Raw genomic sequence first — 72,089 nt, 5'->3', positions numbered from 1 at the left:
AGACTTTCTAATGGGGTAAGTTTTGAGGTTTATTGTCTCAAGAAAGTTGGTGAAATCAAAGAAGGGCCGAACGTTTAGGGTTTTGATGAGGGTGGTGATAAAGTAGGAATTTGGACTTGATCTTATTAGGAGAGTGTAGAGGAGAGAATAGGATAGGAGAGGAGAAGAAAAATGGGATTTGAGGTCATTTGGTTGACTCCGGCCAGTGGAGGCGATTTTTGGCCGGTGGTCAACGGGTGGTAGATGGGCAGCGGACGACAGAAATGATTTCCAGTGGTGGTTCGTAGTGATGGCAGCGAAGAGGGGCAGACGAAAAAAGGGATGACTTTAGGCCTTCAACCTGATTTTAAGATAGTTATATCAAAATAAGGGATCAATTTTCAACCCTTGGATTAACATGAATGGAGGGTGGAGATGAAACGTTGACCATTTGACTTGGGGTGGGGTCGTTTGTAGACGAAAACGATGTCGTTTGTTTCCAAGAATTGAGATGGGGATCTGGATCGGGTAAAGGTGGGGATTTGGGTAAATGTTGGGATGTTGATGTGTTGGCCCAATTTGTTTTAAAATGTCCAAAAGTCCTTATTCCTCTTTGTTTCTTTCAAAATTAAACACATATTCTAATTTGAATTATTTTTGCACAAATTACCTAATCATCTATTTATCTAACACTTTGACTAAAGTTCAGCTAATCTTTTAACTGATTCACTAAACTAAAAAGCAAGAAAAATTACCAGTGCATTTTTTATGATTTTTATTTTTAACGAAGCAATTTTAATGCGATTAAAAATTAATAATGCAAAGTGTCTACTGCCCCCTTCTTTAGATATTTGTATTTTTGTGAAATGCAATTAATATTGTAATTAAAATCTATAAATGTAAAGAGTAAAAATACAAAATATTTTTGATATTTTTATGAACTAAAAATGCTACTAAAGATGCACCAAACACAAATACGCACAAAACATATCAAATATAGAAAAAATTCTAAAATTCTATAAAAATAATTAAAGGCTATTGTGAGCACGTGATTTTTGCCTTACGAAAACTACTCCAAAATAAAATCAAAAAATAAAATAAATTTCTTTTACTGTGTAATTTTTGAATTTGCGTGGTGTTAAATATTTGTGTTATAACCATAAATGTTTACTTTGTCATAAATAAAATGAAAAATAAAATAAAATACATGTTGCATGCATATAGGATTTAATTATGCATTTAAAAGATAATTTAAATAAAATCACAAAAATATGCAATAGTTCTATTTTAAATATTTCACTGTGTGATTGATGTTTTGTCTATGTGTTAAATAATTGTTATAGAATAATTAATATATTTTTTGCGGAGTTAGATTTATTTTATAATTAAAAATTTAAATTAGAAAAAATGAAAAAAAATAATAATACATATATACAAAATTGGACCTGGATTAAAATCCAGGCCCAAATCGAATTAATTCCCCCCCCCCCACAGCCCAATCCAAACAACCCAGGCATCCGGTCCAAATCAAATGAGTCGAAACGACATCGTTTGATTGTGGTGTATCAGGGATCGTTGGATCAAAGCCCACCAACGGCTGAGATCCCACGAACTTTAACCCATGCCCATTACCCGACCCAGTGCCCCGATTCAGCCCGACCCCAGCAGGAAACCAAACGACACCGTTTGGTTAAGTGAATAAATCCTGACCACTCATCCTACTTGATCTAACGGATAGTATCAATCCACCCCACCCCTATATAAGTCCCAAGCCCCTACCCCGGCCCCTAACTGAACACCCCCCCTCCTCTCACTGTTCATCATCTTCCTCAGACCCCCCTAACCCTAGCCGCCCTAGGATCCCACCGCCTGAAACCCGGCGGCATCAACGCCGCCGGTCACCAAAATAACACCCTAGAATCCCCTGAACATCCTCTACACAAATCTAACATTGGTTTCCTTCGAATCAGGTCCCAACTCTTCGAATCTTAAATCGAAGGTTGGCCTGAAAACCTTACCTTCTCCGATGGCTTCCAAAATAACACCACAACTTCCCCTAGATACCCTCATCACGGATCTGTTAGTTGCATGGCTCGAATCCTACTGGAACTGCTCGAATCTTCATTTGAAGATTCGAGTAAAACCTGAACCTACCCCAACCTACCTCAAACTAACACCAAATGACCCCTAGGCCTCCCTCACCCTTGTGTCATCTTTGGTTCCCTTCGAATCTACCCAAAAGTGTTCGGATTTAAGATCCAGGAATTTGAAACCCTAAAAATTTTCCAATCTTGGAATTTTTCCGATTCGAGTGAAGGACTGAGGTCTAAGAGACTTTAATCGAGGTATTCTCAACTGAGAATACTTCGAGTAAAGTCTGTTCAGCCTCAAAAATGTCCGAATCCAAGTTGAGTTGAGTTCGGTTGAATTCGAAGGTTCAGAGGTAATTTCTGTTTCTTTTATGTGCATTCTGCGTGTATTCCATGTTCATTTCATTAGTTTGTTTGATTTTTTATAATTTTTCTAGTCAATTTTGTTATACTGTCCCCTACCCGTCTACTTGATTCCAAATGAATTGTTTTTGTTGATTTTGTTTGTTTACAATGTGTGTAATCGACTCGATTAAGTTCGTCGATTAGTTATATTACGAATTTTCATTTCTGAAAATGTTGACTGAAATAACCTGTTTTGGATGGATTATTTTGCTATAATCAATTAATTAGTTATTGTTAATCAGTTGGTTCTTGTTTAATAAATCCATAAAATGGACGTTATATGTGTGTTGTTTTCTGAACATTAAGTTCAGAACATTGTCAATATTGACAATGCTCCTGTTTGTTTGATCTTAGTTCAAAAGCTGAGTTCAGTTGAATTATTAGGCTGAATTCAGTATAATGTTGTTATGATATTAGGTTTAATTTCAATTTCACAAATGTTGGTTAGATACCATTGTGTTAGAAAAGTGCATTCTCAGTCAAGATTCAGTCCAGAACTTGATAGGATTGGTTATAGCTGTTTAATTCAGAAGGATAATCGATTCTGAACAATTTTTAAAATCTGTTTTTTTATCAGATTCTGATTTCCTTGAGGGCTGTAATTACAGAAGGATTTCAGTTTTATTTTAGAATGAAACAGTAGGGTAATGTGATAGTGTGCTTTCAATAATATGATAATGGCTATAATTTAAGTAATAATGGGGAACAAGGGATAATGGGGCTGCTGAAAAACAGGATAAATAACACTTAGTTTTAAATTATTCAAAAGTAGTTTTAATGGAAAAACTTTCTGATTTTTAAAGGAGAAAAGGGTCCATCCAGCACTAAACTGTATAGGACCAGCCCTGTATAAATACAAGGAGCTGGACAGACTGAAAGGAGAGAGTTTTTTTTTCAGAGAGGGAATTGGGACTGATTTAGGGCATTTTTCAGAAAAGAAAAAATCAGTTTTCAGAGAGAGAGAAATCAGTTTTCAGGCAGAAATTTTAGAGTTCAGTTTTCAGAGAGATTAGAACAAGGAAAATTGAGATCTTGGGTAGATTTTAAGAGGAGAAACAATCTGATTTAGAAAGGCAGTTTTTGTTTTTCTTCAGGTTGTCTGTTTAAGAGAGGCTGATTTCTAAAACATTAGGAAATACACACAGAAATACATACACATTTGTGAAAAACAGAAAGAAAGAAATGTGAAATAGGAATCTGAAACAGGAAGAGGAAAGAAACTGAAATCTGAAATGTTATCTTTCTAGAATCTGTCCGTTGTTTGCTTGTGAATATTGTTCGGTTCAAATCTGAAATTTTTCTCAAGTCTCTGTCACTGTTCATCTGGGTTAATGGGTCTTGTTCAGACTTGCTGTGTTATTGGTATATTCTGCTGATTTTGTTACTGCTGCTACTGCTGAAATTTACTTCTTCTACCTCCATTTCCAGGTATATACCTTTTAAACTCAGGTTGTGAAAAGCTTCAACACGGCAAATAAATGAAGTTTAGAGTTATAATTTTGCTTTTTACTCATCTAAGTCCTTTAGTTTAAATTTCTGTTTTATTTCATGTTGGTTAACTAGTAGTGAATTCAACACTATGGCTATTAGTTAATCATCTTATTTTGAAATTCGCGTAAAAGTTTGTAATAATATTATCCATTTCGAAATCTCATTAGTATAGTTATATTTGAATTGTCAAAGTAGGGGATATGGCATGAATGCTGGTCATTATTTAATTTTGTTGTTAGCTAAGTAAGAAAGTAATGTAGAAGTATCAAGAAAACTACAATAGTAATATCTAGTGTTAAATAAGGTAAAATGGTGTTGGAATTATTTTCATGTATAAGATAGCAAGTATCTATAGAACCATCAGTGGATGGTAAGTTGAGTTGTTATGGCTCATTATGATGTTAAAGTGCTACGAATGTTTCAAGACATACAAATATGTGGCATGTAAGGCAATGTTATTAATCAATTTGTACAATAATTCCCTTTATTATCAATTTGATGCCTATTTACCATCCTAAATAAATAATTAGGCCTATTAGATTAAAAGCAAGTATATGAGAATAAGATGAGATATACAAATTGCAACACTTTAAGTCAATGACAATTAGAAATGGGATTTGCACTAAATAAAAAAATATATATTGTTCAAAAATACTTCTTCCCTTCATAAATTATTTTGTGAGTTTCATATGTCCCTCATTCTTTGGTATATGTATATATATGTTGTATTTGTGAAGAATAGTATTAATCATGTTCTTATTCTTTATTTTGAATTTGAATAGTCTTGGATGAACATAAATTATACGTGGAAATTCTAATCGACGGGCAACATTTAATAAATTGTGGATTCTTTTTCAAGAATTAAAGGGTATCTTAAATGGAGATTTCTCGTGATATAATAAACATTTTGTGGAAATTCCATAATACCATTACAGTATTTTGTGCAATTAGGGATACGTTCGCGTACCCTGATTATATTTAAAAGCAAATTCGGATTATGCGTACGCGCAATTTCGAGCGAATATTTTAAAGGATTTCTCCGAGGACGTTAAATTAATTTCATAAAAACCCGCGATGTGCGGTTCAATATTTAAGAAAAACAAATATTCTTGATTCAACACAATCTCGAAAAATGATGGCTTAATAAATATATTATCAAAAGTTATTGTGTACACGTACGCGTGACATAATTCCGCATTTTTTTAATTTATAACACGAATATACGTACGCGTAATTCGATTCAAAAGAATGGTCCTTAATCACAATAAGTAAAAGCGGTAGAAAAATCACGTAACAAAAAGTATTTAATAAAAATCAAGATAATTAAGCCAATAATAAAAACAGTTAAGCGACCATGCTAGAACCACGGAATTCGGAAATGCCTAACACCTTCTTCCGGATTAATAGAATTCCTTACTCAGGATTTCTGGTTCGCAGAATAATAAACAGAGTCATATTCTCCTCGATTCAGGGATTAAAATTGGTGACTTGGGACGCCTTAAAATTCCCAGGTGGCGACTCTGAAACAAATAAACAAATCCCGTTTCGACTGTCCTTTAATTGGAGAAAACTAGTAAAAAGGAGGTGTGACAGCTCTGGCGACTCTGCTGGGGAATAACAGAAAAACCAGTGTTATTGTAACCCAGAACCATTGGTTCAGGGTTTAAAGAATTCGAGCTTAAAATAGCTGTGTTAATTGGCTTTATTTACTATATGATTTTCAACTGTTTATATGCTAATATGCTAAATGTTTTTTTTACCGCTTTAATATTATTTGAATTGTGAATATATACAACTGCTACGAAACCCCCTTCTTTCTGAGTCTTCTGAATTTATGGTGTACACGTGCGCGTGACCCACCTTTCTGTTAAAGTCATACCAAATAAGACGGAGTTGGGACAAGTAACTAGGCCGGGCAGACTTTCGTGCTCCCGGTACGTTGCCCCCGCTTCGGCTCAAACTGTCCGTTTGGGTAAGCCAGGTTTAGAACAATCAACCTAAGGTTTTACACTTAGAATAACTCAGCCATGTACCGGATCCCTAGTAGGAACGAATATTTGCATCATATGCATTTGGCCTTGGAGACTCAACACAGGGGTTGGGTCTGTCTAGGACAGGTGAACCCAAAATAAAAAGACCATCATGATGCATCCTATTTGCTACTTGTGCATTCATTTACCTCGAACATGCTTGTTGACCAGCTTAAATAAAATCATGGTGAGAAGAAAGGAATAAAATGGGTTGTTTTAAAAATTTCGAAAAAAAAAAAATAGTTTTAAATTTTGAAATAAGGTATTTAATAAATAAAAAAAAATTCGAAAATAATTTTTTTTAGTATAAATTTTCAAAATGAATTTTGACTTTATCAAAATTAAATTTCAGATACAAAATGAGCATCACACAAAGCCCCTCATCCACAAGTACGGAAGAATTTCTATGTCAGCTTCAAATGTGGTGGTATGATTTAGGCGAAGACGGTCAAAAATGGGTCGTCAAGCATTTGGGAAATCTCACGGACATTATGAAAGTTAAACCCCGTGATGATCTGATTGCGGCGTTAGTAACTTTCTGGGATCCTGTTCACAATGTTTTTCGTTTCTCTGACTTCGAGCTTACTCCTACATTAGAGGAGATAGCTGGATATGCTGGTTTTGACAGAAGTTTAAGAAATCAAAGCTTGATATTCACAAAGGCTCCTTCGGTACATCGATTCTTCGGTCTTCTGAACATCAGCAGTCAAATCAGGAAAAGCAATGTCATCAATGGATGTTGTTCCTTCAACTTTTTGTATTCAAGGTTCGGAAAGTCAGATGGGTTCGAAATTCATGAGAAAGGCCTTACTAATAAGCAAAACAAAGACACTTGGCAGATGCACCGTCGATTTGCTTTCATGGTGGCTTTTCTAGGAGTCATGGTCTTCCCAAATAAAGAGCGAACAATTGATATTCGCACCGCAAAAATTGTGCAAATCCTCACCACCAAAGAAAATCACACCTTTGTCCCCATCATTCTATCAGACATTTATCGGGCTTTGACTTTATGTAAATCAGGAGCAAAGGTCTTCGAAGAATGCAAAATTTTGTTGCAAATGTGGGTGATGGAGCATCTCCAACAACAGCCCAAGATCATACAGTATGGGTCAAACAATGCTAATTGCATCGAGAGCTATGAGGAAAGAACAAAAAATTATCAAGCTCTAGAAGGGATAGAAGCATGGGTATCTCATCTAAAGGCTTTAACGGCAAATCAAATTGAATGGACCCTGGGATGGCTCCCGATGAGGGAAGTAATACATATGTCAACCTCAAATAGTTATCTACTACTATTGGGATTAAGAAGCATTCAGCCGTATGCACCACTAAGAGTCCTAAGGCAACTAGGGAGATATCAAATAGTTCCTGATGATGAAGATTTGAGTATGGCAAGTAATCGAATTACACCCAGAAGCCACTATTCCCGAAGCTCTACTTCAGCAGATGTGGAATGGGTGCCGATACTTGAAAAGTGATACTCAAGTCCTAGACGCTACAAAGGGTGAGATAAATCCTGGATATGCAAGGTGGTTCGAAAAACGGTCTCGCGTGGATGATGTACCAGAACCTGAGCTAAAAAGGCCAACAAAAAGACCCCATGTTCAAAACTTCAATGATAAAATCCAAGAGCGGTTGATCTGGGGAGAAAAAGAAAAAGGGTACAAAGCAACTATCCATGCCCTAAAAGAAAATCTAAGAAGCCTCAGTTTGGAGAAAGATTTGCAAGCACAAGAAGCCGAAAGCGAGAAAAAGAGTCTAGCTTGTGAGAATGAAAATCTTCATGCTCGATTCCAAAAAATGAAAAGAGTTTCTGAAACACCAAAGAGGAGCTGGAAGGATCAAAAAACCATCGCCAATCTCTTTGAAAGAATGCAAGATTATGATTCCATTCTTGCGGAAAACGAAAGGGCATTGAGCAAAGCAAAAGAAAGGATCCAACAATTAAACGAAGAAGCCAGATCTAACAAGGAACGCCAAGATAGGCAATCCGAAAAAGACAAGGCACAATTCAAGAAGGAAAAAGACTATTGGATGCGATCAGAAGACCAGCTTCGTGCACAAATAGAAGAGGCAAGAATATGCAACAGAGAACATCAACAAGCAGACCTCGACAGGGAAAGATCGCAAGCAAGATTAGAGCAGGCCAGACTCCGAGCTCTGTTAGAATCAGCTCTAGATCGTGAAAACCGTGTCAGAGATATAGCCACCACTCGTCAGCAGCAATTGCAAGACCAAGACCAACGTCTCCAAGGTTTCAGGGCACAAATCCACGACCTGGCAGTCTTCACATCTCAAAGTTATGTAAACTGCCAAGGAATGGATTATGAAAGATTTACTGAGCATGCGCCCACTTTTGCTCGTCATCTAGCAATGGAGTTGGAAAGGATGTATCGTACGCTGGGAGGCCATCCAGGTCAAGCCCCACATTGAGCAGATAATCCAATATTTGACAACAAAAGTGGAAAGTGGGGCACGTTGTGAGATGTTAAGAATTGTATCTTTTATTTTGATTTAAGTGTGTGTGTTTTCAAGCCATTTTCTTAAAAGTTTTCAAATGTAATTCCATCTTTGTGTAATGAATAAAAGTGATTGCCTTTGGTCCGAACTACGCAAGGTCTAATTCATGTGAGGCATGATACGTAGGCAATCTCTAAGACTCGACCACCACGATAAAAGATATATATAATAAATAAAAGTGAATAACAATAAAAATTTCAAGAAAGCTGGGACGACACAAGCAGCCGAGCAAATGCATAATAGAAAGGGATTATTTGTCTAGGAGCATTGCATCTCAACGTGTGATTATATATGTGTTAAACTCTCAAAACTAACAAGTTTGTTCATTTCCAGAATTCAAGCAGTTAGTTTCTCTAAAGAGTATACTGGCATATTATCACTATCACACAAGATCAAAAGGACCAATACCCGAAAGTATGTCTATCCCAGATGTTGACACAGGTATGGAGATAGAGGAGATGGATGTCGGGAAAATGAAAGAAGAGATGTTTAAGCTCAAGCAGCAAATGGCTGAGATGTACCAAGCCTGGTCTACAGGACAGTTACCCCCATCTTACCCAAATAACCCTGCTCCATCAATGACCCAAGCTCAGGATAATATCACCACTGAATTATCCCCAAACTTCCCCATTTACCAACACTACCGAGGCACCACCTCTCAAACACCACAGTCTCCACCTCTAAAACCTGTTCCATATTTTCCTCCACCTATGACTCATGTTTTCGTAGCACCTCCCCCGGCTACATTCCACAAATCTCCTAGTGAGCCTACATTCCAGGCCCAGGACAACCAATATTACCCCCGGAGCCCACCCTCAAAGCCTCCGAAATTCATTCAACCACTCCTCGTTTTGATCTCCCAACCGAAATTGACAAGCCATCCAAAAATGCTGAGCAAGAAGAGATGTTCAGGAAGGTCAAGAGTCTAGAACAATCGTTCAGAGACATGCGAGGATTAGGTGGGCAAGTCAGTGTAGCCTACAAAGATTTGTGCTTGTTCCCAAACGTACAATTACCAGTTGGCTTCAAGATGCCCAAATTTGACTTATACAACGGGCAACGGTGACCCAGTAGCCCACTTAAGGGGTTTCTGTAGCAAGATGCGAGGAGCTGGGGGAAAAGATGAATTATTAATGGCTTACTTCAGTCAAAGTCTAAGCGGATCAGCTTTGGAGTGGTATACACGCCAGGACCATGGGAGATGGTACACCTGGGATGACTTGGCACAGGCATTCGCATACCATTTCCAATACAATCTGGAAATCATCCCAGATAGATTATCTTTGACAAAATTTGAGAAGAAACATAATGAAAGTTTCAGAGAGTATGGTTTTCGGTGGAGAGAACAGGCAGCAAGAGTGGATCCTCCTATGAAGGAGAGCGAAATGGTAGACTACTTCCTCCAAGCCTTGGAACCGACTTACTATGCCCATTTGGTTTCAGCGGTTGGGAAATCATTCAACGAAGTAGTAAAGATGGGAGGTATGGTGGAAGAAGGCCTCAAGACAAATAAAATCATGAGCTATTCAGCAATTAAGGCAACTACTCAAGCTATTCAAGGCGGGGTAGGAGGAATCGGAAGAAAGAAGAGGGAGGAAGCAACAGTAGTTGATTCAGGAATTTGGTCGGGACCCAGAGGTTCACCGCTTTACTATAATCAGCAACGACCTCGCCAATCAGCTTACCACCATGATTCATCCCAACACTACTATCACCCTTCAGAGCCTCATTTTTCCATTAACCATGCTCAAGCATACAATCAGCCACCTGTTCACACCAATTGGCGTGCTCCTGTCACACCAAATACTTACCCACGAGCCTATCCCGGACCAGGTTTCAGGCCTAGGCCAGCATTCAGGGGAGAAAGGGAACAGAAAAAGAAAACTTACACTCCATTGGGAGAGTCTTACACTAGTCTGTTCCACAGGCTGAGACAGCTAGACATGCTGAGACCAATACAATCCAAGCTACCCAATCCTCCTCCAAAGAATCTGGATTACACCATTAGCTGTGAATATTGCTCCGGTGCACCAGGCCATGATACGGAGAAATGCTGGCATTTGAAAAATGCAATACAAGAGCTGATTGATACTAATAAAATCGAGGTTCAAACCCCCGAAGCCCCAAATATCAATAGAAATCCAATGCCAGCCCATCAAGAGGCTAATATGATAGAAATCATACAAGCTGATGGGGAGACAAAGAAGCCGTCACAAACTGTCATGATGATCAAATCTCATGAAACCAAGCCAGATAAGCAGTTAACAGAGGAGAAGCCGGTATCCAAGCAGAACAAAAATGGTAATGGACCATCTATGATAATCAAGGAGGAATCATCGAGTAAAGTTGCCGCAAAACAAGAAAAGCCGAAAGTGATAGTACCAGGGGTTGCTAACAAACCCATTATATTCGTGGAAGGGGCCCGTACAGATCGGGTTATTATTGCACCTGTAATCCAGCTGCCGGTCATCAACAACAAAGCCATCCCATGGAACTATGAACGGGTGACTGTAATGTACAAGGGCAAAGAAATCAAGGAAGAAGTGTGTGAGGTGCAAGGCTTGACACGTTCGGGAAGATGTTTTACTCCCGAAGAGTTGAGAAAAACTAAAAACAATCCAATGCCAACAAAGAGAGCTGTGACGGAAGAAGAGGCGGAGGAGTTTTTAAGAAAAATGAAACTCCATGATTATTCTGTTGTGGATCAATTAAAGAAGACCCCCGCTCAAATTTCATTGTTGTCATTACTGATCCATTCAGAGGAACACCGTCTGGCGTTGATGAAAATCCTGAATGAAGCTCATGTTCCTGAAAAGATCTCTGTAAATCATTTGGGAAAAATAGCCAACAGAATCTTTGAGACAAACATAATTACATTTGCTGATGATGAATTACCTGTGGAAGGTACCGAGCACAACAGAGCTCTTTACCTCACCGTGAAATGTGAAAACTCCGTAGTAACCCGGGTATTGGTTGACAATGGGTCAAGTGCAAACATATGCCCTCTCTCCACTTTAAACAAATTAAAAATTAAAGAGGAGAGGATCCAGAAAAATAGTATCTGCGTACGGGGGTTTGACGGTGGAAGCAGAGATTCATTTGGCGACATAGTGTTGGAGTTAACTATAGGGCCAGTTGAATTCACAATGGAATTCCAAGTGTTGGACATAACTGTTTCTTACAACTTGTTGTTGGGTCGACCATGGATCCATGCTGCTAAAGCAGTCCCGTCAACACTACATCAGGCTGTCAAGTTTGAATGGGATCATCAAGAAGTAGTCGTGTATGGAGAAGAAAGTTTAAATGCTCACAGCAGTACCATTGTACCGGTCGAGGGAACAGAAAATGACCAGGGACCATGGGTATACCAAGTGACCGACACAGTGTCGATAGAGAAAATTCCAGAGGGGAAATATCTTCCAAATCCAAAGATATCCTCTGCATCAGTCATGGTAGCTTATGAAATGTTAAAAAATGGCTTTATACCCGGCAAAGGTCTGGGTTTATCTTTGCAAGGAATTATACAACCAGTATCTCTCCCCGAGAACTGGGGAACATTCGGTTTGGGGTTCATACCCACTGCCAATGACGTGATAAGGGCTAGGAAGCTGAAACACCAAGCATGGGTTCTTCCAAAACCAGTCCCACATCTGTCAAAGTCTTTTGTCAAGACCGGTGCTAAAAATCGCCCGATAACAACAATTCCTAAATCCCGGGTCAATCCTGAGAAGAAATTAATTGAAAGGTTCGAGAAATTGTTTAGTGATGTGAATATGTTGGAAAGCGGAGAAGGGTGTAGCAACGCAGAAGTTCAATTCGTTGGGCCAGAAACAAAGCTCAATAATTGGAAAGCCACTCCTCTCCCAATTCGAAAGGAGTCTTGGTAGTTTATTTTGATTTTCTTTCAGTTTGTTTGGGTTACTTCAGGGTTGTAATCCCAAAGCTTATCTTACAGTTTGTTTGAAGTGTGCAAACCTTGTTATCTTTCATCATCCAATAAAAAGCAGTTTCCTTTTTATTATCATTCCTAATAGCTTTCTTTTCTTTTTCTTCTTTCCTGTACAGTTCCTTTTACGCTGGCTCTAGTGATATGGCATGCATGAGGAATCCTCAGCCCAGTCTTAAAAATCAATCTGGTTCCGAAATATTAATTCAAGAAATATATTGTGATTATGAATCAGAATATGATGAAGATGAGGTTTTTGAAGAGATTAGTAAAGAGTTAATTCACTTTGAGGAAAAAATCAAACCTAACTTGAGTGATACCGAGGACATCAATATAGGGGACACGAGTAATATCCGAGAAACTAAAATAAGTGTCCATCTGGAACCAAAGATCCGAGAGGAGTTAATTAAAGCACTCATAGAATTCAAAGATGTTTTTGCATGGTCGTATGACGACATGCCGGGCCTGAGCACTGATTTAGTGGTTCACAAATTGCCCACCGATCCAACGGTGCCTCCTGTCAAGCAGAGGCTGAGAAAATTCAAGCCTGACATGAGTGTGAGAATTAAGGAAGAAATCACCAAACAATTGGAAGCAAAGGTCATTCGAGTCACTCGATATCCTGTTTGGTTGGCTAATATCGTTCCTGTACCAAAGAAAGACGGCAAAATTAGAGTATGCGTCGACTATCGCAATCTCAACAAAGCAAGTCCAAAGGATAATTTCCCATTACCTAATATCCATATTTTGATCGACAATTGTGCCAAGCATGATATAGGGTCTTTCGTGGATTGTTATGCCGGGTATCATCAAATTCTAATGGATGAAGAAGATGCAGAAAAGACGGCATTCATCACACCATGGGGGAACTTATTGCTACCGGGTAATGCCATTCGGTTTAAAGAACGCCGGAGCAACCTATATGAGAGCAATGACCACAGTGTTTCATGATATGATACACAAGGAGATTGAGGTATACGTGGACGATGTGATCATAAAATCAAAGCATCAGGCCGACCACGTTGGGGATTTGAGGAAGTTCTTCTTAAGACTTCGCAGGTACAACCTCAAGCTTAACCCTGCCAAGTGCGCATTTGGAGTTCCATCTGGAAAGTTGCTGGGATTCATAGTCAGTCGACGAGGCATCGAGCTAGACCCATCAAAGATCAAAGCCATCCAAAGAATTGCCACCTCCCAGGAACAAAACTGAAGTAATGAGTTTGTTGGGAAGGTTGAATTATATCAGCAGGTTTATTGCTCAGCTCACAACAACTTGTGAGCCAATTTTCAAATTGTTGAAAAAGGATGCTGCGGTCAAATGGACCGATGAGTGTCAAGAAGCGTTCGATAAGATAAAAGGGTACTTGTCGAACCCACCCGTGTTGGTCCCGCCAGAGCCAGGAAGACCTTTGATTCTTTACTTGACGGTTTTGGAAAATTCATTTGGTTGTGTATTGGGGCAACATGACCTCACTGGCAGAAAAGAACAGGTCATCTACTACCTTAGCAAGAAGTTCACAGCTTATGAGGTTAAGTATACTCATCTGGAAAAGACATGTTGCGCCCTAACATGGGTAGCTCAAAAATTGAAACACTATTTGTCATCCTACACTACTTACCTCATTTCTCGTTTGGATCCCTTGAAATACATTTTTCAAAAGCCTATGCCAACGGGAAGACTTGCAAAGTGGCAGATATTGCTCACGGAATTCGACATCATCTATGTGACTAGAACTGCAATGAAGGCTCAAGCACTGGCCGATCATTTAGCCGAAAACCCGGTCGATGAGGAATATGAGCCGTTGAAGACTTATTTTCCTGATGAAGAAACAATGCATATCGACGAGGTGGAGCAAATTGAAAAACCTGGCTGGAAACTTTTCTTTGATGGAGCTGCTAACATGAAAGGAGTCGGAATAGGAGCTGTAATCATTTCTGAAACAGGGCATCACTATCCTGTTACGGCTCAACTACGATTTTATTGCACCAATAATATGGCTGAATATGAAGCTTGCATTTTGGGGTTAAGGCTAGCTGCAGACATGGGTATCCGAGAAATCTTAGTCATGGGAGATTCGGATCTTTTGGTACATCAAATTCAAGGAGAATGGGAAACCCGAGACTTGAAGCTCATCCCATACCGACAATGTCTACATGATCTTTGTCAGCGGTTTCAATCAGTGGAATTCCAACATATTCCAAGAATCCATAATGAGGTTGCCGATGCATTGGCTACCCTAGCATCAATGTTGCACCATCCGGACAAAGCTTATGTAGATCCAATACATATTCAAGTCCACGATCAGCACGCTTATTGCAATATGGTTGAAGAAGAATTTGATGGTGAACCATGGTTCCACGATATCAAGGAGTATATCAGGATGGGGATATATCCCGCACAAGCCACAGGAGATCAAAAGAGGACCATTAGGCGATTGGCAAATGGATTCTTCTTAAGTGGAGGAGTTTTGTATAAAAGAACACCAGATCTTGGATTATTGAGATGCATAGATGCCAGACAAGCTGCAGTTGCCATGTCTGAAGTACATTCAGGAGTTTGCGGACCTCACATGAGTGGATATGTGTTGGCAAAGAAAATCCTCCGAACTGGTTACTATTGGCTTACCATGGAGCGAGATTGTATCAGTTTTGTGCGCAAGTGTCATCTATGCCAAATACACGGAGATTTGATTCATTCTCCACCATCCGAGTTGCACACAATGTCGGCACCATGGCCCTTCGTTGCCTGGGGCATGGATGTGATTGGACCAATTGAGCCGGCAGCATCCAATGGGCACAGGTTCATTCTGGTAGCTATTGATTATTTTACCAAATGGGTTGAGGCCAAGACATTCAAATCAGTGACCAAGAAAGCTGTGGTCGATTTTGTCCACTCAAATATCATATGTCGATTCGGAATCCCGAAGGTGATCATCACAGATAACGGTGCTAATCTTAACAGCAACTTAATGAAGGAAGTATGTCAACAGTTTAAGATTACACATCGCAACTCTACCCCATATCGGCCCAAGGCGAATGGAGCAGTAGAAGCAGCCAACAAAAACATAAAGAAGATACTTCGGAAAATGGTAGAAGGTTCAAAACAATGGCATGAAAAATTACCATTTGCATTATTGGGATACCGCACTACTGTTCGCACTTCAGTAGGAGCAACTCCTTATTTGTTGGTATATGGCACTGAAGCAGTAATTCCTGCAGAAGTTGAGATTCCTTCCCTTCGGATCATCGCCGAAGCAAAGATTGATGATGATGAATGGGTCAAAACCTGTCTGGAACAGTTAAACTTAATTGATGAAAAACGATTGGCCGCAGTATGTCATGGTCAATTATATCAAAGAAGAATAGAAAGAGCATACAACAAAAAGGTGCGACCCCGGAAGTTTGAAGTAGGTCAGCATGTGCTGAAACGTATTCTTCCACATCAGGTCGAGGCAAAGGGCAAATTTGCCCCGAATTGGCAAGGACCATTCATTGTGACCAGAGTATTATCGAATGGTGCACTATGCTTAACAGACATTGAAGGCAAATGCATAGATATGGCGATCAATTCTGACGCGGTAAAGAGATATTATGCATAACTTTTTGAGTGTTTGTATTTAGCATTATTTCGAAGATTGGAATGACAAAGGCAATTTATTCTGCTATCCAAACACTATACCATTTGCTTCCCCTTTGAGCCATACTTGTTTCTTTCCTACCCTCTCTTGGAATCAATAAAAAAATCAAGTATGAAATAATTAAAAAAAAAACATCATTATTATTAGTGAACTACGTTTGACCTGATTCCTCAAAGAAGGATACGTAGGCGCCTCACGGCTCGGTCATAGGGTGCACAATATACATAATGTGCACAAAAAGTTATGTCAAGCAACCCCAATCAAAAACTGGGGCAGAGAAACTGTATTGCAAATAAGAGAAAGATTCCAAGAGTTGTAATTTTTAACCCATACCAAAGCTATTTAACTTTTAATACCTTTTCCATTTCTAACCCCATACCAAAAAGACCTTTCGATCAATCTTAGAAAAATGCTGAGTCAAGCAAATGAAGATGGCTCATAACACTCGGGTACAAACAAGAAAAGAAAGTAAAAATGAGAGAGTCTTATAGGTGAAAACCCACACGGGCACCATAAGGCGACAGAAGTTGAGAGAAAAGTAAAATAAGAGAGTCTTATTGGTGAAAACCTTCGTGGGCACCATAAGGCGAAAAGGAAGTGAGAAGTGAACAAATGAGGAAAGTTTATCGGTGAAAACTCTTTAAGACGTTACAAGTCCAACAGGTCTGTGAAATGAAAAATGAAGTTGGGTTATGGAAATTTTGGCAAAAACAAAAATGAGACAATTGAAAGGAGATTGATTAAAAGACTGGGTTGATTAATCCGAAATGCATACCCTGATCATTGGTGCCAGTAACTCCAATCAGATAAGTTTTTATTCTTTCTCCAACAGTCATCCAAAATTGGATTTTTCTTTTCATTCTATAATTGTCGAAATCAACGTGTTTCGTCACTAATAATCTTACTTTTCTAAAAGCTTTGAGATAAGTTTTATTCCAAACAAATAAGAAGGAATGTCAAGGTATACTACCGAGATTCAAGGTTACAAAATACAGCCACGAAAGGTGGGAGATAAAAGATATGGGTGTAAGAAAGGTGAAATTAAAAAATGGATCAGCAAAGTCAGAAGGGACATATGATTACAGTTAAAAGGGTTTGAAGGAAAACATACAGAGGGGAATCCTATAGTCAAGGATCAATTACAAGGACAAAACAGTCTTTTCAACCATTCCAAGGCAACAAAGAGAAACGAAGAGAAGCATCACCATCGGCAAGAATACCCCAGTCAACCACCCTGCTTTAAACTAACGAAGTTTTCTTTGATTTAAAACAGGGGCAAATACAATATTTGTGTCAGGAAATACCTAGATGAAGAAAAGAAGAAGTCAGGCGTCTACCTGGAGAATGAGGATGAAGAATTAAAGAAATCAGGCGTCCACCTGGAGAATGAGGATGAGAATTAAAAGAAGAAGTCAGGCGTCCACCTGGAGAATGAGGATGAAGAAAAGAAGAAGTCAGGCGTCCACCTGGAGAATGAGGATAAGAAGAAAAAGAAGTCAGGCGTCCACCTGAAGAATGAGGATGAAGAAAAAAAGAAATCAGGCGTCCACCTGGAGAATGAGGATGAAGAATTAAAGAAGTCAGGCGTCCACCTGGAGAATGAGGATGAGAATCAAAGAAGTCAGGCGTCCACCTGGAGAATGAGGATGAGAAAAGAAGAAGTCAGGCGTCCACCTGGAGAATGAGGATAAGAAAAGAAGAAGTCAGGCGTCCACCTGGAGAATGAGGATAAGAAGAAAAAGAAGTCAGGCGTCCACCTGAAGAATGAGGATGAAGAAAAGAAGAAATCAGGCGTCCACCTGGAGAATGAGGATGAAGAATTAAAGAAGTCAGGCGTCCACCTGGAGAATGAGGATGAGAATTAAAGAAGTTAGGCGTCCACCTGGATAATGAGGATGAGAATTAAAGAAGTCAGGCGTCCACCTGGAGAATAAGGATGAGAATTAAAGAAGTCAGGCGTCCACCTGGATAATGAGGATGAGAATTAAAGAAGTCAGGCGTCCACCTGGAGAATAAGGATGAGAATTAAAGAAGTCAGGCGTCCACCTGGATAATGAGGATGAGAATTAAAGAAGTCAGGCGTCCACCTGGAGAATGAGGATGAATAATCAAAGAAGTCAGGCGTCCACCTGGAGAATGAGGATGAAGAAAAGAAGAAGTCAGGCGTCCACCTGGATAATGAGGATGAGAATTGAAGAAGTCAGGCATCCACCTGGAGAATGAGGATGAAGAAGTTAAAAAGTAGTCAGGCGTCCACCTGGAGAATGAGGATGAAGAAAAAGAAGTCAGGCGTCCACCTGGAGAATGAGGATGAAGAAAGAAAAGAAGCAGTCAAGGCACCCACCTGAAGAACGAGGGAATGAAATTGAGGTGTTGAAATCAAAAGCCCGCTCATATGAAAAAGGAGCACACTTAGAATCAATAAAGCAGAGGAGCCCAACAAAATCCCCAGCAAGAAATAACAAGAGTTCCAAAAGAAAATACGGGAAAAAATGAAAAGGAATACGGAATAAGCCAAATGCCCAAGAGTCACCAAGATATCAAGACAACAAGAAACGCAAGGGCATGATCTAGATAAGATTTTTATAATTCCTGTACCATAATCTAGTTTAGTTTTTTGTATTACCTTTGAAGTAAGGTGTAATAAGGAGGTCAGCAAGCAGTAAAAACAGCACAAAGCAGCAGTAACATCACAGTCCCATGGTAGTCCCAGCTACCCAAAATTCCCGAACTACATTGACCTGATTCCTTTATAGCCAAGGATATGTAGGAAACCTTTGAAGCAGAGGTTCGGTCAAATCTTTCTAAAAATGCTTCCCACGGAGTATTCGAACGGGCAAAAATCGCTCGTATCCGCTCACTTTATCTTTGCACGAAAACTCTTCGAGTTTCCGCACAAAGAGGGGCAGCTGTGAGCACGTGATTTTTGCCTTACGAAAACTACTCCAAAATAAAATCAAAAAATAAAATAAATTTCTTTTACTGTGTAATTTTTGAATTTGCGTGGTGTTAAATATTTGTGTTATAACCATAAATGTTTACTTTGTCATAAATAAAATGAAAAATAAAATAAAATACATGTTGCATGCATATAGGATTTAATTATGCATTTAAAAGATAATTTAAATAAAATCACAAAAATATGCAATAGTTCTATTTTAAATATTCCACTGTGTGATTGATGTTTTGTCTATGTGTTAAATAATTGTTATAGAATAATTAATATATTTTTTGCGGAGTTAGATTTATTTTATAATTAAAAATTTAAATTAGAAAAAATGAAAAAAAATAATAATACATATATACAAAATTGGACCTGGATTAAAATCTAGGCCCAAATCGAATTAATTCCCCCCCCCCACAGCCCAATCCAAACAACCCAGGCATCCGGTCCAAATCAAACGAGTCGAAACGACATCGTTTGATTGTGGTGTATCAGGGATCATTGGATCAAAGCCCACCAACGGCTGAGATCCCACGAACTTTAACCCATGCCCATTACCCGACCCAGTGCCCCGATTCAGCCCGACCCCAGCAGGAAACCAAACGACACCGTTTGGTTAAGTGAATAAATCCTGACCACTCATCCTACTTGATCTAACGGATAGTATCAATCCACCCCACCCCTATATAAGTCCCAAGCCCCTACCCCGGCCCCTAACTGAACACCCCCCCTCCTCTCACTGTTCATCATCTTCCTCAGACCCCCCTAACCCTAGCCGCCCTAGGATCCCACCGCCTGAAACCCGGCGGCATCAACGCCGCCGGTCACCAAAATAACACCCTAGAATCCCTGAACATCCTCTACACAAATCTAACATTGGTTTCCTTCGAATCAGGTCCCAACTCTTCGAATCTTAAATCGAAGGTTGGCCTGAAAACCTTACCTTCTCCGATGGCTTCCAAAATAACACCACAACTTCCCCTAGATACCCTCATCACGGATCTGTTAGTTGCATGGCTCGAATCCTACTGGAACTGCTCGAATCTTCATTTGAAGATTCGAGTAAAACCTGAACCTACCCCAACCTACCTCAAACTAACACCAAATGACCCCTAGGCCTCCCTCACCCTTGTGTCATCTTTGGTTCCCTTCGAATCTACCCAAAAGTGTTCGGATTTAAGATCCAGGAATTTGAAACCCTAAAAATTTTCCAATCTTGGAATTTTTCCGATTCGAGTGAAGGACTGAGGTCTAAGAGACTTTAATCGAGGTATTCTCAACTGAGAATACTTCGAGTAAAGTCTGTTCAGCCTCAAAAATGTCCGAATCCAAGTTGAGTTGAGTTCGGTTGAATTCGAAGGTTCAGAGGTAATTTCTGTTTCTTTTATGTGCATTCTGCGTGTATTCCATGTTCATTTCATTAGTTTGTTTGATTTTTTATAATTTTTCTAGTCAATTTTGTTATACTGTCCCCTACCCGTCTACTTGATTCCAAATGAATTGTTTTTGTTGATTTTGTTTGTTTACAATGTGTGTAATCGACTCGATTAAGTTCGTCGATTAGTTATATTACGAATTTTCATTTCTGAAAATGCTGACTGAAACAGTCTGCTTCTATTGTTTTAGCTATAATCAATTAATTAGTTATTGGTAATCAGTTGGTTCTTGTTTAATAAATCCATAAAATGGACGTTATATGTGTGTTGTTTTCTGAACATTAAGTTCAGAACATTGTCAATATTGACAATGCTCCTGTTTGTTTGATCTTAGTTCAAAAGCTGAGTTCAGTTGAATTATTAGGCTGAATTCAGTATAATGTTGTTATGATATTAGGTTTAATTTCAATTTCACAAATGTTGGTTAGATACCATTGTGTTAGAAAAGTGCATTCTCAGTCAAGATTCAGTCCAGAACTTGATAGGATTGGTTATAGCTGTTTAATTCAGAAGGATAATCGATTCTGAACAATTTTTAAAATCTGTTTTGCAACATATTCTGATTTTAGTTTAAGGGCTGTAATTACAGAAGGATTTCAGGTTTATTTTAGAATGAAACAGTAGGGTAATGTGATAGTGTGCTTTCAATAATATGATAGTGGCTATAATTTAAGTAATAATGGGGAACAAGGGATAATGGGGCTGCTGAAAAACAGGATAAATAGCACTTAGTTTTAAATTATTCAAAAGTAGTTTTAATGGAAAAACTTTCTGATTTTTAAAGGAGAAAAGGGTCCATCCAGCACTAAATTGTATAGGACCAGCCCTGTATAAATACAAGGAGCTGGACAGACTGAAAGGAGAGAGTTTTTTTTTCAGAGAGGGAATTGGGACTGATTTAGGGCATTTTTCAGAAAAGAAAAAATCAGTTTTCAGAGAGAGAGAGAAATCAGTTTTCAGGCAGAAATTTTAGAGTTCAGTTTTCAGAGAGATTAGAACAAGGAAAATTGAGATCTTGGGTAGATTTTAAGAGGAGAAACAATCTGATTTAGAAAGGCAGTTTTTGTTTTTCTTCAGGTTGTCTGTTTAAGAGAGGCTGATTTCTAAAACATTAGGAAATACACACAGAAATACATACACATTTGTGAAAAACAGAAAGAAAGAAATGTGAAATAGGAATCTGAAACAGGAAGAGGAAAGAAACTGAAATCTGAAATGTTATCTTTCTAGAATCTGTCCGTTGTTTGCTTGTGAATATTGTTCGGTTCAAATCTGAAATTTTTCTCAAGTCTCTGTCACTGTTCATCTGGGTTAACGGGTCTTGTTCAGACTTGCTGTGTTATTGGTATATTCTGCTGATTTTGTTACTGCTGCTACTGCTGAAATTTACTTCTTCTACCTCCATTTCCAGGTATATACCTTTTAAACTCAGGTTGTGAAAAGCTTCAACACGGCAAATAAATGAAGTTTAGAGTTATAATTTTGCTTTTTACTCATCTAAGTCCTTTAGTTTAAATTTCTGTTTTATTTCATGTTGGTTAACTAGTAGTGAATTCAACACTATGGCTATTAGTTAATCATCTTATTTTGAAATTCGCGTAAAAGTTTGTAATAATATTATCCATTTCGAAATCTCATTAGTATAGTTATATTTGAATTGTCAAAGTAGGGGATATGGCATGAATGCTGGTCATTATTTAATTTTGTTGTTAGCTAAGTAAGAAAGTAATGTAGAAGTATCAAGAAAACTACAATAGTAATATCTAGTGTTAAATAAGGTAAAATGGTGTTGGAATTATTTTCATGTATAAGATAGCAAGTATCTATAGAACCATCAGTGGATGGTAAGTTGAGTTGTTATGGCTCATTATGATGTTAAAGTGCTACGAATGTTTCAAGACATACAAATATGTGGCATGTAAGGCAATGTTATTAATCAATTTGTACAATAATTCCCTTTATTATCAATTTGATGCCTATTTACCATCCTAAATAAATAATTAGGCCTATTAGATTAAAAGCAAGTATATGAGAATAAGATGAGATATACAAATTGCAACACTTTTTATCAATGACAATTAGAAATAGGACTTGCACTAAATAAAAAAAAATATATTGTTCAAAAATACTTCTTCCCTTCATAAATTCATTTTGTGAGTTTCATATGTCCCTCATTCTTTGGTATATGTATATATGTTGTATTTGTGAAGAATAGTATTAATCATGTTCTTATTCTTTATTTTGAATTTGAATAGTCTTGGATGAACATAAATTATACGCGGAAATTCTAATCGACGGGCAACATTTAATAAATTGTGGATTCTTTTTCAAGAATTAAAGGGTATCTTAAATGGAGATTTCTCGTGATATAATAAACATTTTGTGGAAATTCCATAATACAATTACAGTATTTTGCGCAATTAGGGATACGTTCGCGTACCCTGATTATATTTAAAAGCAAATTCGGATTATGCGTACGCGCAATTTCGAGCGAATATTTTAAAGGATTTCTCCGAGGACGTTAAATTAATTTCATAAAAACCCGCGATGTGCGGTTCAATATTTAAGAAAAACAAATATTCTTGATTCAACACAATCTCGAAAAATGATGGCTTAATAAATATATTATCAAAGGTTATTGTGTACACGTACGCGTGACACAATTCCGCATTTTTAAATTTATAACACGAATATACGTACGCGTAATTCGATTCAAAGAAGGGTCCTTAATCACAATAAGTAAAAGCGGTAGAAAAATCACGTAACAAAAAGTATTTAATAAAAATCAAGATAATTAAGCCAATAATAAAAACAGTTAAGCGACCGTGCTAGAACCACGGAATTCGGAAATGCCTAACACCTTCTTCCGGATTAACAGAATTCCTTACTCAGGATTTCTGGTTCGCAGAATAATAAACAGAGTCATATTCTCCTCGATTCAGGGATTAAAATTGGTGACTTGGGACGCCTTAAAATTCCCAGGTGGCGACTCTGAAACAAATAAATAAATCCCGTTTCGACTGTCCTTTAATTGGAGAAAACTCCCCACGCGCCCTCGCGGGCGCGGTAAAAAGGAGGTGCGACAGCTATTTTGGAACATTTAGGAGCAATTTTCATATTGGGCCAAAATAATGGGCTCATAGATATGGAAGTTGGGACTTTGGATATTAATTATTTGATCACTTGTAGCCACTAAAGATGCTACTAAAGATCACTTGGATATTAATTATTTGGGACTTTGGGACTTTGGATATTTTTATGAACTAAAAATGCTACTAAAGATGCACCAAACACAAATACGCACAAAACATATCAAATATAGAAAAAATTCTATAAAAATAATTAAAGGCTATTTTGGAATATTTAGGAGCAATTTCATATCGGGCCAAAATAACGGGCTCACAGGTATGGAAGTTGAGACTTTGGATATTAATTATTTGATCACTTATAGCCATTTTCATAATCATAAGACCCAAAAAAAAATTAATGCTTTGTTAGTTTTAAACTTAGTATCTAAAACATATTTTTTATATATAAATTTAGTCGGTACATTTGGTATATTTATATTTATTTTTATAAAATTAAAAACTTAATCTATTATTTGATACGGTTATAAGTTTATATAAAATCTACCATTTTATTTAAAAAAACAACAAATAACTGGTTCGGGACCGAGCGGCAGGTTCGGTTTACCCCCCCCCCCAAGCAAAATAATGTACTCTACCTACTACCCCTGCACAGTTTTGCTCGATCTCCATCCTTTATACTAAACTCTCCTTCCACTTCGCCCCTTTTTCTCTTTTCATTTTTTATATCTGTTATACCAACTGTCATTTACGCGGCCGCCATGGAAGAAGGTTCTTCGCGACGTTCCAAACGCCCCTTCGTTGATGTTGAGGATGATGACTCCAAAAAAGCTCCAGCGTAACTAACTATTTTCTCATTTTCAATTTTATGTGATTTTGTGCCCTAACTTCTTATCAACATACATAGGGTTTCTGGACACTTATATTATTTTGTACTCCCTCCATAGAAGAGTTCGAAAATAAAATTTTAACTTCTATTGATTCATAATTGATAGTATTTGGTGTATGCTTGAAAACATCATACTGAAGAAAAAATTATTTATTTCACTATCGAAATTATAAATTGAAGCAAGAGAGTATTTTTGAATCAACAGGAAGATAATAATAAATAAATAAATAAGGAAGCTCGTTGTTGTAAGAATCTAAGGAGCTTCGTAGAGGAATGCAGGAGCATGCACTGTTGCTTCGTTTCAGCTGCTACATATGTTTGTTTACAACATGATATCTGCAAATGCACCCAAATTCTATTAGTTTGGTTTGTTTTACTGCAAATTACTGTTGATTTCATATTGATTTGAACCTGCAGAAAATAGCTAGTAGGAATAAATGGATTGTGTTTGAAATGAAGGGTGCTTTTGGCCTTGAGAGAATTATATACTGTAAGGAAAATACATTATTTATTCAAGACGTTACAGATGTAAGGAATTATACAACAACTATGCCTCATGCCCAAACTAATTGGGATTAGTTATATGTAATATCTATATCCATTTCCTCTGACTGTGATCGTTTCATTCCACTGCTCAAAAGTTCGTCTTTTACGACAAAGTAGGGATTTTTAAAAGTCGATATTCTCTAAATCTCACACTTATCCCTACACTGACATACACATGGTGGGAATATGATGTTGGAGAAGTGTCTCCATCTAGTGTATAACCACGATGAACAAATTATTGGATGCCCTATTTGTTAATTTGTCCAATACCCAAAACTAATATCAAAATTATTTCTTCACTAACTATTTGTAATCTGATCGTGGATAAAGATAATTTATAAAAAAATTAGGCTGAAGTATATGTTTCTGCCTGAGTCAAGAAGGAATAAATTCTGATTCCAAATTTGACTGGTCAATTCCTTTTTGCTTGTTTCCGCTTCAGTTAGGAAGTACAAACTGGAACTGCTTTCTTTTTCAGATCAGGGGTTGTATTTCGACGCCGAAACTGTCATGAGTTTGGTAGGAGAAATGTAAGAACAGATTAGTTTTGCCTGCTCGTAAAAATCATGTGTTTCATGGGGCTAGAGAGTAATACAACGTCAAATTATGGGCTTCTTCAATGTAATATTGGTTGCCAAGCAACGTTAGAGACATGTTGCATAGTTGGGCCGGTTTTCGTAGGAGAAGATGACAAAAGGCATGGAAGATTACTCCGTTAGCACTCATGTGGGTCTTCTGGGGGAAGAGAAATAGGAGAGCTTTTGAGGGGATAGAAAATAATTTTGCACATTTAAGGAATAGTCTTGTGTCTTAGATTGCTTTTTGGTGCACCCATGTAGCCCATACTTGTATAGAAGATTGGGTGTCTTTTGTAGAGTATCATGTTTTAATGTAGATTCTCTACCTTTTTGGTATACCTCTTGTATACGGGAGTTTCTCTCTTTTTATTAATACTATTTACCTTATCAAAAAAATATTGGTTGCCATGCTCTATCACAACATACAATGGTTTCACTTTGATGCTGGACTTTAAGAATGTTAGCATTGATATGTTGCTTTCTTCCTCAACCTTACAGGCAGAAGCGGGTAAGGTTTCCAAAGGGTAAGAAAGTAAAGCAGGGAGATAACACGATTGAGGGGCGGGAAGATTTGCCTAGTGCGTGGAGAGATCCTCGCCTTGCAGCCAAAGAGCGTTCGGTACGGAGGAATCAGATAACAGCGGAGCTCCTTGACGAAGAAAATGAAGGTGAAATAGCTGACATATCGCAAGCAGAAGTGGAATATGGGGTTTGTTTCTTCAAATATCTTTTATAATTGTTTGCTTGTGGTTAGATTGTTTGTGGATCTCTGATTTCTAGTTCATATATCGAGATAAGGAAGTGATATTAGGATAAATACAAACATACTCCATTTCAAAAAATAAAAAATAAAATAAAATAAAATAAATAAATAAATAAATAAACACAGACATTTTTGGTGCTTGGCATTATTCCTGCTGCTTTTGTATCTAGAAGAGCTTAGGTACTCATTTGTACAGTTAAATTAATCTTGATTGTCCATACAAGCGATACAAACTTGTAAAGTTAATGGCTTAATCATTGTTTATAAACTTATATTTATGTTTGGTGTAACACGAGTCATTTAATTTTGTTAGAGATTCTATGTCTATGGTGGGGATAAGCATGAGTTTGTGGAAATTCTAGTTTTATGAATCTATAAATATTCCCAAGATCAAATTATTGGAATGAAACAGGCCAAGATGGAGCGAAATGGATTGAGGATCAGGATTCAGATCCCCACTAGTTTGGCATTGAGGTGGGGTAGTTGTTGCATTTTTCTACACTACCACACTTTATTGTGCTTTTTAATCAATGGCGCAACAAAACATTGCAATTTTCTTAGCTTTTCGCTTTTGACAAAATTGGGTTTAACATAGCAGGATGCTCTACTGGACTGAACAGATTTGCTAGTGTACCTAGAACATTTATATTTCTTACCTCCCCGTAGGGTGCTGGAGGGAGAGTTTTTTTTTTTTTTTTTTGGGGGGGGGGGGTTAATGGAGGATAATGGCACATGTTAATAGATTCATATTTATTCAAGAATTGGTTTGCCAAGCAATAGTACAATAGTTATTTTATCCCTTCTAGAAATTGTTGATTTTTGGTCTTTCATTGGGTATTGAAGAAAATCAATTAATTTGAGTTATACTTGCACAGTAATGTCGTGATTTTTGGAGAAAAATGTTGAGCATTATTTTTGTTGTTTATGTGTCCAATAGAATTGTCTCCTGTTGTCTTATGTGGTCTTGGACTTCATGAATAGTGTGTTTTTGAACAGTAGAAAGAGAAAAAGGGGAAAACAAGAATTAGATTTTGCATACACTTTGATTTGCATAGAGGAGACAAAAGGAAAACAAAAAAGAGAAGAATTATCTTCTGACTTCCCTTGAATACATTTTTCCTGCCCTCAATGCTTCCCTAGCCAACGTAACAATGGAACGAAAAATTAGTGGCTTTTACTTCCTTCATTTACTTCTGTTTTATTTTCCTTGTGTTTCCTTTCTATTATTTAAACTCTCCAAACATAAATGATAATTATATTGCATTTGTGATGCTTCATGTGCAGTCACATTAAGTTCATGCAATTATATTGTTATTTGTTATTTGGATCTACTTATAAAACAGACTAAGAGCCCATTTGGTTTAGCTTATTATAAATAGTTGATAAGTTTTAAGTGTTGAAAAACATTTTTAAATGTTAAAACTGATTCTATAAATAAGTAGATGCGTGTTTAGATAGAAATGCTGAAACTGCTAACAAGTTGTTGATGTGTTTTGGCAAAAAAAGCCGATAGTCTGTTCGTTTGTTAAATAACTAAAATATTGTTAAAATTTTGGCAAAGTATATAAATTTCAAAGTATCTTTATAAAGAAAAAGGAGAAACGACGAATATGGAATAGAGAGGAAGTTAGGAGTCGTTCTGGGATAGATATTTTGAGAATTAAAAAAAAAATTAAGGATAAACTAGTAAGATTCTTGGTCAAAATAGAAGTGCTTATAAGCTGAAAAACTATAAATTGGCAGGTGACAAACTTATGGCTTTTGGCTGATTTTAGTTACTAGTCTTAGGGTATCCGCGTAGCGCGTAACACCATATTAATACTAAGCTCCTGCTATGCGCGGGGTCCGAGGGATTGGGGGGGGGGGCAAAACCACTAAAGAAAAAAATCTATTCAATTAACAAAAATCTTTTTTTTTTGGGTACCGGACCACAAGGATTTATTGTGCGAGTTAATACTGAAAATAAAAGTATTGTAATCCAAATAACCTATAGATTTATAGAAACTTATAGATTAAATTTAAGGACTCATAGATGTTAAATTTTGATCCAAAGGTTACACTTTCAAATAACACAAATCATACAATTTTGAAAAATTACATAAATGTTACCTTATGGTATGTTTGAGTTATGAGATAAAAATTATATTAAAATCATGTTTCTGAAATGTTAAATGTTGTTCCAAAAGCTAGTTAAAGAAGAAATAAATCTGAAGGTCAAACAACGAATAAAGGAAATAATACTTTTTCTTTTTAAAATTAATTATAATTTCAATCGACGTAAAATGCAACTACAAATTATCAAGAACAATTATATTTTGTTCAAATTAAAAAAGAAACATTCCTTAAATTCATAATGTAAACAAAAAAGGTAAAATAGTTGTAAAATTCCTAACATAATAAAAGAGGAAATACATTTTCAAGAAATTTGTTTAAATTTTTATTCATGTAAATAAATGAGGAAGTGTATTTTATTTCGGAGTAGTGTATATAATATTGTTATTTTTTAAAATGCTGAGCCAAAAGGACTTCGTGAGTGTTTTATTTGAATAAGATAAGTTTTTTCTTAATTATTTGAATTGAAAAGGATCATTTTTCCATGATTTTAACTCCAGATCTTCTAAAAATATTTACTTACGTATTAAACCATTCTCTTTTTAAATCATTCTAATATAAGCTAAAATTTTAATGATTTTAAAGTCCTAAATACTAGGTCTTCCTACCTTATTCAATAAGGAAAGATTTGATGGCCAAAATTTTAGTTAATTTCAAGTAACTTAAATTACAATTTTGTCAAATATAAAATTTATTTTTAAAGGGCAAAAAAGACGAATGACATTTTGCTAAGGGCCTTCGTACTTTTAATATAACTAGTTTCTCAGCACGTACATTTTCACGCGTATGCCAAGTCATGTAGTACTCGGGTGATTTAATGAATATAATATTATTAAAATAATATTTTGATATTTTCTTGGATGAATATGTATTTATTTTGAATATAGATAGATAATCTATGAAAATAAATAAGAATAAAAGTATTAGAAGAATTACGGATCAAAATGATAAGGGGAAGAGTATAAATTAAATTTTGGAAATGTAGCTTTAGTAGCACACGTTAATTTAATATAAGAAAATACTAAAATTGATATATATATGGGCACCCAACATTAATATTTTTTGAGAAATACCACGTTCGAAAATTAAATTAGTTCATAGTATATTTCACTATAAGATACACTACTATATATGTGTGTATGTGTGTATTTATATATATTGTGTATATATTTGTAAAACGTTATCCACATTCCACACATATGCAAGTAAATTGTTTATAGACATGCAAGTAAATTGTTTATAGCATTGGCTATCTTCTCTTCTTTGGCTTTTCTTATCAGCTTACTTGTATTAGTGTGATTTTCTTATTCTCTACTTTACGGTACATCTGCGTTTATTTTACTTTATTTTTTTCTATACGAAACTCGGTCAAATTAGCAAAGATCAGACACTTAAAAGTTGAGAGGGTATTATACGTTAACATGAGTCTTTATATACTCGCTAATTATATATAAAAAGGAGTCTTTGTCCAAAGTCCTAAATTTTTGGATCGGATAAAAATTTTGAGAGCGAATAAATACACTTTTCACACAAGTTTTCTTCGTTTTTAGTTTGTGAATAGAATGGTTGTGATAAAAGAGTATGAAGGTTGGTTGGGGAGTGATTTTTTTTTTCCTTACAAGTAAGGTATTTAAATTATTTAAGAGGATATTTGGTAATTTAACATTTGACTAAAGGGCTTCCTACTTTTAATATAATATAGATGTAGATATTGATAAGCATTTCGGGTGTTTACCAAGCGCATTTATAAGCCAAAATGTGCTTATAAGCCAGTTTGACCAGCTTATAAAATTTAGCCAAACACCGTCTAAAGCACTCAAGAGTTATTATCAATGTCAAATTTTGCATATTCTATTGCTCTATGGCTAAAGTTCCATATTCCTTTGTTGTTTATATTTCTATCCTGTGTAAATAATGGATTTGGTTGCAGGAACATGAAACATTCATTGATGATGGAATTGCAATAGAGCCTTTTAATCTGGATAAAGAGAGAGAAGAAGGTTATTTTGATGCAGCAGGAAATTATGTTGAATATTTAAATGAAAATGAGATCAAGGTGCTAGTCTTTCATGAAGCATTTTCTATCCCCAGCCCCCAATCCTTGCATCATTTGCTGATCTAGTGAAGTGCGCAGGATGCATGGCTTGATAGTGTTGATACCGAGAAAAGATTTTTTGGGAAGAGTGCTATCAGGATATCAAATGAGGATGAGATTCAAGACCTTACGGCAGAAGAACTAGGAATGATGAAGAGGCGCATTGCTGATGTGCTCGAGCCGGGAGAAACAGTAAGTATTTCCACCTCGTGTTGTCTAGTTTATTATTATTATTATTGTTGTTGTTGTTGCTGCTGCTATTGTTGCTATTCTTTTTTTATTATTTTTCATTATTTTTAATGGATAAGTACTGTTCTGGCATATGTTTGTGGATAATTCTTTTGTAGTCTTCACAATTTTTATCTTTTGTTTTTTTGAGATTGTAACATTTGTATATGTTAAAGAATAGTACATAGGTTGTGCCGAAACCATATATACATGAGAACCAAAAATAGAAGAAAACTGTTCTAAAATCCTAGCAGGAGCCTAGATTATATATGATTGAGACAGGATCTTCAGTGTAAACCTGTTTACACCACAAACAAAACAGCCTAATACAAATCAGTTTGATCTTTTGTACTGTATATGCTCTCACTTTATGTTTCCTAATAAACAGTCTTCACAAAATTTTGATATACTCCCTCTTTATCTTTCTTCTGGTGGTTTGAATATGTACTGCATCTGTCTTTGTCATATTTTTTTTCTTTTTGTGATCGGTAATGATTACATGTTGGTTGTTACCTTCTGTTTTTTGCTACAGTTGCTGCTTGCAATTCCAGTTTCTTCATTGTCCAAGCAAAAATTCTTGGTGGCTTGCTGCTTTTTTAAAAAGGGGATAGAAATGTAGAGGCTTCTTTTCTGGTTGATCTTTTAAAATTTAATTGTTATTTAAGGGTTTTTTCTTGATTCTTGGTTGAATAGAAAAATATGAGGCAAGGCAAGTTACTGAAGGAGTTAGAACAGCACAAGGTGGATTTTATGGGGTTATTCCCAAGTTATTGAATTTAAGAGTCCTGCCCATGTTAGAATCATTACCAGAAACATGTAGGTTAAAACTTTATAATGACCGCAATGTAGTAATTGCCTTATTGACTTTTTAAAGCTATGTTGCTTGGACTCGGATGCGGGTATCCGACACAGGTATGGATCTAGAAGTCGGATTCTTCGTCACATAAATTTTAGGATTCGGGGGTATGGATCTAAATGCGGATACGACCAATAAATATATACTAGTCTCAGGATACGCGCGTTGCGCGTGAACCTCGACTCAAGGAATACAAAATTTCTAAAATCATAAAAAATACGTATTATTTTGAAGTTCGTATTTGAGTCATATAATAAACGAAAACATTATAAAACTATGAAGCTGAGATGATTATTGATCTTTTTTAACTAACTCAATGAAGGAAAAAGCTCTGCCCTCTAGAAGTCCTCAAAATCTTATATTTTAGTTAATGCCATAAATTAATTATTAATTATAATTATGATGTATCCGACATGAAAAGCATTTATGAAGGGTAAGAAAATCTATCAAAATTTCGTATTCGAATTTCGTGCTTTTATAATATAGTAGATATGTATATAGTTATTGATAGATAGATGTATTATACTTGTATATCAAAAATATTAGAGCAAATGGATCCTCAAATCATACTTCATTAAAATTATGGTAAAACTTAATTAGTTGAATTTAAAGTTTTAAACATTGGATGAATTTTAAATTTTAATATAACTGATTAATATTAATTTATTTGTCGAAGGAATAATTTATTTTTTAAAGAGTATCGACCAAGTTAAACTCTGTGCAATAATTAACTTTATATAAATTATTCCATAAATTTTTAGGTTGTTTGATACCTTAAATACGTTTATTATTTGTTAGGTTTATTCTAGAACTTGAAGGGTTCTTTTATGCTTTCAGAATATTCAAAATCAATGTGTAGTTAACATTCATTTTAATCATTTAAACAAATATTGCATTTATTTTAACATCAATTATTATTTTTCACTAATTCATTCTTGTATATATTTTATATTGATTGGCATGATGCACATATGCAATACACGTAATAAAATTGCTGAATTGTTTAGACTTTTAAGCTTTATTTATGTTAGCTTGTGGCTTCAAGCATTTAGTCACATTTAAAAAGAAAATAGGTATATGTAATGTTATGTATGTGAGAGGGTTAACTTTTTAGGAAAAAACATACTCATAATGACAGGCTAATAGTTATTTTACCCAAATCCAAATAAGAGATTTACTTATATAAATTAAATTTTACTTAAATTTAACTTTCTAAATATTAGGACTTTTTATATAGCCCCAATAAAGAAAGACTTAATATTCAAATTTTATTTAGTTTCAAGCTTCTAAGTATTAGAAAATAGGCAAATGGCAATTTTATTTAATTGCGTGTGTCAATGAGTTAATAGTTTTTTAAAAATCACATAAATAGTATTAAACGATGTGTTTGAACTATAAAATAATATAACCTTTTGCATATTCGATTTAGCTAGCTCAATGAAGAATAGATCCTACTACATAAAAATTCTCAAAGTTTTATAGGAATGACTTGTTAAAATTATTGTTATTTTGTACTCTAGTACCGAAAATGAATAAAAAACGGAAAAGTAAATATATTTATCATGATACCTTTTTTTAATAATACAAATTACAAAATTAAATCTTTTAATCTTTTAGAATAATTCACTCTACTATAGGATAAAGCGTATAACAATTCAGGAAATTAGTTATTTCTTTTGTTATTCACTCGTAGCTGGGATATTTTCGATTATTATTTCTTACTTGGTTTTAGAAGGAAAGATTTAATGACCAAAATTTTTAGTTGATTTTAAAGTCCTAAAAATTAGGAAATTAATTTAAGATACAATTTCATCCAATGCAAAATCTGATTTTAAGGGGTAAAAAAGGCGAACGACATTTCACTAAAGGCCTTCGTGCTTTTAATATAATATAGATTACGATATATGAAGTATAGATTTTTATGAATTAGGGTTATTAAACTAAACCTAATAAAATTTAACTCTTGAAAAGCTATTAATATTTTTATTCATAAGGTATCTCGCGTTATAGCAAAGCATTCTCATACTTTATATATATATATATATACCCAAACATCAAATCAAATACCCAATTAATCTATACTTCTCGATCATAGTGTAGTCAAAGCACCCAACATAAGTTGGCCAAATCCGGTGTGGATCCTACAACCACACCCATGTTGTGTCGCACGGATGCAGCAGGAATTTTGAAGAGTCCGAGCAACTTAGTTTTCAACCAAAACTTTTGTACCAGTTAGAATAGCACGTCCTGTCGAAAATTTTGCATCCTATGGGAGCTATTTCATCACTAATTGCATCATGGTAGCACATTCACACTAGCAATTTTGCATCTGATAATTGGGCAATTCTTCTTGATTCCTCTGCAAATTCTTTCTAAACACTCATTGCTACCCATGCAATAACAAGTAAATTTAGCATATTGTTTGCTGTAGTTGGTCAGTCAGTTACCTGCTTGTTTCCTGTCTCCAAGTTAATGACAAAATGCTATACATTAAGTAGTATCTGGTGCCTAAGCCTTTACCTAAGGTTCCTGGTGCCTGCAGGCAGAGGCTGGGGCGGATGCACACTTACCGAAGCGGTGTCACACGACACCACTTCGTCGGAAAATTTCACTACATATATGTATTAGTACTGTACGGAAACGGATAAGTATTAAAAAATGACACCACTTGACATAAATTGTATCTTGGTGTATTGGTTATGTCCTTGATTTTGCTCTAGGAGGTCAAAGGTTCAAACCTCAACTAGCACATTTTTCTTTTGCAAATATTTGAGAGAGCCTTTGTGGTTAAAAATTGTGATGAAGTGGAATTGAACTAACTCAACAAAATCAATGAACTAAGGTTATTTCTTGTCTAAAAGTATGATAATCAAAGTTATATCCCAGTTCTTCTATAAATTTTGACACCGCTTATAAAAATTCCTGTGTAGGCTAGTCCATTTTCTTGTTGGCAGGCCGCATTCTCTATTCTCTATAATAAATCTGTTAGATTCATAGGTTGCTTTGAAGGTACATGTTATTCATTTAAAGGAAGACGATAGAAGATTTTGTACGAGAGATTGTTTTATTTATTTAACTGAAAGGTTAAAATCTTAAAAAAATCTGGTGTTTGACTGTTTGAGAACACCAGAAAACTCATGCCTTCTCTTTTACTTTCAAGACGCCTAGCTCTTTTTTTTTTTGTTCTTATACCATGTCTGCACCTGGGGCATCAGCGCTGTGATCATTCATCTTGTTTTTGATAATTCCTTGAACTGTCGACTGTTTATGAAAGCAGGACGCTGAGATTGCTTTCTAGAAGCTGTTTTTTTTTTTAAATTCATCTTTCCAACTAAATAAATCAGCTGCCTATTTGCATTTGCTTACACAGAATTAGCATCACAACCAGTTCTGTCAACATTACTGTTAATTTTACACTATACAAGCTGGTCATTTGATTTTTATTCCTGTATTAATTGCTCATATAAATTTGGCAGGCTGTGTAAGATAATGATATCCACTTGTTATGTTTGAGTACTTCTATCAAGAATCTTTGTGCTATCAACTTGATATTCTTTATTGCTTTAGAACTCATGGGCAGAACTTTGATACTTTCAACAGGTTTTGCAAGCTTTAAGGAGATTGAAAGGTACCTCAAACAATAAAAAGTGCAAAATGTCTGCAGAAACTAAGCAGCTGTTTGATCAGCTAACGGAAGATGCCATGAAGCTGATGGAGAATGGAGACCACAGTAAGTGTGTTTGCGTTAAAACTAAATTGCAAGGTAATCTTTGAATATAGTAACAAGGGCTGTTTTAACTCATGTTTTAATCTATTTTCTGTTTCACAGATGTGTATGATGAAAAGCAAGAGAGTTTCCAGCGGGAAGCAGGTACTTGCCATTGTGTTGTTCCCTCCTCCACCTCTGCATTTCCTTACCATAATCATACTTTGGGAAGTGGAAAATATATGTTGGAAGTCCTGTCTCCTCCCCATTCCATTCTTTTATTTTCCCTAGTCAAACTGGTTAAGCCCCTCCTCCCCCGGCGAAGAGGGTGGAGGGATGAGGATGCAAAGAAAAACAAAAAAGTATGCTATCTAGAATTTTTCCCCTGGTTGCTGGCATTGCCTTTTAGCTACTATAAGGATGATTTGGTGGCTGTAAATTTTATATTAGGTTTTTGAAGTAACAATTGATGCTTCACTTAGGTGCACTTACATTTCTCTTGAGCTGCATGAGTAAGGGCATTTCCTAATTTGCATTTTTATTGCTGCAGAGGGGTACGAGAAGTTGGCTCAGGCAAGACAGGGTAAATCTATTGACTCGATGCAGCCTAAGCCCGATAATGTCCTTGATGAGCATTTCCTTCCCAGTGGGTCAACTGCAACAGCAGGAGGACATTCTATGCATAATGCAGATGAGGCTTCATCGAATTCGTATAACTCAGCTAATAAGAGTGATGATGCATATGACATGTTTGGTGAAGACGATGAAAATGTTCCAGCTAATCCTGCCTCTAACGGAGGTAATTTGATCCTTAAACACATTCAGAGTTCACATTATTGACAAATTTAGTCCATTATACTATCGTAAGATAAGATGACAAGTTTTTTTAGTTTTTTTTCCCTTCCCACATATGTGACTCCTGCTCAATGTAAACTGTAGGTGATCAGCATGGGGATTATGTCTTTGATGAGTCCTCTGGGTATGTTTTCTACCTTTTAGCTCATTGCACTACCTTTTCCCTCCAGTGTGCAGATGTCATGGTAATTAAGAGATCAAACTGTATCATTTTGAAATTCGAGTATTGTAGGGATCACCGTTATTTAGTCAAAGAGCTATTCAACGTTGTAGTTCTAAGGGAAGAGGATCCCATTAAATCTATTTGAACTTGATTTTTCCGGAGTTCACTAAATTCCAATAATGGCATAGTTTTTCCTTAGTCCCCCATATACTGTGTCTACATTCTTTTCAAGTTAATATTGGCAGAAGTATTCCTTTTAGGTTCCCATTCCATTTGTCAGTTTCTGGCCACAAAACTCTTGTTTCAAAACATGTTAATATTTGTTATGGAAGTTCATGGTAGTATGCATAGTTCTTTGCATTGGTATCCATCTTTGCTTTAGCAGTGGCAGGGACTACCAAAATAAGTAGGAGTTACCTGCTTGTCTAATCTTTCTTATTGACTTGATAATAGCAGATAGAAGATATCAATAGCGATTAGAATGCTCATGTTTTACGATCTGTATTGGAACTTAAATTCCATTGTTTAAGAAACTGCCAAGTCTCGATAGTTGGAATGTGCCATTAATTACCATAGTGCATTTTTTGGTATTGTTCTCTCTCAAACTTAAACTTTTTTTTTTCTTTTTTTGTCGACCAGTTATTACTACAGCAGCAGTTTGGGCCACTATTATGATCCATCATCTGGACTGTATTGTCATGCAGCATCAGGACAATGGTAATGACATTCAACTGTTTTAGCTGACCGGAAATCTGGATGCAATCTTTCTATTTTTGATTGGTCATCCGCAATTTGTGAAGACAATACTAGAGTCTTCCTCAACTGTTTTGGCTTGATCAATGTAGGTACTCATATAATGATGAATCGGGCATATACGAAGAGGTGCCGCAAGGTACATCCAACGCAAGTTGAAAGGGGCCTAGATCTTGTACAGGACTGGTGGTAGTTTTGTTCGGCAGAGGCTAAGAAGTTGATATTTCCTGTTGGAAAACCTGAATACGCTGTTGGCTCTGCTGCATGTGTCGAACTTACTGAATCTCAACCCTCTGTGAAACAGCATAGTCTATAAACTGCTGATGTCAAAAATGCTTTTGTACTCTGCCGATTGTAACAGCAAATTTTCACATTTCCTTAGTGAATTCATAGCATGTTATAGGTTTGTTTCTTGGATCTTTTGATAATCTCGTAGTTCTCTTGTTCTTTGTGACCGCAAGATGCTGCTAGTTTCCAGTACCTCTCATACGGTAAAGGTTCTCTAGTTTCTCCATTTCTGCTTACGACCGATTAGAGCATCTCGATATTTGGAAAGTCCTCGTCATGGCTTCATCAATATTTATATATTCCGTATGTCATTTCAATTTTTGGATATTGAGCAAATGTTGCTGTATTTTCGACTCAGTTGCCTAAAATAGTAGAACTGAACCTTTTTTTTTCAATCTTACCATTTTAGGGGGGGGAGATTTCTTTTCACGGAAAAATTACCTGGGGATATTTCACACGTGGTCACTCAACTTTTTTTTATTGCACCATATTTACTTACAAAAAATAACTTTTTTTTTTTTTGTAAAATAATTTACTCAACTTTGCCTAGCTATCACCAGAAAGTTATTAAATAATTCTTTTTTGTAATGAAAAGATCATTCAACTTGGCTTATGCATTATATGAAAAATATTTTTTTATTTTCTCCTAATGACTTTTTGATAGATAAGTAAACTAGTAAGGGTAACCCATGCTGCGCATGGGCCTAATAACAATGTATTTAAGGGATGTTTACATAAACAGTCGTCCATATTCATCGTTTATTTTTCAAATCGTATACATAGTTTATACATTGAGTATATACAATTATACACATATAATATATAAATTATACATATATTATATCTTTACCAGATATTTTTAGTTTAAACAATTGAGCGGACGACTATTTGGATTAATTCTTCTATATTTAAGTTGTGCAAATTAGCGTGAGTGAATTATTTTATTAATTTATATGCATTGAAAATCCAAAATTGTCACGCCCCAAACCTGAAGAGGCGTGGCCGTACTCGGCCGAGCGTACCACTCTGTAACTGTGAACTCTGGAGGGTAACCCTCAAGGTAGGTCGATAAGGCCATATTCTGAATCGTCTAAAAAATAACGTTTCTCTCATCTGTGGGGTAAACATACCCAAAAGCTAATATATATAACCGTGCAGGACAAAGCCGCCATGAACATCTACTGATATACAAAATATACAGGATTCGTCTACAAGCCTCTAGAGATAACTGAACTGTATTATGGTCGGGGCAGGGCCTCAACCTACCCATCAAACCTGTATATGTAAAATGGACTCCAAGGCCTAGACCTGGTAACTCCGAGGAAGTGGAGCTTACCAACTAAGCTGATGATTGACTCCGTCTGCTGGGAAGGTCTGTCCAACTGTCAATGAGGACCTACAAGCATGAAATGCAGCGTTCCTGGCAAAAAGGGACGTCAGTACAAAATAATGTATCAAGTATGTAAGGTGACAGAATAACTGAAAGCTGAAACTGAACTGATAATATAATAACTGAAAGTAACTGGGAGTCAAAGATAATCTGAAGATATGCTTACCTACTGATATTGGCTCAACTCTTTCAATATAATAAGTAAAATAGCTGTTCGGCCTTATAAGGCTCGGTATGTGTAGCTGCTCTGCCGTAGTAGGCTCGCTCATAGGCGCTCGGCCACAGTAGGCTCGTTATATAACCCACCATCTGATCAGAGGTTGCCCAATAAGGGCCTGCCAATCGATTATAGCTCGATGGTAGTGAAAATACTGTAATACTGTATATATATAGACTCTCTGCTCTCTTGGCTGAAAGAAGACAAAACTAAACTAAATATGAAGTCGCGATACGGGAGAATGCTGTAACTTATGAGACTAGGAAAATGTATATAAATTCAGGAATATGAACTTCTCTTTATATCTCGTTATAAAACACATGTAGTTACTGGATCATACCAAAATGAAGGAAATGTTTAGCCTTAACATACCTTAACTCTGTTGAGTCTTTAATACATTCCAAGCAATTCTTCAAACAACTCAACTCAATCTACCATAGCATAAGGAGATTCAAAATCAGTGCTGAGTAAAGGCTAAGTTCGCAACTTAAACTAGTAGCTAGTTTACGTAAATTTAGGCAGCATCTCCCCTGTAACAAGGCCCTCCTCCAATACCATATACCAACAACAACAAGAACACAACAATAACAATATGTATGCATCATTTTCCAACCTGATCTCCATCACAATAGACCACAAACAACCCACACACCCTAATCACTTCATACATAAAACGACAACCAAAGTAGTGCCAAACAACCTAAAAGAAGTAATGACGAACAACCAGCCCACCATTCCATAATTATGTGTTGTTTTACCACACATTTTTTCCTCCAAAAATCCATAAAACATCAGCACAGGAGGCCAACACGAAACAACCCACAAACAATCCACTACAAGTCAAATAACTCGAACTCACGGCTTCAGATCACCGTCCTATGAGTTCTCACTATTAGGAAACGAATTTATCAACCTTCCTTGATATTTAAACACTTAAATACAGATATTAGACATTTTATTAACTATGAATTACCTTCCAAAACTCAAACTACAAAGAAAAAGAGAGGCGATATAGCGATACTTATGTCGTAAGGACCGTTCTAGTGTTATCGCTTCTTGATTTCATATTCGGGATGTTAATATTATTTGAAACCCTAGAAGGGAGCTTAAGGATATGTTTATGGGTGTTCTCTGGTTGTATTATACTAAAAAATGAAGAGAAAGCCAACCTAAGACTTATATATATCAACTTTGGAAAAGTCAAAGAGGTGCTAGCTTGGCACCCTAGCATTAGTCCATCTTCCGACGCTTATATATTTTTATCTGGATGTCGTATGAATGATCGGTTAAGAGAGTTGGAAACTACATTCCAAGACCTGCAATTTGGTATATAATATGTCCCAAAAAGACCTCATATCACACGAAATGTACTGCTCAAAAAGCTTTAGTGACACACCTACTTGTCACCTATGCAGTCTGCGCAGTCTCGCAAAACTGCAAATATCTATCTACTCCTATGTCGTTCAATGAACGGTTTAATGCTTTAGGAAATAGACTCGTAGATCTTCAATTTGGTAGGTAGATCATCCCGTAATTCTAAGTATATTGGGAGAAAATCTCAGCTGCATTTTACCTAAGTTTCAACACATTTATAATGTAACTTGTGATGTTCTTTGCCAACTTTTGTTTCACAACTCGCTTGACTTCAAAACATAACACACGACTATCATAAAACCAAAAAATAACTCATAACATAACTTCCTTATCATTTTTAGCACCCTAGTCTCACTCCAAAAGTACATGTTATAATATTCCCAACTTGTCGACTTCTGACGAAACTTATTTTCTTCAATTGGTTTAGCTTCTAAGCCTTCCAACCCTCTTGGTACTTGCGGTCCATGATCTTAAGTATTTGTAACCTACAAGTTAACATGACTAACTTACTAACTTACTTTATGTACTTTTAGAGATGATCTCATTTCAGAGCTTACATCAATTGACTTACGACGTACTCTCACATATGAAACTATGGGGTGTAACATCATTCCTTCCTTTGGATAATTCGTCCTCAAATGTTGACTGATGCGCTTATCAGTTTCATAACCTATAGCTCTTACGAATAATTTAGTACTGTCCTTGACATCTAGGCAACTATTCTGTGAATGAATCTAAAGGCCAGGGCATTCCCCCCTCAGACCTCTTTCTCACACCACGACTCGTGGTAGAAATTCTTCCAATCTCGTAGCTGTTGCGACCTTCTGTCATGCAGCCTGTATGTGCGCCTATGCGACTCTTCTCTCCTACTTCCTCCGGTTTTTATCCAATCTCTAGGCCTCAATTTGTAAATATATACAGAACTATGGCAAGTTGTCCCACTAGGCATCTATAGGTGTACTGAAGTCCTTCGCTTAGTACTTTGTCGAACTTATGACTATTGCTATATCTTGTTTCATAGCCTCAGATATCTATCCTTATGGCTTTAATGCATCTAGGCAGATCATAATATACCATAACACATACTTTGATTTATTATTATCGAGGTCTACTACCAAACTCCAAGTTACTTTCTCGCTGCTTATCCTATATGTATAAATCTAAGTCCTTTAATGCTTCCTCATTACTATTCATCTTAAGAATAACAAACAGATCACATCTCGTGCTTTGGAACTTGTACCCATCTATTGTTGATTCACCTTAATATTGATCTATAATCTACCATTGATAACTTGAAACCTCTTACATAATATATTGTCACTAGGACTCACGTCTCACACAGGAACATCTGGAGTTATTTGCCTGATCCACCTAGAGATGATACTATACTTCAATAACCGTATTTCATAGCATCCCAATGTGATTCACCTTACAGTGGTATTCTAATATCATGCAATTCATGAAATCCCTTCTCTTTGAATAATTACTCAATCGAAAGCCTACATGTCATCCTCTTAACGTTTATCACAATTACACCCTTATTCTTCTACCAGGGCGGCATTCCATATCTTCTAAATGCTTATAGTCTTAAACTCCTCCGAGTTCATTCAGGCTATACAGAGGATTCCATAACTTATGGAAATCATCAGCTCTCTTCTTCTGATGGGCTTAATCCTGAGGCTTTACCTATTCTCGTCACCTTCTCAATCACCTCTTCTTATCCTTACTCCTGTCCACCTAAAACCTTGTTCCTCTACCATACTTTAGCTTGCGACCTACATATATCTATTTATACTACGCGCAACCTTCTCTAACTTGCTAGCACCATAGATTTCTTTATGTTATTCTGGAACCTCAAACGAGACATCATATCGTCTCTAACTCTTCTTTACTCTCTTAACTAGACCTCTATACCTAGAAACTATAGGCTGGAAGATATGTCACTAATGACAACACTATCATTTCTGGATACAAAATTACGAATATGATATCTGGATTATTCGTAACCTTATGTACTTGGGCATCTCGTACCTTCTTCATATGTACCTTACTTACCTTTAAATATTGCATCGTATCTTCTATCTCTTTCATAACCTCCCTCCCACATAGGTGGAATTTGCATCCACAACTTAAGATCTACTATAATACTTGCACATCATGTGCATACACAATCCGACGAAAGCTTCATACTGACTTCTTATGAAGTTGGTACTTTTCTAACTGGCTTTATCATAGAGCCATTATAGGATATGACTGTTGTACTCTTTCTCTTGTACATCTGATATTAAGCATGATTATGCAGTGTTTTAAATCACGATTTCTATGTTTAGCAAGGTCTAATAATAAGACCCCTTATTCACTTAGCTGATGTAACTCTTTAGTTTCCCATTCTCTCTAAGCCTTTAAGTAGGCTTAAGCTATCTTTCGATCTACGGCTTAGGATATTAGTTATTACTTTATCCCCTTGTGGACGCAATGGAACATCCATGATATAACCTTCAAGCAATTCAAGCTTTTGTCTGTGACGTGGACTCAATTCTTTCTTTTAACTTATACTGGAGTATCCTATGGCTGTATCATTGTCAACATATATGCTGCATGGATAACACTTCGAAATCTTAAGTGTTCATAATGTAACTAACTCTGGGTCATTGATCGAATAATTTCTTTCGTGCCTTCTCAACCTTCTTTAAAAGTAAGAAATTACTTTTCCTGGTCATTCTGCCACTTGTTGCATGAATACTTGACTTATCTTAGCACCCATACCTATTGGAATTTCATGCGACTCATATGATCTTGACTATTACTTTGAATTTTACTTCTTGTTCCTTAGTCACGATAGGTGCCACTTTATCATGGAGTGCATACAATATTATAGTGAGACTACTGTTACAAGACCATTTCTTCTTTAGGTCACTATGCTTATGTTGAAGCCTTCTTCCTTATTTCCTCAGCTAGTCTTTTGTTGCAGTGCTTAGGGAAGACCATCTGACTCTTGTAAAGCTGCGAGATCATTACATTGTATACTCCACGGAATTCCTAATGTTCTTACTCGCCGTTCATTATCCTCAGTTACTTACCTCCGCGCCCTTGTGCTCATAGGGTTGCTTTTGAATTGAAATTTCAGTTGTCTCCCTAGTGGCACTCTCTTTTACTTTCGTAACACTTATACTGTACCTTCTACTACCCTAACTCCTATCTGAATATTTCTCAAGGATTACGATGACATATCTGAGAGACTGAATTTCCTATGCTGGGTTTCACTAGGTTTATTTTGCATGATCTACTAATTTATCTAAGACCTCTTGTCTAGCCATAACCAAGCTCTTTCTAATCAACTACTAACTACTCGTTGGTCCATTCTCATATCTATATTTCGCGTAATCTCTCCTGGGTTGTTTCCTTTGTCTTATCTTACCTCTTGCACCGGCTCCTTATGTATCAAGTGTTCATTTGCACTTAGTTATCAATAACATCCTGGGAGGGAACCCTTAATGCATCTCCCCGCCATCGTGCTTGTATAATGTTCTGGAGTCATAACATATATGTAGGATCTGAATAAATGCAATCTCACCCCTTTCGCGTTTTTACGACATTCTTCCTTTACTAGTCCATAGTTACCTCTTCATCTTTGGCATCTTTTCACATCTTCACCGACCCTTACTCGCCTTGCGGTAATCCTTCTATACCAGAGATAACTGAATTCTTATGCGCGAGGGTGGCACCTAGTGTAACTGGCACACTTAGTCCCTTAATCATAACTCAACTCACATTACTTGCTTTAGGGAAGCGTCTTCCTGAATGGCCTTTAAAGGTTATTCTTCCGTTGTCCATTCTATCATTTTCGGAACACAATTTCTGAAATTCTTACGATGCCGACTATTATCGAATCCTTTGGTCCTTAAATCATGTACGATTTTTTTGATTTTTTTTGTTTACTAGCCTATGTTGATTCCTCTTACTTCGGGGGTCTAAATTTTTGTTATGGTAATCACATTGGACTCACCAACTTATTTCTCGAAATGAGGATATGAATTTTGGTCTATACCCTTTTATAGTCTCAAGGCCTGTCACCTCTTGTTTTTTCCTTCACTTGGCTATAGAATATTTCATCATATCATATTATGATTTACCGTTACCACCCTTTTATCACATCTTACTCGTAATTCTTCATTTACTCTATTCTTATTCTCCTGCTAATATCTTTGTTTATTACCTTATTCTAAAAACTTCAACAAAACATTCTTTTGATTTTAGCTCCCCTTGCTCTATCCACTAGCTCTTCGGGTTGCCTACTATTTCCTTTTTACTAGGGGCGGGAGTCATACTAAAGTAAATATTTATCCCTTCTAGGATTCCACTACATGTCTTCTGAAATTTTTGAACGTTCTTGTATTCATATCTGACTGTACTATTCTAGAGTGCACCATCTTGTATGCACGATCTAATAGGGCCCAAACAGGGTCACATCGTCAAAAATTCTCTCTCTCTACTAATGCCCTTATCTGCTGCTGTATTAGCGCTCTGGATAGCTGTAAGTTTTCTAATTGCAAGTATCTCTATAATTAGCAAACATAAGTCTTGGCTCGAGCTCTTATGACTCAGCTTTATAGCACGATGTGGATTTGAAAGAAGGGTAACATACTCCTAAATGCCTTGTAGCTTCCTGTTTATATAATGTGGTGCACAACACATCTATAAACAAGGCTCTACTAGACACAACTTGTAGACTCCCTAGGACAGAACTGCTCTGATACCAAGTTTGTCACGCCCCAAACCTGAAAAGGCATGGCCAGCACCTGGTGCCATACTAGGACCGAGCGTACCACTCTGTAACTGTGAACTATGGAGGGGTAACCCTCAATGTAGGTCGATGAGGCCATATTCTGAATCGTCTAAAAAATAACACCTCTCTCATCTGTGGGGTAAACATACCCAAAAGTTGATATATATAACCGTGCAGGTCGACAAAGCTGCCATGAACATCTACTGCTATACAAAATATACAGGACTAATCTACAAACCTCTAGAGATAACTGAACTATACCATGGTCGGGACAGGGCCTCGACCTACCCATCAAACCTATATATGTAAAATGGACTCCAAGGTCTAGACCTAGTAACTCCGAGAAAGTGAAGCTTAACAACCAAGCTGATGTTTGACTCTGTTTGCTGGGAGGGTCTGTCCAACTGCCAATGAGAACCTGTAGGCATGAAATACAGCTTCCCCGGTAAAAGGGACGTCAATACAAAATAATGTACCGAGTATGTAAGGCGACAAAAGAACTAAGAGATAAAACTGAACTAATAATATAATAACGGAAAGTAACTAGGAGTCAAAGATAATCTGAAGATATGCTTACCTGCTGATATTGACTCAACTCTCTCAATAGAGTAAGTAAAATAGTTGTCCGGCCTTATAAGGCTTGGTATGTGTAACTGCTCTACCGTAGTAGGCTCGCTAATAGGCGCTCGACCATAGTAGGCTCCGTATCTCAGCCATTCTGTGCTTGCTTATAGGCATTCGACCAAAGTAGGCTCATTATATAACTCACCATCTGAACAGAGGTTGCCCAATAGGGGCCTGCCCATCGATTATAGCTCGATGGTAGTGAAAATACTGTAATACTGTATATATATAGACTCTCTGCTCTCTTGGCTGAAAGAAGACAAAATTAAACTGAATATGAAGTTGCGATAAGGGAGAATGCTATAACTTACGAGACTAGGAAAATGTACATAAATTCAGGAATATGAACTTCTCTTTATGTCTCGTTATCAAACACATGTAGTTACTGGATCATGCCAAAATGAAGGAAAGGTTTAGCCTTAACATACCTTAACTCTGTTGAGTCCTTAATACCTTCCAAGAAATTCTTCAAACAACTCAACTCAATCTACCATAGTATAAGGATATTCAAAATCAATGCTGAGTAAAGGCTAAGTTCGCAACTTAAACTAGTAGCTCGTTTACATAAATTTAGGTAGCATATCCCCTGTAACAAGGCCCTCCTCTAATACCATATACCAACAATAACAATAACGCAATAATAAAAACATGTATGCATCATTTTCCAACCTTATCTCCATCACAATATACCACAAAACAGCCCACACACCCTAAACACTTCATACATAAAACGACAACCAAAGTAGTGCCAAACAACCTAAAAGAAGTAATGACGAACAACCATCCCACCATTCCGTTATTATGTGTTGTTTCCCCATACCTTTTCTTCTCCAAAACTATGTAAAACATCAGAACAAGAGGCAAACTCAAAGCATCCCACAAACAGTCTACTACAAGTCAAATAACTCGAACTCACGGCTTCCGATCACCGCCATGTGAGTTCTAACTATTAGGAAACGAATTTTTCAACCTTCCTTGATATTTAAACACTTATAATACAGATATTAGACATTTTATTAACTATGAAGTACCTTCCAAAACTCAAACTACAAAGAAAAAGAGAGGCGATAAAGCGATACTTACATCGTAGGGATCGTTCTAGTGTTATCACTTCTTGATTTCGTACCCGGGATGTTAATATTCTTTGAAACCCAAGAAGGGAGCTTAAGGATATGTTTATGGGTGTTCTATGGTCGTGTTATAATGAAAAATGAAGAGAAAGACGACCTAAGACTTATATATATCAACTTTGGAAAAGTTAAAGAGGTGCTAGCTTGGCACCCTAGCATTGGTCCATCTTCCGACACTTATACCTTTTTATCTGGATGTCGTATGAATGAACGGTTAAGAGAGTTGGAAACTAAATTCCAATACCTTCAATGTGGTATATAATATTTCCCAAAAAGACCTCATATCACACGAAATGTACTGCTAAAGAAGCTATAGTAACATACCTACTTGTCACCTATGTAGTCTGCACAGTCTTGCGAAATTGCAAATATCTCTCTACTCCTATGTCGTATAGATGAATGGTTTAATTCTTTAGGAAATAGACTCGTAGATATTCAATTTGGTAGGTAGATCATCCCGTAATTCCAAGTATATCGGGAGAAAACCTCGGTTATATATTCCCTAAGTTTCAACACATTTATTAATGTAACTTGTGATGTTCTTTGCCAACTTTTGTTCCACAACTTGCGCGACTTTAAAATATAACACACGTCACAACCCAAATTGATGGTCCGCGATGGATGCCTGAATCCTACATCTCTAACATCCTTAAGCATGCGTTTAAGATATAATCATGGATAATATACGTGAGGGAAACCTATCCAAAAGACATATGTACATGCACATGCAGAATACAGTAGGCGAGCCAGTAAGGCTGCTATGGACAACTATATACCCAAAACTAGAAGCTGACAAGGCCACATACTATCCAACTATACATAACTGTCTACATAACTCTAATAGAAATACAACTGTACAAAGATGGTACCGAGCCATGTCATACCCATATATGTATACAAGCATATCACACCAAAATCAAAAGCAACTCCTGACAAAGTGGAGCACGCCAACTTTCGCTGATCAAGGATCCTAAGAAGGGGGACCGTCAGCTTGCCTACCTGCACTCGCAGGCATGAAACGCAAGCCCCAAGAAATAGGGCGTCAGTACGAATAATGTACTGAGTATATAAGGCATGAAAATTAGTACATAAAAGACATAGATGAAACATGTAATAAAGAAATCCACCTGTAAGTCTGAATAGCTTTTTAAGTTCTGCAACATATACTCTGAGGGTATCCCATCATATCATCTCAGACACTGTAGGAAAAGCCATCAACATTTATATATACGGCTAAAATCGGAGAGCCCATTTTATGATTATTATGACACTCCATAGCCCGTCTCTACAAGGCTCGAGGCACAAATCGAGGTTCAGCCCCGAGGGTCCCTATGTTCGGACTTGGGGCAGTGCAGATCGGTGGCTATGATGCACAAGCGGGAAATTCCCAAGGCACGTGGTTATAGCTAACAAGGTCTACAAGAATAGTACGAGTTCGTACCGTGACATTAAATGGCTGTACTAGACGCATATCTTTGTAATAAATGCACCTGTACTATGTTGGGATTCCCCCTCCTATATAAAAGGGACCCTTATCATTTTGTAACACACATGATATTCAATACAAGAACAAGAACATTCTCTGCTCTTCAACTTAAACATATTCTACTGTCGCTCCTTTGATTTTATTGCTTACTTTTATTGTGTTTTATTGATTGTTCTTCATTTATTATTCATCATTGATCATAAAGAGCCATCATCAAGTCCTTTAGGACTTTTAGTTCTTCATCGGCCATCCCCAGTTAGGTATTTTAGCTCGACCTCGAGGCCCAGCATAGGCCAGCTCAAGACCCCGATTCACCCCGACTCACGATTGTTCGATTTGCATAACATACTGTCCTCAAGCTCTTATCTCATTTTCTTGACTCACACTTAACATCTATCGCTTAACAACTAGCATTAAAATAAATCACGTATTTTTAAAACCACAAAATCAAATTAAATTGTAATTACCATTTTCAAGGTAAACAGTTTGGTGCCCACCGTGGGGCTAAAGATAATAGTGATTATTTTTGTGCTGGTTTATCGAAAGCACAAGTTATTCTTTACACTTTTTCTTGTCCAAGAATCTTTGATTTCAGGTCAAAATATCTAACTCAGTGAATGCGCCTGAAAACAACGGTCCTGAGGACCATGGAGAGAATTGTGTAGCTGTCCCAGGCACCGGTGTAGCACTACAAAACCTTGAGGATGCACCAGAGCCAATCCCCATGGATGTGGGCTCACGCAATGACCAACACATTGATATAAGCTCCCACATTAATGGGAGTATATGCCAAGAAAACCAACAAAAAGCTTAGAGAACCCCAACTAGGGAGGAACGAGAGGTTAGCCTTCACATCATTTTTGAGATGTTGCAGGCAAAACAACTGGCGATTGCTCAACTACAACGCCACCAAAAATCTCCAAGCACAACAGCACCAGAAACAGCTCCTCAAGCCGAGCAGGTACCGGAAAGATCGAGCAATAACGGGTCAGCATCAGACCCCGCTATTATGAAGATGCTCGAGGATCTCACAAAGAGGATTGAATCAGGCGAAAAGAAGATAGAAGCTAATGACAAAAAGGTGGAGACCTACAATTCAAGGGTCGATAAGATCCTGGGCACACCCCCGATTCTGAAGGGTGTAGATTCAAAGAAATTTGTACAAAAGCCATTCCTATCGAGTGCTGCTCCAAAGCCCATCCCGAAGAAATTCAGAATGCCCAATCTCTCAAAGTACAACGAAACCTCGGACCCCAACGAGCACATCACTACTTACACTTGTGTTGTAAAGGGATATGACCTGAAGGACGACGAGATTGAATCCGTCCTATTAAAAAGATTAAGAGAAACACTTTCAAAAGGGTCCATGATGTGGTATAACAACCTATCCCTGAATTTGATAGACTTATTTGCAATGCTGGAAGATTCTTTTATAAAGGCACATACCGGTCCCATCAAGGTTGCTACAAGGAAATCCGACGTCTTCAAAATCAAAGAGAGAAAAAATGAGATGCTACGGGAGTTTGTATCTCGCTTTCAAATGAAACGAATGGAATTACCACCAGTCTCCGATGACTAGGCAGTACAGGCCTTCACCCAAGGTTTGAACGAACGAAGCTCGATAGCTTCGAAGTAGCTAAAGCAGAAATTGGTTGAATATCCCTCCATGACATGGGCGGATGTCCACAACCGGTATCAATCAAAGATTAGGGTCGAGGACGACCAACTAGGAGCCCCCTCGGGCTCTGTATATCCTAGCAGGCTCCTGGCAAAGGAACCAAGGCCAAATAAGGAAAGGTACCAACCATACACTGAAGATCGAAGAAACGCCTCAAGGCGTAACATACCCCAAAACGACCTAAAGGCAGATTGAGGTCAAAATCCTTAAGGACTCGTGAGTAGAGCTGGATTCGACAGACACACAGGACCGATGGAGGCACCCTGATTATCTGAGTACAACTTCAACATTGATGTTTCAGACATCGTATCAGCCATAGGTAAAATCAAAGACACCAGGTGGCCAAAACCTATACTATCAGATCCGTCACAAAGGAACCCTAACCTGGTGTGCGAATTTTACGGCACACATGGTCATAGGACCAAAGATTGCAGACAGCTCCGAGAAGAAGTAGCCCGACTAATCAACAAAGGGCACCTCCGAGAGTTCCTCAGCGATCGAGCCAAAGATCAATTTCGGGAAAGAGAGGCGAATAGGAAAAATGAAACAGAAGAGCCACAACATGTCATCCACAAGATCATTGGAGGAATCGACACCCCATAGGAACCCATTGTCAAACGAACAAAAATATCCATCACCAGAGAAAAGTGAACTCGAGGTTACATACACGAGGACGCTCTCACATTCAGCGAATAGGACATCAAGGCCCTGTCTCAGCCTCATAACGACGCGTTGGTAATTTCTTTTCTTGTGAATACATTTCAAATTAAACGTGTGCTTGTGGATCCAGGTAGCTCGGCCAACATTATGAGGTCGAGGGTGGTGGAGCAGCTCGGACTGCTCGACCAGATTGTGCCCACATCTCTAGTCCTCAACGGATTCAACATGGAAAGCGAGACAATGAAAGGGGAGATCACCCTCCCGGTCGACATGGCCGGCACAACCCAAAATGTCAAGTTTCATGTCATCAAAGGAGACATGAGGTACAATGCTTTGCTCAGAAGGCCATGGATACACTGCATGAGAGCAATACCATTAACCCTTCATCAAATGATGAAGTTTCCAATGAAGGACAGAATAAAAACGGTATACGGGGAGCAGCATGCAGTAAGAGAGATGTTCGCAGTGCACTATGTGGCACCAACATCGACACCTTCAACATCGAAGGAGCCAAAGGATAAGCAAACAGTGAAGTAGCAATCACAAGCAACATTCTCATCTACACCCGAGTGAATGCCAAAGGACCGTACTGCGTCCCCGAAACGAGCAGCTAATGCATATCGAGGCTCGAGCGCCATCACTACTAAGGTATAACCGTCTCCCTTTTTATTTATGTATTACACTAACCTGTGTGCAGGTGTCCGGTTAGAAAAATCGAAGTACCTTCCAACTTGAAGACCTTAGGTTTTAAAGCATGCATTGCACTTTTTTCCTTCGATCAGATTTTATCCCAAGAAGGGTTTTACTAGCAAGGTTTTTAATGAGGCAACATCTATATGCTACCCAAGGAGAACTTAACAAGTATTCAAGGCTTCTCTTCAATCAACCTCGAATACTAGGGGAATCCCCCCAGGAGATCACCTTCCCGGAGAAATCAAAATGAGCCAAAGAGGGTCTCGATAGAAAAATGATGTATCCGGCCAAACGGTCAAATGAACCGTGTCCACATAAAATAATCGAACCCTCGACAACGAAAACATGTATACTTGTACCAAAATAATAAAAGGAGTATCTTTTAGCATCAAAATGCTTCGCGCTTCAAAGAAGTTTGCTATTTTTATAAGAAACGGCCCAAGGCTAGAAATTTTTCGAACACTCTGGAACTGACATCAAAAACTCGAAGCTGTAAGACCTTCGGGCTAGAAAATTTGAGCTCATAAGCCCTCAATGAAGCAATATTGAGTTTACAAAGAATGGTTCCAGAGCCAAAAACTTTCGATGTCTCGGGGACTGTCGCCGACTGTCGCCCTATCGAGCTATCAAAAACTCGAGGCCATAAGACCCCAAGCAGAAAACCTCGAACCCGAAATCCCTCCATGTGGCAATACTAGAAAATGTAAGACCTCCATGAGGCAACCTCGAGCTCATAAAACCTCTATAAGGCAGTACCAAATCTGTAAGACCTCAAGCAAGGCATGAATTATACTTGTGCCAAGTAACCAAAAAATCTGTAAGACCTTAAGTAAGGCATGTTCAAATTTATAAGACCTTACAAAGGACATAATCCCGATCTTAAAGTCAAGGCTATATATTCGAACTTGTAAGACCCCTAAAAAGGCATACCCTCGATATAACGCCGAGGCTACCTCACTCGGGGACTAAAAGGCTACAACCAAACACAATGACTATGGTCATAAGGCTCTGGCCAAACTAACGCGACTCACGGACGCCCGACCGTCGCCATAAAATCACAGGCCTTCAATTACTTCGAAAATACTTTGAAAAGAACCGATTAATCAGGCTACCCTCGGCATAAGCAAAAGAGCTTCGATCATGTCAGCTCCAAACAATGAAAAAGCTTCGAAACAATTCAGCCATTGAGTGAAACCTCTCGAGGTGCTCATTTATCGTTATGTAACGGCTCACAATCGAGGTTCTTATCAAACCGTCGAAGAGTTGGACGAACACAAAAACTTCAAAAAAGTCTTTAATGAGGGAAAAATAAAGCCTATATTAGAGGTTGTACCGACCTAACACATAAGAGCCTAAGCGCCAGCCTATATTAGAGGTCATACCGACCCAACGCGTAAGAGCCTAAGTGCCAGCCCATATTAGAGGTCGTGCCAACCCAACGCGTAAGAGCCTACGGGCTAGCCTAACAAGCCTCAGGGCCAATTTGTAAACCTATGGGTTTTGCCTCGAAGGCCAATTCATTTGTCTAATCATTGACAAAGTCAAAATTCAAGACAAAGAAAGTCATACACAAGCAAAGAGAAATTCATGAAAGGGGAAAACTGAAAGGCTTCTTTTTATATGTATATGTGAAATAATACAAGGCCTCATTTACAATGTTCTCTAAGCGCATTATACACAGAATCAGAAAGGAAAGGCCTAGTCTACTTTCCCCTCAAGGACTGCGGCCCATCGGCCTCTTCCTCATTATTTTCGGCATCGGATACGAGGAACTTGGTGTCATATTCATCCGCCTTGGTCTGATCTATCTCTTCCAAGAGATCGAAGCCCCTAGCATGGATCTACTCGAGGGTTTCCCTCCAGGATTTGCTCCGGGCATATTCATTGCTTCTGCTCTCCCGATCGGAAGCCCCTCTCAACTCAACTCGAGCATCGGCAACGTCTTTTGAATAGACGACCACTTTTTTATCAACCTTAGCTCGAATCTCTTCAACTTTATCCTGGGCATCCCCGACCCCAGCCTTCATCCTCAAAAGGTCAGACTCGAGCCTTACAATCCTGCTCGTCTGGACCGACCTATTTTCCCAAGCATTTCGGAGTTGCACCTCAAGGACAGAAACCTTAGCCAAAGCATTCTTCTTGGCCGCAACTTGGGCATCTATCTGAGCCCTTAGCTCATTACACTCATACCGGGCCTGACCAACTTTGCCCCAAAGGCGTTCCAGGTCCTCCGTCTTACTCTGCAACTGAAGTATCAAAATATTAATCTCTGAGGATAGAAGAAGAAACATGCATCCCCTTGAAACAAAGGTTACATGTCTCTCGAGGCGGCCTTCATAGTTCAGACTTTGATTCATCTCGTACCAAAGGTGTATCAACTCTTTTGCCCTTTTATCACAAAGAAGCCTGAGGGATTTCTCCCCATCCAAGGCTTTCTACAACCTGGCTTCACAACGGAGCAATTCAGACTTAAGCTTGTCAAAGGCCTATGAAAAAGAAGCTTAGTGAGAAAATGAAAATGCAAAACCAAAAAACCAACAAAGTCAACCAAACCACACCACAGAACAGAGCCGTTGAGCCTCCTTAAAAGTTGACCGTACATCTACTGGCCTGGTCTCATCGGCCCCAGTCAAACTGCTCTCGGTGGGGATATGATCGCTTGAGACCCCACTTGATTTAGGCGGCCCCTGGCCTCGAGCATCCCACAAAGTACCTTCGACGGGAGAAGAATATAGTGGCGAAAGATCCTTATCCCTCGAAGTACCTTCGACCAGGGAAAAAGATGATGGCAAAAGAGGAGCCACTCCCCCCAGGCTAGACCCTTGAGTATTGAAGGCTCAGCTGCCCCGAGAGGTCTCTCGGCTCAAGCCATCGATGTGTGACCGCTCCCTTCTGTTGCACCAATGTTCGCACGACGGCCGATAGGTACATGATCTACCTCAATAGTTGCATCTCTTTTATGCATCTGGGCAAACCCTGCCTCACTATAAATCTCCTCGCCCACCGAGGATTCCTTACGCTTGTTATCGCTATTCAGCCACGAAGCTGATGATCCTCCCTCCTCTCCGAGAGGGCATGGCCTCATCTTGGAAAATTCTCCAATGTCTGCAGTAAAGAAGTTAGGAAACACAAAGGGAAATATTCCTTAAAGAAAAGAATCATACGATACTCACCATGGTGCTTTGCCTCCCATCTACCCTTCGACAGGTCTTGCCACTTATGCTCATCGTAGGTCGAGCAAGCTACCAGTTTCTGAGTCCAATCCGCTAGATCGGGGACCTCATATGGAAACCACATGATTGCTGCGGAAAGGGAAAGAAAACACCTTTACAGAGTCTGCCTCCATTATGAACAAAAATGAGAAAAGCACAAGTGTACCACTTACATTTGAAATTCCATTTCTCAGGGAATAGCAGGAACTCTATAAGGATAATGTCAACAGTCCGCACTCGGACAAATCGACTCATCCACCCTCGGTCCCCGTCTTCTTTATTACTGGCAACAAAGGGCTGGGTGGATCGACATCGTAGAGTAATCAGGCCTCGGTAATGCAAGGGCCGGTACAATCTAATAAGATGGCTGAGGATGAACTCGAGCCTGGCCTTATCTGCAAAGAACCTTATCATCAACACTATCCTCTAAAACGAGGGGTGAACCTATGCCAGGGTAAATCGATATCTTCTGCAAAACTCGAGCACAACTCTATTGAGAGGTCGCAATGTAAAAGGATACATGTATAAGTTCAAAAACCCCTCTACATGAGCCATGATGCTCTCTTCCGGGAAAGGTACCTGCAGTACCGCCTTTTCTCCCCATCCGTAGTCTCTCCTAACTACCTCAAGGTGTTCCTCTCCTATTGATGAGATGAACCTCAATGCATTCTCCCAATGGCCCTGAACATTGGGAGGTCTCTCTAACTTGAAGTCCCTCCTTGAAACAAATCATCTCGAGGTTAGCTCACCGGACGCCGGTGGTGCACCACCGACTGAGCGAGAAGCAAGGGCGAAACTCTCCTCTTCTTGGTGAATAGATTTGGGCGTAACAACCATAACTATGGTGAAACAAGAGAAGGGAAATGGAAACTTAGGCATAAGCTTTGAATTTAAATGGTAAAAGAACTGACGCAAGAAAGGAGAGCTCTATAAAAAGGATAGTCGCTCAAAGTAGAGGAATCCTGAAATAAGAAGAAAGCAAATACATATATAGAGCAAGCGGTGACTGTTCATCTATTCTGAAGGCCAATTAATTCCGACCATGCCATTACCGCTTTTGAGGAAGTGTACCGGTGGGACTACCCTGGTCACTTCACGATCATATTATATGAAAGACACTGTCATAACATTGCTCGAGAACTATCGAGATCCCCATATCGATCTAGCCTCGAGATGGTGCCTGATCTTGAGGATCTCTGTTATTACAAGTATGGACTCTAAAAGAACTATCAATCTAGCCTCAGGATGGTGCCCGATCTCAAGGATCTCGGTTACTCCAAGTATGGGATCCAAAGAGCCTACATCAAAATTCAAAGATTAACTTTGCATAAGCACTGAAAAATATAAATTGAAGACTTGAAACAAAGGAATCTTTTTGCATTCCCAAAAATACATTTACAAAGGGTGTCTTTACAAATCACCTCGAGGAATCCATACACAAAAAGAAAGAAAAGGAGGAGAAGATATGACGACGCAAGTCTATTCTTCACCCTCACTACTGTCTGAATCATTTCCAGATCCTCATTCGAAGTAGTTGAAGGTGCTGATTCTTCCTCCAAAGCTCTGGATTTCTCAATCTCAGTAGGGAGATTGACACCTTCGGTGCTTGCTTCCTCGAAGGCCTGCCTCCTATCTTGCAGACGAGTATGAGCAACGGCCTGAGCCAGCTTCTGCTCGGCCTTCTCAGATATCTCTCTAACTCGATCATTTGCAGTGGCAGCATCTCTCTTATATAAGGATGCATGTTCATCAGCCTCAGACTTGGCCACAGATAATGCAATGGCCTCCTTCTGAGCACTTCGAAGAAGATCCTGGGTCGAGGCCAACTCTCCCCGAAAAAGGTCTTTCTCCGAGGTCACGACCTTATTCTGCCTCTTTAGCTCGAGGATCTTCGTATCCTTGGCTGCAACCTCTTCCTAAAGTCTCCCCACCAGGGTATTCTTTTGCCCAATCTGCAAAGGCGAATCAAGATAGTGAGCATCAAATTATAAGAATAAAAAGATGAACTCATGAATGCCGTGTTACCTGCTCAACAAAGCTAGTCCGTTCTTGGTGCGCTCCCTCTAGACTCACTTGAAGCTCACTCAACTCCTCTTCCTTGTGGGCAGAGGAATCCTTCGACTCATTTAGCTCCGAGGTGAGCTTATCGAGCTCATCCTCATGGAATGAAAGCTCATCTTGAAGCTTAGAAAAGGCATGGTCATATAATTTCTTGACCTACAACAAAGTAGAGAAGTTAGAAAGGCAAGGGTAAAAGTTTGAAGCGAAATGGTATGTCAAGAATATCACCTACTTTTGAAGCCTCTCAGCCTCCTCAAGAGTGACAAGTGCATCGAGATCTGTGTCCTCGTGGACACCGACGAAGTAATCCTTGAACGCATCATCCTCTCCCTGAGAGGTCCCCATATCGGCAGTGCCCCTGTTATGGGCATCCCTTATTTCCTCTAGAAAAAATGAAGGGCCCAATTCAAAACCTCTCACGGTATCAATTTTTATAAGGGTTTCTTCTCGAACCTGAAAAGTTTTAGATTCAGGCCCTCCGAAGTTGCCAGCTGAGGATTTGCTGGCACGGACTATACCATGTCCAATTTGAGGCTAAGAACTGCGCTCGAACCCTCCTCGAGGGTCTCCTCAGCACGAGTTTGGTCCACATCGACCACCCCCGACTCAACGGCCTTCCGACCAACACTTTGTGGAGCATCAGCACTCCGTCTTACCCTTTGTACCAAAGGGCGATCGCCATCATCATCATCTTCACAGAGACTTGCCTCATCAGTCAAAGTCAAGATCGTGGCATCGGTCTTAGGCTTGCGGACCTTGGGTTTCTTTGATTTTGGAGACTCGGTCGATGACTCCTTCTTCCTCTTCTTACCCTTGTCGGGTGTCGAGGCTTCTTTTTCATCGGGAGGAGGCGGTATCATCGACACGCCATCCCCAAGGGCTACATATGCATGATGTATTAAACTTACCACCACAAAGAATACTCATAAGAAACTTGGTAATGACAATAATGAAAGCATATCGTGGTTCTTGGCCTGCCACCGCGTTTTGGCCAAATCACGCTAAGCACGCTCACTGTATGTAAAAGTAGAGTCTAATAGTTCGATCCATCCTGGAAGGTTCTGAACCGCGCCGAGGCACCAAATGATGGCTACATAATAAAAAAAAGATCACTTCATAAGAAGAAGAAGGGGCAATAAGATGTGCTCGGTGTAGGGATACTTACGCTTTATGTTCCATTCTTCTGGGAATGGCATCCTATCAGTAGGGATGATGTCCGAGGTTCTTACTCTAACAAATTGGCTCATTCATCCCCGGTCTTTGTCCTCATCGATTCTCATAAAGAATGTCTTGGCGGATCAAGGGTGTAGATTGATTAAACCCCCTCAGAAGAGACGTGGGCTATACAATCTGATCAAAATGGTTAAGTGTGAAGGTCATTCCCTCGACTTGGTTGGAGAAATATCTGAACATGTAAACAATCCTCCAGAAAGAAGGATAGATCCGACCGAGTGTCACTCGGTACTGATGACAAAAGTGAAGAATCACCAGATCTATCGGCGGGGAAGAAGAGTCTACAGGGCCTAGAGTGAAGGGGTATGTGTATACGCTGAGGAAGCCAGCTTTGTGTGCCACTATGCTTTCCTCAGCTATGGGGATCTCTACTTGCACTGCCTCCCCCCATCAGCTGTCTACCTTTACTCTCTTCGTGTCGATCACCATACTGATGTACCGAGACATGAGCTCGCATCGGCCCGGTGTAGAAGGTGGGTTTTCGATTGTAAAATTGGAGATCGTATCTAAGTGTCCACTGATACATTGCTCAATACTTGGAGGTGTTTTTGGTTTACCATTGGACGAGCGTGATGAAGAAGTGGTTCCCTCTTTTTGGGGCACCATTTTGGAGGATTTAGCCATAACTATAACAAAGTTTCTAAGAATGAAAATGAAGAGGCAAGCACAGAGAGGAGATGAATATAGAAGATGATGAACATAGCTTTGAAAACTTGAAGATGTTGTAAAAGTATGAATGAAAAACAGTTGAGGTATTTATATAAGCCGCTTGGGCAATGTTTGAGGAGTGGAAGAGTCGAACCAATAACGGTTTGTGGGCTTCTCGATAATCATGCTGACAACAACCTCTGCGTAGCCTTTGAGTCATGTCATTTAAAGCCCTGACGGACTGACGTCATGATGGAAGCATCAAAGAGGCAAGAATTCAAGACCATTTCTTATCATTTTTCTCTAAGAAACGCGAGGACTATCTGTATACGGCTAAAATCGGAGATCCCGATTTTATGATCATTATGATACTCCATAGCCTATCTCTAGAAGGCTCGAGGCACAACTCGAGGTTCAGCCCCAAGGGTCCTTATGTTCGACCTCGGGGTGGTGCAAATCGATGGCTATGATGCACAAGAGGGAAATTCCCAAGGCACGTGATTAGAGTTGACAAGGTCTACAAGAATAGTACGAGTCCGTACCGTGACATTAAATGGCTATAACAGTCGCATATCTTTATAATAAATGTACCTGTACTATATTGGGATTCCACCTCCTATATAAAGGGGACCCTTATCATTTTGTAACACATATGATATTTAATACAAGAACAAGAACATTCTCTGCTCTTCAACTTAAACATATTTTACTGTCGCTCCTTTGATTTTATTGCTTACATTTATTGTGTTTTATTGATTGTTCTTCATTTATTACTCATCATTGATCATAAAGAGCCATCATCAAGTCCCTTAGGACTGTTAGTTCTTCAACGACCATCCCCAGTCAAGTATTTTAGCTCGACCTCGAGGCCCAGCGTATGCCAGCTCGAGACCCTGATTCACCCCGACTCACGATCGTTCGGTTTGCATAACATACTGTCCTCAAGATCTTATCTCATTTTCCTGACTCATACTTAGCTTCTATCGCTTAACAACTAGCATTAAAATAAATCACGTATTTTTAGAACCACAAAATCAAATTAAATTGTAATACCATTTTCAAGGTAAACAATATACCAACTAATCAGGTGGTGGTGCATATATAACGTCGTAACCTTTTCCCATATCCCATATACATATATATACATATAAATATGCGTATATAACACCATCTGGTCGTGGGTGAGTGTACATGTATAAATGAATAAAGTGCATGACAATATGTAAATAATCACAACATTCCTTTTGGATAAACTTTATCAACTGCGTATTATTCTGAGACCCATGAACAGAAGATATAATATATGTCACACGTGGAATCAAGAACATAAAGACCTTTAGTATTTCTATGAATAGAGTCATTTATGAAAACTGTGTGTTTGCTCGTTTCTTCTGTATAATTTAGATCATGCCAAAAAGAAAGAAGAGATAGCCTTAACTTACCTGGAGTAGGGAAAAATTCTTATGTTATTCTTGGAAAAGGTTGCACCGTACTCCTTTAGAACTACAAAATTTTACGTTGCTACGGTTCTAATAATTCTCGTTTGAATTGTTTACTATTTCGGAAGATAAAACATCCTAGGAATATCCAATTACCATGATTAATGAGAATATAAGAATGATCTGCATGCAAAATGAAATTGAGAGATCGCGGAGTTAGAGGAAATATTCAAGAAACTAAAATATTGAAGCTTCAAGGATTTGTGTAAGAATACTTAGAAATGGTCACAAACTTTGGGTAAGGAATTTTGTAGTAATCTTGTACAAATTTTCGTTGCTAACTTTGCAAAAGGGAAGTGTTGTATACGGCTGAAATTAGAGAGCCCGATTTTACGACCATTATGACATTCCATAGCCTATCTTCGGGAGGCTCAAGGCACAGTTCAAGGCTCGACCCCGAGGGTTCCCTATGCTTGACTTCGGGGCAGGGCAAATTGGCGGCTATTATAAACAAGCGGGAGATTCGCAAGGCAAGTGGGTAGAGATGACCAAGTCTATAAGAATAGTACAAGCTCGTACCATGGCATTAAATGACTGTACCAGCCACATATCTTTGTAATAAATGTATATGTACTATATTGGGATTCCCCCTCCTATATAAAGGGGACCCTTGTTATTTTTTGCACACATGATATTCAATACAAGAACAAGAACATTCTCTGATCTCTAACTTAAAACATTCTTTATTGCCTTTCTTTTGATTTATTACTTACATTTCTTTCGTTTCATTTATTGTTCTTCATTTACTACTCATCACTGATCATAAAGAGCCCTCATCAAAGCTCTTAGAACTATTAGTTCCTCGTCAATCGGCCCCAACCTAGCGCTTAGATCGATCCCGAGGCCCCGTAGCCTGGCTCGAGGCCCCGATCCTCAGCCTCTCAGTTTGCATAGCATTCTATTTTCAAGCCCTTATCTTATTTTCTTGTCTCACACTTAGCATCTATTGCCTAACAACTAGCATAAAAATAAATCACGTAATTTTAGAACCACAAAATCAAATCTAATTTTATTACCATTTTCGAGGTAAATAGTTTGGCACCCACCGTGGGGCTAAAAATAATAGTGATTGTTTTTGTGCCGGTTTACCGAAAACACAAGTTATTATTTACACTTTTTCTTAACCAAGAATCTTTGATTTCAGGTCAAAATGTTTAACTCAGTGAATGCACATGAAAACAACGGCCTTGAAGACCATGAAGAGAATGGTGTAGCTGTTCTAGGCGTCGGTGTACCACCACGAAACCCTGAGGATGCACCGGAACCAATTCCTGTGGATGTGATCTCATGCAACACCCAACATGTCGATATAGGCTCCCACACTAACAAGAGTATACGCCAAGAAAACCAACAAGAAGCTCAGGGTTAGCCTTCTCGTTATTTTTGAGATGTTACAGGCACAACAGCTGGTAGTTGCTCAACTACAAAGCCACCAAAAAACTCCAAGCACAGTAGCACCAGAAATGACTCCTCGAGCTGAACAAGTACCGGAGAGATTGAGTGACAACGGGTCAACAGCCGACCCTGCTATTATGAAGATGCTCGAGGACCTCACAAAGAGGATTGAATCGGTGAAAAGATGATAGAAGCTAATGACAAAAAGTTAGAGACCTACAATTCAAGGGTCGGCCAGATCCCGGGCGCACCCCCGATCTTGAAGGGTGTTGATTCAAAGAAATTCGTACAAAAACCATCCCCGTCAAGTGAGGCTCCAAAGCCCATCCCAAAGAAATTCAGAATGCCCAATCTCTCAAAGTACAACGGAACCTCAGACCCCAACGAGCACGTCACTGCTTACACTTGTGCAGTAAAAGGAAATGACCTGAAGGATGACGAAATCGAATCCGTCCTGTTGAAGAAATTCGGGGAAACACTTAGAAAGGGGCCATGATGTGGTATCACAACCTATCCCCGAATTTTATAGACTTATTTGCCATACTGGTAGATTCTTTTATGAAGGCACATGCCGGTGCCATCAAGGTTGCTACAAGGAAGTCCGACGTCTTCAAAATCATACAATGAGTAAATGAGATGTTGCGGGAGTTTGTTTCTCGCTTCCAAATGGAGCGAATGGAATTACCGCCAATCTCCGATGACTGGGCAGTGCAAGCCTTTACCCAAGATTTGAACGAACGAAGCTCGATGGCTTCAAAGTAGCTAAAGTAGAACTTGGTTGAATATCCCACCGTGACTTGGTCGGATGTCCACAACCGATATTAGTCGAAGATTAGGGTCGAGGACGACCAACTGGAAGCCCCCTTGGGCTTAGTATATCCTAGCAAGATCTTGGCAAAGGAGCCAAAGCCAAACAAGGAAAGGTTCCAACCATATACAGAGGATCGAAGAAACACCCCAAGGCGTAACATACCCTAAAATGACTGAAGGACAGATCGAGGTCAGAATCCTCGAGGACTCATAAATAGAGCTGGATTCGACAGATACACAGGGCCGACTGAGGCACCCTGGTTATTTGAGTACAACTTCAACGTCGATGTTTTGGACATCGTATCAGCCATAGGTAAAATCAAAGACACTAGGTGGCTAAGGCCCGCACAATTAGATTCGTCGTAGAGAAACCCCAACCTGGTGTGCAAATTCCACGGCACACACGGTCATAGGACCAAAGATTGCAGACAACTCTGAGAAGAAGTAGCCCGACTACTTAGCAAATGGCACCTCCGAGAGTTACTCAGTGACCGAGCCAAAAATCTATTTTAGGAAAGATAGGCGAATAGGAAAAATGAAGCAGAAGAACCACAACATGTCATCCACATGATTGTTGGGGGAGTCGACATCCCACAGGGACCCACTATCAAAAGAACAAAAATATCCATCACCAGGGAAAAGCAAACTCGAGGTTACATACCCGAGGACGCTCTCACATTCAGTGACGAGGACATCGAGACGCTGTCTCAGCCTTACAATGACGTACTGGTAATTTCTTTTCTTGTGAATACATTTCAAATTAAATGTGTACTTGTGGATCCAGGTAGCTTGGCCAACATTATCAGGTTGAGGGTGGTGGAGCAGCTCGGACTGCTCGACCAGATCGTGCCCGCCTCTCGAGTCCTCAACGGATTCAACATGGAGAGCGAAACAACTAAAGGGGAAATCACCCTCCCGATCAACATGAGCGGAACAACCCAAAATGCCAAGTTTCATGTCATCGAAGGAGACATGAGATACAATGCCTTGCTCGGAAGGCCATGGATACACTGCATGAGAGCAGTACGATCAACCCTTCATCAAATGATGAAGTTTCCAACAAAGGAAGGAAGAAAAATGGTATATGGGGAGCAACATGCTGCAAGAGAGATGTTCGCAATGCACAATGTGGCACCAACATCGACACCTTCAATATCAAAGGAGCCAAAGGACAAGCAAATAGCGAAGTAGCAATCACAAGCTACATCCTCGGCTGCACCCGAGTGAACGAACAAGGGATTGTACCACATCCTTAAATAGAGCGGTTGAAGCATATCGAGGCTCGAGCGCCATCACAACTGAGGTATAACTGACTCCCTTTTTATTTACGATTGATACTAACCTTTGCACAGGCGTCCAGTTAGAAGCATCGAATTACCTTCCAACTTGAAGGCCTTAGGTTTTAAAGTATGCGTTGCACTCTTTTCCTTCGATCGGATTTTATCCCAAGAAGGGTTTACCGGCAAGGTTTTAACGAGGCAACATTTATATGCTACCTAAGGAGAACTCAACAAGTATTCAAGGTTTCTCTTCAATCAACCTCGAATACTGGGGGGCATCCCCTCGGGAGGTCATCTCCCCAGAGAAATAAAGATGATCCAAAGAGGGTCTCAATAGAAGAATGATGTATCAGGCCAAATGGTCGAAAGAACCGTGTCCGCATAGAACAATCAAACCCTCAGCAGGGAAGACTATGTATACTTGTACCAAGTAATCAAGGAATATTTTTTGAATTTTACCATCAAAACACTCTTTGCTTCAAAGAAGTTTGCTATTTTTACAAGAAATGGCCCAGAGCCACTCGAAGCAGTAAGACCTCAGGGTCAGAAAACCTCGAGCTCATAAGCCCTCAATGAGGCAACATAAAAAAATGGCTCCAAAGCCTAGAACTCTCGATGTCTCGGGGACTTTCGCCGTATCGAGCTATCAAAAATTCGAGGCCATAAGACCCCATGTGGGCAACATCGAGCTTATAAGACCTCCATGAGGCATCTTTAATGCTATAAGACTTACGGGCATGCCCAAATCTGTAAGACCTCAAGCCAGGCATGATCTGTACTTATACTAAGTAGCCTACCTGTAAGACCTCAAGCAAGGCATAAACTATACTTGTACCAAGTAACCTATCTGTAAGACCTCAAGAAAGGCATGCTCAAATTTATAAGACCTTACAAAAGGCATAATCCCGATCTAAAAGTTAAGGCTATATATTCAAACTTGGAAGACCCTTAAAAAGGCATACCCTCATTATAGACGCCAATGCTACCTCACTCGGGGACTAAAGGCTATGGCCAAATACAATGACTGCATTCACAAGGCTGTACCAGCCAAACTAACGTGACTCGGGGATGCCCGACTGTCGCCATAAAATCACAGGCCTTCAATTACTTCGAAATACTTTGAAAAGAACCGGTTAACCAGGCTACCCTTGGCATAAGCAAAAGAGCTTCGATCATATAAGCTCCAAACAACAAATAGGCTTCAAAACGATTCAACTATCGAGCAAAACCTTCCGATGTGCTCATCTATAACAACTCACAATCGAGGTCTTTATCGAATTGTCGAAGTGTTGGACGAACATAAAAACTTCAACGAGGGAAAAATAAAGCCTATACTAGAGGTCGTATCGACTCTACGCATAAGAGCCACTGTCTCCAGCTTAAATTAAAAGGTCATACCAACCCAACGCGTAAGAGCCACTATCGCCAACTTAAATTAAGAGGTCGTACCGACCCTACACATAAGAGTCACTGTCGTTAGCTTAAATGAAAAGGTCATACCGAACCAACGCATAAGAGCCACTATCGCTAGCTCAAATTAAAGGTCGTACCGACCCAATGTGTAAGCGCCATTGTCGCCAGCCCAAATTAGAGGTCGTGCTGACCGAATGTGCAAGAGCCTACGGGCCAACACAACAAGCCTCAGGTCCGACTTGTAAACCTAAGGGTTTTTACTCGAAGGCCAATTCATCTGGCTAAATCATTGACGAATGTCAAAACTCAAGACAAAGAAAGACATACACAAACAAATGGAAATTCATGGAAGGAGAAAACTAAAAGGTTTCTTTATATATGTATTTGTGAAACAATACAAGGCTTCATCTATAATGATTTCTAAGAGCATTACACAAAGAATCAAAAGCCTATTCTACTTTCCCCTCGAGGACTACGGCTCAGTCGGCCACTTTCCTCATTATATTCAGAATCACAAACGAGGAACTTGGTGTCGTGTTCATCCGACCTGGTCTGCTCTATCTCTTTCGAGAGGTCAAAGCCCCTAGCGTGGATCTCCTCGAGGGTTTCCCTCCAAGACTTGCACCGGGCGTACTCATTGCTTCTGCTCTCCCGATCGGAAGCCCCTCTCAATTTAGCCTGAGCATCGGCAACATCTTTTAAATAAATGGCCACTTTCTTGTCAGCCTTAGCTCGAATCGCTTCAGCATCAGCCCAGACATCCACGACCTCAGCCTTCGTCTTCACAAGGTCAGACTCGAGACTTGCGATCCCGCTCATCTGGACCAAGCTATTTTCACGAGCGTTCTGGAGTTGTACTTTGAGGGCAGAAGCCTTCGCCAAAGCATTCTTCTTGGACGCAACTAGGGCATCTATCTGATCCCTTAGCTCATTACACTCGTACTTGGCCTAGCCAACTTCGCCCCAAAGGCATTCCAGGTCCTCCATCTTGCTCTACAACTGAAGTATCAAAATATTAATCTCTGAGGATAGAAGAAGAATCATGCATTCCCTCGGAGTAAAGGTTACTTGTTTCTTGAGGTGGCTCTCGTAGTTCAGGCTTCAATTCGCCTCATACCAAAGGTGCCTCAATTCCTTTACCCTTTTATCACAAAGAAACCTGAGGGTTTTCTTCCCATCCAAGGCTTTCCTCAACCTGGCTTGACAGCGGAGCAACTTGGACTTAAGCTTGTCAAAGGCCTACGAAAAGGGAGTTCAATGAGAAAACGAAAATGTAAAGTCAAAAAACCAACAAAGTCAACCAAAGCTCACCACAGAACAAAGCCGTTGAGCCTCCTCAAAGGTTGAACATGCATCTACTGTCCTGGTCTCACCGGCCCTAGTTGAACCGACCTTGGTAGGGACATGGTCGCTCGAGACCCCGCTTGATTTAGGCGGCCCCTGGCCTCGAATATCCTTCGAAGTACTTTCGACAGGAGGTAAAGATGAAATCAAAACACCTATATCCTTCGAAGTACCTTCGACGGGAAAAGAAGACGACGATAAAACGCCCGTATCCCTCGAAGTACCTTTAACGGGAAGAGAAGACAGCGACAAAGGAGGAGACACTCTACCGAGGCTAGAAGCCTCGGGTGCCACAAGCTCAGCCGATACATCTTCTTTGAGCCTCCGAGCAAGGCTTGCCTCGCTATGAGCATCTTCGTCATTCGAAGATTCCTTTAGTTGGTTATCATTCCTCGGCCTCGAAGCCGACGATCCTTCCTCTTCTCCAAGTGGGCACAGTCTTATCTCGGAAAATTCTCAAATGCCTGCAGTGACGGAGTTAATACACATAAAAGAAAGTACCTTTCAAAGAAAATAGGCCACGCAGCCCGTACTGTGGTGTTTGGCCTCCCATCTACCTTTGGACAGATGTTGCCACTTACGCTCATCGAAAGTTGAGCAAGCTGCCAGTTTCCGAGTCCAATCCACCAGATCAGGGACCTCATATGGCAACCACGGGATTTCTGTAGAGAAGGAAAGGAAAACTTCTTTATGGAGCCTGCCCCCACCATAAATAAAATGATAAAAGCACAAGTGTACCACTTACGTGTGAAATTCCATTTCTGGGGAAATGGCAGGAACTCTATGGGTATAATTTCAATGATCCACACTCTGACGAATTGACTCATCCACCCTCGGTCCCCGTCTTCTTCAGTACTAGTAATAAAGGGACGGGTGGATCAACATTGTAGAGCAATCAAGCCTCGATAATGTAAGGGCTATTACAATCTAACGAGGTAGCCGAGGGTAAACTCGAGCTCGACTTTATCCAGCAAAGTACCTTATCATCAACACTATCCTCTAAAATAACGGGTGAACCTGTGCCAGGGTAGCTTGATATTTTTTGCAAAACTCGAGCACGACTCTGTCAAGAGTACCCAACGTAAAGGGGTACGTGTATACGTTCAAAAACCCCTCTACATGAGTCATGATGCTCTCTTCCATGGAAGGTGCCTGCAATACCACCTTTTTCCCCATCCGCAGTCTCTCCTAACCGCCTCGAGGTGTTCCTCTCCTATTGATGAGACAAACCTCGATGTATGTTCCCGATGGCCCTGAATGTTGGGCGGTCTCTCTAACGAAAAGTCCCTCATCAAGACAAAGCACCTCGAGGTTAGCTCACCGGACGCCGGTGGTGTACCACCGACCGAGCAGGAAATAGAGGCAGAACTCTCCTCCTCTTGGTGGACAAATTTGGGCATAGCAGACATAACAACAGTGAAACAAGAAGAAGGAGATGGAAACTTAAATGAAAGCTTTGAACTAACTCGATGGAAGCACTGATGCAAGGAGGAAAAGCTCTACAAAAATAGCAAAGTCCTCAAATAAGAGGAAAGTAAGCTCATATATAGAGCAAGCAGGGACTGCTCGCCTACCCTAAAGGCACATTAATTTTGACCATGTCATTGCCACTTTTGGGGAAGTGTACCGGTGGGACCACCCCAGTCACTTTGCAATCATGCCATACAAATGACGCCGTCATACGGCGTTCGAGGGGCCAAGATTCCTGTATCAATCCAGCCTCGAGATGGGGCCTGATCTCGAGGATCTCTGTCGTTATAACTATAGGCTCTATGGGGCCATCAATATAAATCTAAGCCTCGAGATGGTGCCCGATCTCGAGGAACTCTGTCAAAATAAAAATAAGCTCTAAAGGGCTATCAACATAGGTCTAGCCTCTAGATGGTGCCCGATCTCGAGGATCTCTGCCACTACAAAATAGGCCCCGGAAGAGCTAATGGTCTAGCCTTGAGATGGTGCCTGATCTCGAGGACCTTGGTTACTCCGAGTATGGGCTCTAAAAGAGCCGACATCAAGATTCAACAGACTAGCTTTACATAAGCACTGGAAAATAAATTGGAAGACTTAGAATAAAGGGATCTCTTTGCATTCTCAAAAATTCATTGACAGAATATGTCTTTACAAAACTCCCCCGAGGAGCCCATACCCAAAAGGAAGAAAAGAAGAAGCAGAAAGGACGGCGTGAGACTATTCCTCACCCTTACTACCATTTGAATCACTTCCAGAGTTCTCATCTGAAGTAGTTGAAGGCACTGATCTCTCCTCCAAGATTCTAGCTTTCTCGATCTCAGCAAGGAGATCGATACCTTCAGCGTTTGCTTCCTCGAGGGCCTGCCTCCGAGCTCGTCGACGAGCATAAGCAACGGCCCGAGCCAACTTCTGCTCGGCCTTCTCAGATATCTCCCTGACTCGAGCGTTTGTAGTAGCAGCATCCTTCTTGTATGAGGACGCATATTCAACAGCCTCATCTTTGGCTACAGATAGTGTAGTGACCTCCTTCTGAGCATTTTGAAGAAGTTCCTGGGTTGAGGTCAACTCACCCCGTAGAAGGTCCTTTTCCAAGGTCATGACCCCATTCTGCCTGTTCAGCTCGAGGATCTCCACATCCTTGGCCACTACCTCTTCCCGAAGTTGCCCTACCAGGGCATCCTTTTGCCCAATTTGCAAAGGCAAAATAAGATCATGAATATCAAGTTATTTGAACAAAAGATGAGCACATGAATTCCGTGTTACTTGCTCGGCAAAGCTGGTCCTTTCTTGGTGCACCCCCTCCATGCTTTCCCGAAGCTCACCCAACTCCTCTTCCTTTCGGGCGGAGGAAGTCTCCGACTTATTTAGCTCCAAGGTGAGCTTCTCGAGTTCCTTCTCACGGCATGAAAGCTCTTCTTGGAGCTTAGAGAAGGCATGGTCATACAACTTCTTGAACTATAACAAAAGAAAAAAAGTTGAGAAGGCAAGGTAAAAACTTGAAGCGCAAATGGTATGTCGAGAATATTATCTGCTGTTGAAGCTTCTCAGCCTCCTCGAGAGCGATGAGGGCATCAAGGTCTGTGTCCTTGTCGATTCCAATGAAGTAGTCCTCGAGCATATCTTCCCCTCCATGAGAGACCCCCACACCGACAATACCCGTATCTTGGGCATCCCTAATTTCCCCCGGTGAAAATGAAGCAATTTAAAGCCACCCAGGGCATCAATTTCTGTAAGGATCTCTTCTCGACCCCGAGAAGCTTCGAGTTCAGGCCCTCCAGAATCGGCAGCCAACGTTTCATCAACACAGACTGTTCTATGTCCGATTTGAAGCTTGGGGACTGCGCCCGAACCCTCCTCGAGGGTCCTCAACATGGGTTAGGTCCACATCTAGTTGCCTGCAGAACATCCGCACCCCATCTTGCCCTTTGTGCCAAAGGGCGATCATCATCATCATCACCTTTATCTTTAGTGGGGGGACTTGACACAGCAGCCAAAGCCAAGACCGTGGCGTCGATCTTAATCTAAGACTCAGTCTAAGCTTACTTCTTCCTCTTCTTACCCTTGCCGGGTTTCAAGGTTCCTTCTTCACCAGCGGGAGCCGATCTCATCGACACACCCTCACCGAGGCCTACATAAGCACGGTGTATCAAACTCATCACCACGAAGAATACTCATAAGAAATTTGGCAACAACAGTAAGAAGTACTTACCATGGTTCTTAGCCTGCCACCGAGTCTTGGCCAAATCACGCCAAGAACGCCCACTGTAAGGAAAAGCAGAGTCTAGCTATCTAATACACCCCGAAAGGTTCTGAACTGTGGCGGGGTACCAAATAGTGGCTGCATAGTCAAAAGAAGATCATTTCAGAAGGGGAAAGAAGGGGCAATAAAACGAACTCGAAGTAGGAACACTTACACTGCATATTCCATTCCTCCAAAAATGGCATCCTATCAGGCGGGATAATGTTCGATGTCCTCATTCTGACAAACTAACTCATCTACCCCCGATCCTTGTCCTCATCAATGCTCGAAAAGAATGTCTTCATAGATCGAGGATGAATCTTGATCAAACCTTGGTAGAAATGAGGGCTATACAACCTGACCAGGTGATTGAGGGTAAAGGTCATTCCCTCGACCTGATTGGAAAAATATTGGAGCATGTAAATGATCCTCCAAAAAGAGGGATAGAATTGACCGAGTGTCACTCAGTACTCTCGGAAAAAATTAAGAATCACTGGATCTATCTTTGGGGAAGAAGGATCTATGGGATCTTGAGTGAATGGATCTGTATATACACTGAGGAAGCCAGCTTTGTAGTCTACTATGCTTTCCTCAGGCTTGGGGATCTCTACTTCAACTGCCACCCCCATCGGTAGTCTTTCTTCACTCTCTGCGTATTGGTCACCACGCTGATGTAACGAGATACGAGCTCGCATTGACTCGAGGTAGAAGGGGGATTTTTGATGGAAAAATCAGAAACTGTATCGAAGTGATCGGGGGTACATTGATCAACTGTCAAAGGTGTTTTTGGTTTGCCCTTGGACAGGCATGATGAGGAAGCGGCGCCCTCTTTCTGAGGTACCGTTCTAGAGGTTCTAGCCATAATTATAAAAAAGGTTTCTACAGAAGAGGATGAAGAAGTAAGCACAGAAAGAAGATGGGTGTAGGAAGCAGTTAACTTAGCCCTAAAAACTTGATGTTGTAAAAGTGTGAATGGCAAAACAAGTTGAAGTACTTATAGAAGCCATTTGTGTAATGTTCGAGGAGCGAAAAGGTTGAACTAATGACGGTTCGTGGGCTTCTCGATAATCGTATTGATAGCAACCTCTGCGCAGCCTTTGAGTCATGGCATTTAGTGCTATGATGAACTGACGTCATAATGGGAGTATCGAAAAAGCAAGAATTCAAGACCGTTTCTTATCATTTTACTCTAAGAAACGCGGGGACTATCTGTATACGGCTAAAATCGGAGAGCCCGATTTTATGACCATTATGACATTCCATAGCCCATTTTCACGAGGCTTGAGGCATAGTTCAACGCCCGATCCCGATGGTTCCCTATGCTCGACCTCGGGGCAGGGAAAATCGGCGGCTATGGTAAACGAGCGGGAGATTCCCAAGGCAAGTGTTAGAACTGTTAGTTCCTCATCAATCGGCCCCAGCCTAGCGCTTAGCTCGATCCCGAAGCCCCGTAGCCTGGCTCGAGGCCCCAATTCTCAGCCTCTCGATTTGAATAGCATTCTATTTTCAATCCCTTATCTTATTTTCTAGTCTCACACTTAGCATCTACTGCCTAACAACTAGCATAAAAATAAATTACGTATTTTTAGAACCACAAAATCAAATCTAATTATTATTATCATTTTCGAGGTAAAGAAGTGTCTTGGTAGAATGATATGTTTTGGTTACTAACGTTGCTAACTAAGAAAATATTAGAAGGGAGGTGTCTTGTTACCAACACATTATCTTGCCACCTAATTACAAATGACTAAGAGTCATATCTCTTAGGAAGTGGCTTGCTACCACGTGGGGGTGGGGTGGGGGTTTTAAATTTTTATCCACTAATTTATTAATTAGGTAATATCCTACTACCTGATAATTAACCAATTACCCACATAATTAAGAATTATCTCAAATTACTTTAAATTCTACTTATTTTTAATACACTTTATAAACCATACTATCATGGTCATATGGTACCTTGTATGATACTAGTCCATAAATATCGGATATTATAGCTCGGATCGTATTTTATCCCAAATCGGCAACCTTCAATGAAACTTACTGTATA

At 39.1% G+C, this 72,089-nt stretch overlaps 3 protein-coding genes across 3 annotated transcripts; 2 read left to right on the top strand and 1 right to left on the bottom strand.

Annotated features, from left to right (window-relative positions):
- Window positions 1–24,231: 24,231 nt before the first annotated feature.
- Window positions 24,232–37,569, top strand: LOC104235155 (uncharacterized). The gene is made up of 10 exons (XM_009788850.2): window positions 24,232–24,403; window positions 26,077–26,287; window positions 30,384–30,509; window positions 30,588–30,740; window positions 35,233–35,362; window positions 35,462–35,503; window positions 35,889–36,137; window positions 36,278–36,317; window positions 36,996–37,073; window positions 37,202–37,569. Exons 1-10 carry the CDS (start codon window positions 24,327–24,329, stop codon window positions 37,266–37,268), a joined length of 1,173 nt encoding a protein of 390 aa, XP_009787152.1. The 5' UTR covers window positions 24,232–24,326; the 3' UTR covers window positions 37,269–37,569.
- A 25,603-nt stretch (window positions 37,570–63,172) lies between these two features.
- LOC138887394 (uncharacterized) lies at window positions 63,173–63,484 on the top strand. The gene has a single exon (XM_070169144.1). It carries the CDS (start codon window positions 63,173–63,175, stop codon window positions 63,482–63,484), a length of 312 nt encoding a protein of 103 aa, XP_070025245.1.
- A 1,943-nt stretch (window positions 63,485–65,427) lies between these two features.
- LOC138887393 (uncharacterized) lies at window positions 65,428–68,011 on the bottom strand. Its single transcript, XM_070169143.1, has 6 exons — window positions 67,928–68,011; window positions 67,652–67,829; window positions 66,888–67,027; window positions 66,298–66,774; window positions 66,127–66,225; window positions 65,428–65,934 (listed from the first exon to the last, which is right to left on the bottom strand). Exons 1-6 carry the CDS (start codon window positions 68,009–68,011, stop codon window positions 65,428–65,430), a joined length of 1,485 nt encoding a protein of 494 aa, XP_070025244.1.
- Window positions 68,012–72,089: the final 4,078 nt, after the last annotated feature.

This window comes from Nicotiana sylvestris, chromosome 3 (genome assembly GCF_000393655.2).
Source record: "Nicotiana sylvestris chromosome 3, ASM39365v2, whole genome shotgun sequence".
Taxonomy (NCBI): domain Eukaryota; kingdom Viridiplantae; phylum Streptophyta; class Magnoliopsida; order Solanales; family Solanaceae; genus Nicotiana; species Nicotiana sylvestris.
The sequence above is the reverse complement of the archived record's forward strand: the minus strand, read 5'-3'. Positions and strand labels throughout refer to the sequence as shown.

Excerpts from the sequence above, each read along its gene's own strand:
- LOC104235155 (XM_009788850.2), top strand. The coding sequence starts at position 24,327 with ATGGAAGAAGGTTCTTCGCGACGTTCCAAACGCCCCTTCGTTGATGTT. Across the intron at positions 36,138-36,277 it reads TAATCCTGCCTCTAACGGAG|GTGATCAGCATGGGGATTAT; the intron begins GTAATTTGATCC and ends TGTAAACTGTAG. Across the intron at positions 36,318-36,995 it reads GTCTTTGATGAGTCCTCTGG|TTATTACTACAGCAGCAGTT; the intron begins GTATGTTTTCTA and ends TTTGTCGACCAG.
- LOC138887394 (XM_070169144.1), top strand. The coding sequence starts at position 63,173 with ATGGAGAGCGAAACAACTAAAGGGGAAATCACCCTCCCGATCAACATG.
- LOC138887393 (XM_070169143.1), bottom strand. The coding sequence starts at position 68,011 with ATGACGGCGTCATTTGTATGGCATGATTGCAAAGTGACTGGGGTGGTC. Across the intron at positions 67,028-67,651 it reads TGGTACACCACCGGCGTCCG|GCTCCATAAAGAAGTTTTCC; the intron begins GTGAGCTAACCT and ends TGGTGGGGGCAG. Across the intron at positions 65,935-66,126 it reads GGTTTCTTTGTGATAAAAGG|GCCAAGTACGAGTGTAATGA; the intron begins GTAAAGGAATTG and ends GAAGTTGGCTAG.